Below are 50,577 nucleotides of genomic sequence, written 5' to 3' on the forward strand. Positions count from 1 at the left end.
TGGTACACCACAGAAATTCTTCCTTCAAATTCACAAATGTTCTGGATCAGCCATGCACAGCCATCACATCCAGCTTGAGAGCAGAGGGAAGACATGGTCACCTGATAAAACTACTGCAAAAATGTATCTGTCTTTGTACAACATACCATTGCATACATTAGCATACATACTTGTACACGCAGTGTAAATTTGATAGATTTTGTTTATATTCATAGTAGGGCCCCAGTCAGTCAGGAAATCTAAGGCTAAGTGATGAGCGCCAACATGGGGTCCTAACATGGGCCATGCACAAAGACCAGTTTAGAGAACCATTTCAACCAGGGAAAGCCAATGTGCCACAGCTTTCAGTGAACGTCAACATCCCAGTGAAACTGTACATCCTACTACACTTTATTAAGTGCCTGGCTCACTTAGACTTCAGGCCACTCAGACTGTCATTTTCATCTATACCCCAGTCAGCACTGATTAACACTCAGACAGCTAAATGCTACATGATGAAGGATAATCTGCAGTCAAGTGAAATCAGCGATCGTGAGTTCCTGAATGTACCTGCTTAGCAAACATCCACACAGGATCTTAACACACACAACACTCACACTACAGAACCTCACACAGGGAATTCCAAGTCCTCCAGCCCTATCCAGTCTCTACTCCCAGACATCCCTCATCTGGTTCGTGAACCACATCAGACCTAGCCAAGTACTTAATGTGCCACACCTCAAAGCTTGTGAGGAGCTCAGTCTGCTCTGCAAATGACTGGAGCCATCATCATCAGAGCAAGTGTAACCCAGGTTTCAAATGGCCAGAAATTAAATCCAGACACACAGTGGAATAATAAAAAAAATAAATAAAGAAATAATATAACATACAGAAACACAGAAATAACAGTTTAGAAAAGTCAAAATAGATGAGTAAAGAAAATAAACTGAGCATTAATCAACAGCCAATAGTTATTTGACAACTCTTGATCTGAGTGAGAGATAGCCAATCAGCGCTAAGTGGGTGTTACATCCGTCTATCCCCAAGAGACATCTTGAAAAAAATGCAGGGTTACAAGAATAGAGAACACTGAAAAGTTTGGAAGGGATACTAATCAAATAAGTATTCAAAAGAATTTTTGATACCTAGAGCCATTGGACATTTGAGACTGGAAGCTACTAGAAAGTTAATTGAACAGAACTATTGGTGTGCATTTACTACCTCTGAGCTGTTGACTGGAATACTCATCATTAAAATGTCTGCCAAGGGAGCACTTTGAGCTGAAATACGTCGGAAATGACGATTTTGATTTATGCTGGATGGTATTTGGTGAGTGTGATGTGTATTTTTTTTTTACGTAAATAGTTGTATTTGTAGAAAAAAGTAACGGCTAACTAGCTTAGCTGCTGTTACAGCCTATGCTAGAAGTTGCCATTGGTGAAGGGTAATGCTAACCGCCATTTTGTACTACTAAACAGTAATCCAGCTATGTGGTGTTACGAGGGTACAGAAGTGTGTATATATTGGAAAGAAAAAGTGCAATGTGCTTTGCAAACTGGTTTTGCATTATGTGTAGGTGTATTAAGATGTTATTTTTGTGAACAGGTCAATTTTTTGTTGGTTTGTTTCAACTCTCCCCTGCATTCGGCTGCACGTGGCACTCTTTGGACACGATGGCGAGCCAAGCCCACATCTAGAGGACAACGCACCAGACTTCAAGCACTATAGATGGACTTTTCTCTTGGCGCCTACACTCAACAGTGTGGTCGGACTGAAAATAGCAATTTCCCCACTGAACTTGAAAAATAAAACAACAAAAGGAAGACACACATTTTATTTCATTTTTTTAAACCACGGGTAGTTCTAACATTTCTATGGACAGTTGAAATAGTTCAAAGATACAAAGATAATTTGTATCTTGGTTATTGTCTGGTTGAATATTTGTTTTTGTTGTTTAATTTATGTCAAAAGTTTTGTTTTACAAGAACAAATGTTCATTATTTAAGGGTTGAGCATTAAGGGAACCAAAATAGGTGGAACTAAAACCATAAAGCAGCACTTTATAAACTAGAATTTAAAGATAAACTAACACCTTAACCATAAACAGAGGTTAATACTTACATTAGCTGACTTAAATCATGAACCCTAACTAAAAGTACAGCTATAAAAAGCTATTTAATTACCGAAACCTTTATAAAGTGCACCAATTAGACTGACGGACTTAAAAAAAATAGGTAAACTACTGATTGTCCAAGGACTGTGTCATTAAAATTAATTGATTTAACACAAGGTAAATATCTTGATTTATCTTTGTTGATTCTTTGAATTAGAGGGTAATTGAAGTCTTTGTGAATACTTGAAACTTCCTCACTATTGTTTTTCATTTTACTATTTGTTTTCATTGCTGTACATGAAATGTATTAATTCTGTCAAAGCTAAGAAATCACATTAATTCCTTAATACAAACTCGCATGATTTTATGTGCACTTGTCTCGTCCCTTTTTTAAAAAAAATACTATATGTAAAGTGCCGCTGCATGATATGAACCTACACTGGTCTATTCGGAACCCCTAACACCTAGTTTAGTACTAGAGCTGACGCATGGGTTACACAAGGTAAGTGAATAAGGGCAGCATATGTTCACAATGCCAGTTCTGGTCTCAGCATGGTATGGCAGAGGTTGTAGGACTGCAATGGCTTGCCTGAAATGATTGAGGATGCCCTCCTCAGGAAAGCTGAAGAGTTTCCAAGAATCACAAAGATATTCATAAGCTTCAGTGGCAGTTGTAGTGGGGACACTTGTTTTTTGCTCTGTAGTTATTTATAAAATGAAGAGGGAAAAATATTTTGCACTTCTTCCAAAAAACGAAAGAAACTCATGCAGAAAGTCAGACAGAGCCAGAGGATTCAGGTGAGGGAACCATTGAGACTGCACATAATGAGCAGGAAGAATGGTCAGCTGGAGAAACTGGCTCAGAGGGTGAAGACACACTAGAGCAGGGAGAGACAGATGTACATGACGAGTGTGAGGCCCAGAGAAAAGAGCCATTTATGTCCACAAGCACAGCACCATCAGGGTTGTGATGTCAGAAAGCTCTGTGTGAGACAGTGTATCTGTTGGGCAGCTGTAAATGTTTGCAGGTTTGTGGTTGAAGTTATTACAGCGTTACATTAAATCTCTGTGGTGTTACTCAGATTTTTCTAAATATTGGTTTGTTTTTGCTTTGATTTTATCTTTTACTCCAGATATCAGCAAATGTAGAGATGCTACACCAGTGCAGCCAATGTTGAGAATATATCCAAGGACTCTGATGAGAGACAGGAGGAGGAGTTTCAAGGCAGCCATTTGAATATGAAACAGAAAAAGAGTGAATAACATTGTAAAGCATTGCAAAAGCTTTGAAGGGTGATTGTTGTTAATCTGTTAGTTTAAGACGTGAGAAAATAACCTGTAAGAATACTGTTGGCAAGAAAACATACAAACCATAGAAGACAGCTGATGTAAAAGAAACAAAATGAAATATATATATATATATATATATATATATGAAACAAAAAAAATTTAATAGCATTTTAAATCATAGAAAAGACATTGAATTTGTTAATGTTTGTATGAAACATAAATACAGAAATCAGATTATACAAAATTGTAAATTGTGAAATTGCAACAAGCTGTATAAATAAAGTGTTGAATGATATTGAATGCATACATTTGTTTCTTAATGCCTGTAAAGAACCATAACCTAGAAAGAAATCGGCCCCTCTAACATAACCACTGGCCCTAGACTACCCCACTCTTGCTGTCTTCAAACGCAGACTGAAGACACATCTCTTTACACAGCACTTAAATGAGCATTGAATTAAGTATTGTTTGCAATATATTGTGCTGCACTTATGTTTTATTGTATTGCACAGTGTATTGTAGTATTGTATTGCATTGTACGGCACAGGGTTCTGTGTTCAACTCTGTTTCTTTTTTCTGGGTATCTATAGTGACTTTTGTTTCTAGCAGTACATGAGCTCAGGACTGCCTTTTCCTCTAACCTATTGGTGACTAGCAAAGTTACTTTCTCTAAATAGACAAAGCACTTCTTGTAAGTCGCTCTGGATAAGAACGTTTGCTAAATGCTGTAAATGTAAATGTAAACTTTGGCATCAGAGTGGCCAGAGCTCAATCCACCCTGACAACATGCTCTGAAGTAATCGAGAGAGCTGGATGACGAACAAACAACTTTGTTGTAGAGTCATTGGTTGGAAGGACACAGATCTTTCCCCTGACACAGATACAGTATATGTTACCAGACGACAGATCCGAGATCCCAACACCATCCCAGCTCAGTGGTGCAGAAGATTTTACCTTCACACTCTCACAGGCTGTGACATTTTGCAAGTTCACAAAGTTCAAGAGCAGTGCAACGGACCTCACAATGCACGATTCGCCCAAGCCATCCAGCATCAATGCATTCAGATCCAGCATTCTGAGTAACATACACTTTTATTTAGAGCGACTCGCAATGGACCTCACAATGCACCATTTGCCCAGCGTCTCGACCTTGGGTGAGTGATTTTCAGAGAAATGTGCATTGGAGGAGTACACAAGCCAACCAGCATCAAAACATTCAGAACTAGCATTCTGAGTAACAGATACACCTCTTTTCTTACACCTTGTACCAACAAAGTCCACATTTAAGAGACCACAGACACCATTACTTTCAGTGATGAAACAAGACTTTGGCAGTGAGGTGTTTCGAAGAACACTGCACATCGAAAAATTTGAGATTTGAGATGCCAAAATGTTTGGGTGGCACCGCTATCCTTCAGATCTCCCAGGCGCTGCCTCCTCAAGAACAGAGACCAAGCTTTAAAGAGTCTCTCATCTCTCTGCCACACTCTCAAGAGGAAACTAATCATGAAAGCACATTTTTTCAAACTTATGTTCAAATTGATCATCATTTACATTTACAGCATTTAGCAGTCGCTCTTATCCAGAGCGACTTACAAGAAGTGCTTTGTCTATCTAGAGAAAGTATCTTTGCTAGTTAATAATAGGTTAGAGAAAAAGATGCTAGAAACAAAAAGTCACTGTTGATCCCCAGAGAAAAGAAGCAGAGTCGAACACAGAACTCTGTGCAAGACAATATAATACACTATAATACAATAAATTACAACACACAGTGCAATACAATCAAATACAATGTATAAGTGCAGCACGATGTATTGCAATCAATGCTTAATTCAGTGCTCATTTAAGTGCTGTCTAAAGAGATGTGTCTTCAGTCTGCGTTTGAAGACGAGATTCTGCTGTACGGACAGCCAGTGGGAGTTCATTCCACTACTTGGGCGCCAGTACGGAGAACATTCTTGACGCTGGTCTTCCATGCGCTTTGAAGGATGGCGGGTCAAGTCGAGTTGTACTCCAAGCTCGAAGGGTTCATGGTACAGTTTGAGATTTCACCATTGCCATCAAGTAGGTAGGGGCTGGTCTATTTTTTGGCTTTGTAGGCAAGCATCAGGGTTTTAAATCTGATACGTGCAGCTACAGGAAGCCAGTGAAGGGAGCGCAGCAGTGGGGTGAGTTGCAGAGGCTTGATGGCCTGCATGGGAAGACCAACCAAGAGTGAGTTGCAGTAGTCAAGCGTTGAGATGACAAGAGACTGCACTAGCACCTGGGTAGCCTCTCGGGTGAGGAAGGGTCCTACGGATGTTGTACAGGAGATATCTGCATGAACGATAACTGGCCATCCAGAATCACACCAAGACTTCTTGCCTCTACAGACAGAGTCCTCAAATGAGATGGCAAGGTCATGATGAGGACCTGTAGTTGCAGGGATGAATATCAGCTCAGTCTTGCTAGGATTGAGCTTCAGATGGTGAAGAGATGTCAGACAGACATGCCGCGATGCAACTGGAAACCTGTGTTTCAGAGAGTGACAAAGAAAGCATTAGTTGAGGGTCATTCAGCAAAACAGTGATAAGAGAGGCCATGAGAAGATATTACATAACCAAGAGAGCTAGTGTAAAGAGTAGAGAAGCAGGGTATCCAAGAGAATTGCAGAGTTAGGATGAAAAATGATATGCGGGAAGTAACGGGAGGGGTGGTAATTTCATCACCCCAAGAGGGCTATAAAAAAAGGATGTCTTGTGATAATTTGCATTTGGTTGTCCAGAAACCATCTTGCAACCTGAAGCCAATAAATGAAGATGGGACCTTTTCCTCCCTTCCAAAAGAACTCATCGACTGAAGTTTGTTTTTCTTTTCTTTTACTGTTTGCAGACTATGTCTAATTTTATTACCCTTATTGCATAAGAGAGCAGAATAAATTTAGAGCTAAAACTTAACTTAGAATTAATTAGTTGTAACATAACACATGTCCGGACTTATGGTGGAGGCTGGATCGCTCTAAGTCCTGACAATTTCTTCAGGATGGGAAGTACTCTTGCAGTCTTGAAATTTGATGGAACTTCGCCTGATCTGGTTGAGGGTGAGGTCAAAGGATGATAGCAGTGGTAACAGGCAGGATGACTGCATCTTGTCCGATGGCAGGTTGAAGTCAACCAAGAGTATGAGCAGGGTTTCATCGATAGGGAAGAGACTCAGTGAGTGTGTCTAACTCATCAATGAAGTAGCCTAGAGGAGAGGGAGGATGATAAAGAACAATGATGAGTTTAGTGGGGAAAGATATAGTGATGGCATGGTACTCAAAGGAGGAAATTGAAAGATGAGAAAAGGCAAGTGGAGTGAAATGCCACTTTCTGGAGAAGAGCAAACCTGTGCCACCACCCCTGTCAGACTGTCTTGGAGAATGGGAGAAGTGAAAGGCAGAAGACAGGGCTGTTGGAGTGGTCGAGTTCATGGGGGTGATCCAGGCCTCCATCAACACCAGAAAGTGCAGTTAATGGAAAGATGCAAGGGCTGAAATTAAGTCTGTCTTCTTCACAGCAGATTGGCAATTCCAAAGCCCACATGCAAACCTGGTCTGAGATTCTAACAACCGTGGGGGATAGGTGAGGTTACAGGAATTACGGGTCCTGCGACGATGAGTGGTTCTATGTGATCTGTGGGAGGAGTTAACAGGTATTGTAAAGCACATGATCTTCTTCTTTCGGGTACTCCCTTTAGGGGTCGCCACAGCGGATCATCTGCCTCCATCTTGCCCTATCCATTGCCTCCTCTACTTTCACACCACCCATCTCCATGTCCACCTTCACTACATCCATAAACCTTCTCTGAGGTCTACCTCTTCTCCTTCTACCCGGCAGCTCCATCTCCAACATTCTTTGCCCAATATATCCACTATTCCTCCTCAACACATGTCCAAAGCACATCTCAACCTGGCCTCTCTGGCTTTATTTCCAAACTGCTCCACCTTCACTGTCCCTCTGATTTGCTCATTTCTAATCTTGTCCATCCTTGTCACTCCCAACGAAAATCTCAGCATCTTCATCTCCGCCACCTCCAGGTCAGCCTCCTGTCTTTTAGACAGAGCTACAGTCATATGCTGTATTGATTTATTTATTTATTTTTACAGTTTTATTCAGATTCAGATTCCTTTATTGATCCCAGGGGGAAATTGCAGTTGTTACAGTTGCAGCCATTTATGTAAAAATAAACACTTTACTAATAATTTAAGACAATATAGAGCATTTACAGTATGTACAACAGATTTAAGTACTTAAGAATATAGTAAGGTGGCTGTGATTGTGATAGTAATAGGAAACATTAGGTATAAAGCAGTTACAATTATTTAAATTATTTAAATTAAGTTAGTGTCCCTCTGAGTTATTGCACACAATTGTTATTATTGCACATATGAACAGTTTCGTATTGAGTTTGTGAATCACACACTGAGGGAGGAGTTATAGAGTTTGATGGCAACAGGTAAGAATGACCTCCTGTGGCGCTCTGTGGTGCATTTTGGTAGAGTGAGTCTTGAGCTGAATGAGCTCTTGTGTCTCATCACTGTGTCGTAGAGTGGGTGGGTGCCATTGTTCATAATGGCCCGCAGTTTAGACAGCGTCCTCCTCTCCGACACTGTCCAGCTCCACACCCACAACATTTCCGGCCTTGCGGATCAATTTGTTGTGTCTGTTTGCATCTGCCACCCTCAGCCTGCTTCCCCAGCATGCAACAGCATAGAGGATAGCACTCGCCACCACAGACTCATAGAAGATCCTGAGCATAGTCCGGCAGATGTTGAAGGACCTCAGGCACCTCAGAAAATAGAGACGACTTTGGCCCTTCCTGTAGAGGGCGTCAGTGTTCTTAGCCCAGTCCAGTTTATTGTCAATATACACACCCAGATATTTGTAATCATCCACAGTGTCCACACTGACCCCGCTGATGGACACAGGGGTCACCGATGCCTTGTCCCTCCTCAGGTCCACCACCAGTTCCTTTGTCTTTGTCACATTGAGCCGCAGGTGGTTCCGCTCGCACCATGCGACAAAGTCCTTCACCATCGCCCTGTACTCATCCTCTTCACCCTTGCTGATACGTCCAACTATTGCAGAATCATCAGAAAACTTCTGAAGATGGCAAGTCTCTGTGCAGTAGCTGAAGTCCATGGTGTAGAGGGTGAAGAGGAAGGGAGAGAGGACAGTACCTTGTGGGACTCCAGTGTTGCTGACCACTCTGTCCGACACACAGTGCTGCAAGCGTACGTACTGTGGTCTGCCAGTCAGGTAGTCAACAATCCAGGCCACAAGGGGGGCATCTACCTGCATCACTGTGAGCTTATCACCCAGAAGAGCGGGCCAGACGGTGTTAAATGCACTGGAGAAGTCAAAAAACATGACCCTCACAGAGCTGGCTGGCTTATCCAGGTGAGCATAAACTCGGTTGAGCAGGTAGATGATGGTGTCTTCAACTCCCAGGCGGGGCTGATAGGCAAACTGGAGGGGATCTAGAAAAGGCTGGACTATGGGTCGGAGCTGATCCAAGACGAGCCTTTCCATGGTCTTCATGACATGAGACGTCAGTGCCACTGGCCTGTAGTCCTTGGCGTCACTGGGTCGTGGCGTCTTTGGGACAGGAAAATGCAGGATGTCTTCCACATCATGGGGACCCTCTGGAGACTCAGGCTCAAGTTGAAGACATGTTGAAGTACTCCACAAAGTTGGGTGGCACAGGCTTTAAGCACCCTGGGTGGAACCCCATCAGGGCCTGCAGCCTTGTTTGTGCGGAGTCTCTTCAGTTGTCTTCTCACCTGGTCAGCAGTGAGACACACTGTAGAGGTGGTGGGTGGGGGAGGGATGGAGGTGTGAGATGGGCTGTCACAAGAGTGGGGCAGGCTATCAGAGGAGTCAGGCTGGGGGGGGGGTGCGGGTTAAAGAACAGATTTTGCTTGTTGGCCCCGTCCACACTGACGTCTGCTCCTCTGTTGTTACTGGACTTGAAGCTGGTGATGGTCCTCATTCCATTCAAGACGTCCCTCATGTTGTTCTGCTGGAGTTTCCACTCCAGCTTCCTCCTATATTTGTCCTTCGCCTCCTTGATAGCTGTCCTCAGTTCCCTCTGGATCGTTCAATTATGTGTTCCGTCATTTTTACTGTAAAATAACAACAATGGCGTGTGATAATGAAGAATAAGGATTATTTTCATTTCAGGCTCCCAGCCATCCTTGCTGATAAAATGACGTTGTCATTGGGTGCTTGATGGTGTACCTCGGGGAATCGACAGATCAGCTCTTAAAAGAGTATGAGGTAAGGTGTACATGTGAAAAGAGAAAATAGTCATGTCTCTGTTTCTTTTCTTAGCTCACCTTGGGAAGGTCAACACCGATTAGCCACAACATAAAATCCTTAATTCTACATTCATTGTGCGTAGTTCTACACTTACAGACTGCAGTACTTCTGTTTCTCTGTGTACTTTATTACCCTGTTCTTCAGTGGTCAAGACCCCCACAGGACCACCACAGAGCAGGTGTTATGTGGGGGGTGGATCACTGCAGTCATGCTGACAAGGTGGATATGTGTAGTGCATGTTGTGCTGGTACGTGTGGATCAGACAGCCATACTGCTGGAGTTGTTAAAGACTGTCCACTCAGTTAGACACTCCTGCTGGAGTTGCTGCCCCACCTTGTAGATGTAACATCAGAGACGATAGCTCATCTGCTGCAACACAGTTTGTGTTCCTCGTCCTTCATCAGTGCCCACAGGACGCAGTGCTGAGAATGATCAACCACCCACATAATGCCTGCTCTGTGGTGGTCCTGTGGCGGTCCTGACTATTGAAGAACAGAGGAATAAAGTACACAGAGAAACAGATGGACTACAGTCTGTAAGTGTAGAACTACAGAGTGCTTCTATATGGTCATGATAAAATGGACAAAAGGTTAAATACAAGGAGGGGGCTTTAATGAACTGGCTGTTATTTCAAGTCATTTTTCCAAGCTACTGGATTGGGCCTTTTTTAACATTCCAAGTGAACCTTTATCAACATGAAGTTCAGACAGATTTCCAGTCTGTGTTATATTTCTGTTATATACCTACCGTTTTTATGCATGGTAATTGGTTTATATAATTAAAATAAGCCATGGCACCAACAAGACATGATATTTGGTAGATTAAAAATATGAATAGAGCTGAAGTTCTAAAACTTTAGAAGTTGTACACATGAATAGGATTTGCAGTGTATGTGTGTCTAAATGCAGAACAATGTGTTAAAATGAGTTTATCCCTTTTATTTAGTATATCCAAATCATTTTTACCCAGTAAGCTTATATCAATTTCACACAGATCATTAGTAAATGGAAATGAATTCTCTCCAGATATTGAGTAAATGTAAATTCATTTTGTTCAAATACTTATTAAATTTGAATTTATTTTCCTTAATTAATTACTTTGTGTTTAATAAATATTTGAGTTATATTGACTCATAAATTGGCATGCTCTTACTAAATCCAACAAATTTTAAACTGTTGCTTTTATTAGCATGTACTTATTTTTTTGCTTAAATTTAGTTCACTTATCCAATATATTTGAATCAAAGTTTAAGTAATTAAAATCTACTCAATTATATTAGTGTCACTTTGTTGCTGTAATTTTTCAAGTAAGCACTGTTCACATTTTTACAGTGTACAGTCCACAGCTGACATGATTAAGAACACAACACTTAAAACATATCAAACTTTAACATGAATTACGCTCACCTGTTTAAAAACTCCCAATCCTACTCAGCAAGATCAGCTGCCAAACTTTTCCTTTGCCTCAGAGAAGACCAAACCGAAAGCATCTCACCTGGACAGGTAGAGGAACAGCAGCAGGTCGGCGTCTGAGCCCGAGAGAGGATTTCACACATCAGCGCTGTGGATTCAACACGGTGAGATTATTAATCCGAGAAATGAGGAAGATCGGCTGGAGATCAAAGCAGGACCGGCTGCTTGTGTTTCCTCGCGGTTTAAACCCGTTTTAATCCGAACTCAGAACCGGACTAAACTCCTCGGTTCTTCCCGAGATGAAAGGCCTGAAAGGTTTGAGTTAAACAGGTTTAACTGTAGAGAAACGCTGTAAAACTGGATTTACTGAAGGAGCAGCGACCAGCGCTGCTTTACCTTCAGCTCCACTCGCGCTTTCACTCACACAAACTCCAGGTCCATCAATATATTTCACATGTTTATGTTCCTGAACTCGCAGATTGTCTGAATGTAGAGCGCGTTGTTTAATCCGGGTTTCTTAAACGGGATTATTTAAGGGGAGCGTCGATTAAAAACACAGGCTGTAAAGGCGCGTTCATGTGCAGTAGCGCTGTTTCACCAGAAGAGGGAGCATAAAGACCGCAGATCTACCTGCTGTCACCAATCCTCCTCCTGGAGATTTACTGTCCTGCAGAGTCCAGTTCAACCTGCATCTGACACGCTGCCCAGCTCTGACCTCACACTGACTCCTCTGATCCAGCCAATCAGGGGCTTCTGGAGGTCATTAGCTGGAGCAGGTGTGGCGGGTTGAGGTGAGAATGAGGCTCTACAGGAAGAGAGACTCTCTGCACTCTTATACAAGCTGGTTCTTCCACTGGGACAAGCTTGACATCATAACTACAGAAGAATCCTTTGGGTGTTATCTAGAATCCTTTTCAATAAAGTTTTATGTAGAACCATCGACCATGCAGAGAACCCTTTAATCATACAAAGGGCTGTTTGATTGTTGTTGGTTCTATATAAAACTATTTCTTTAGAACCCTTGAAGAACCCTCTTTTTCTGGAGTGTAGGACCAGGTTTGGTGAACGCTGCTTTCGAGGAAAAGAATCTTTTGAAGAAAATAGCTGGTCATGATTTGAACATTAAGGAAAAGCAGAACCTAATATTGTAATTCTTTCCCAGTGACCCCAAAAAGTTCACCCTTAACTTGGTCAAAGATGTAACAATAATGATTTGCCCAGCAATGTAACACAAAGTCTTGGTAACACAGTATAAAAACTTTGATTAGAACATCATTAAGTAACCATTATTCATTATGAGCAAATCATCTGTACATCAGAATTGTAACATCTACAAATGTTTATACGTAATAGTTCATGTAAATCATTTTTGTGTATTCATAATACCTGTACCAAAGAATAAGCATATGCTGGTGTGACCACCTGAGACAGTTAGTAGCACCAGTGTGACCACCTGAGACAGTTAGTAGCACCAGTGAGACCAACTGAGAGTTAGTAGCAGCAGTGTGGCCACTGGAGAAGTTGGTCTGGAGCCCTGCCCAGTTTACTGGCAGCTCATATAAATCATTAATCAGTGAGAAACTCAGTAAGTCATACATATTTGACTGGAACACAACCAGAGGGCTCACAGTGCATCTTCTGAAGGTGCAGGGAAAAACTCAAAGGGCTGACTTGGCGACTTCAGGAAGTCGGTCACTTGAGTTTATAAGGTCAGACTGAAGGCCTGTCTCTAATATTCAGATCATGCCACTGAGAAATGATCACGGTTAAATTTTCAGACAGAGGTAAAATATTATCTATTTGACAAAATGATCAGCTTAAAGTCCTAAAATAAATAATTTCTCAAACTATAATGATTCATTAACTGTGGTCAACTCTGAATAACATTACTGGTCATTTACTACATTTTCAGTTTTACATCATCAGAAAAACTCTCACATTAAGCCCTCAAATAGCTCTTATTACTCGTAGACATTCTGATGTTTTATTATATAATTTATTGAATTCATTCCTGGTTTTTATTGCTAAATCATTTCATTATTAGGTTGTGCAAGGAGAAGCAATATTTTTTCTTTTCTTTTATGAATGAGATTTAAGGTGTTTGTTCCCTTAGTAATAACCTTTAATAAATAATACATTTTCCAACAATGCAACAAATCGTAACAAACCTCTTTGAAAAAGGGTCTGTTTACTTTATCTGAAGGGGACTCTTATTCTAGCAACTTGTAACTTTGCACAGAATGGAATCACAGCCTTAAACTGTGAGCACAAAGTTCATATTTGCACCTGTAATATATAAAAAACACACAAATGGGGATCATCCAGTGTTATGGTCATGAAGTCTTTTGAGAAAGAACTGTCCGTTGAGAACTGACCAGTGTCTTTGAGTCCAAATCAGGGTTTAAGTCTCTGCTTGAAAGGAAACAAAGGACTGATCTCACCTAGTGAGCAGCTTGAGCACAAAAGGTGTTGCTACAGCTTCAGATGATCAATTGAAATTGCAAAGTGGTGAGATGACCCTAATCCTTAAGGCCCATGTAAAAGTCCAACATCAAAGGAGATCAGGCGTTTGGTCAGCGACCCTCCGTTCCATCATCCGTAATCCGTCCCATAACAGTTCAAAAATGGATTAAAACAAAGTCCTTCTACAAAACAACAAAACATCATCAATTTCCTCATCAAGATGTCACACTTTTCAATAACCACACTTTCATTTGTATAAATGTCCTTTTGTAGTTAAATTGAGCATAAAATCTTTGATTTCCCAATATAAGAACTACACATGAAACAAACAAGCAGCAGCAGCAGCAGCAATGACCCACTTCTTCATTGCACTACAAATCTTTTGAATTACATTAATCTTGTTCTTGTGGGTCCACACCACACATCTACAAAGTTTGCCATGTGAATAACTTTCCAGTGACCAATAGACAACCCACATATGTCTAATTCCCTCCCATTTAGTGTGGAAGCTGGTGTAAAATTTACCTTCATAAGGCTGATGTGGCTATAACTAATCTCTACGCTCCCCATGTCCCACGTCTCTTTCTTCCAGTCTGAGAAACTTACCAGGCAACAGTCAACTTGTTAGCAAGGGCTAACCCAACCAGCAGCACTAAAAGGTAGCAAGTTCATCTGTGTCCATCTTTCTGTGTGTCTGTTGTTCTTTCAGTTGGTTCGTCTAGCTGTCTTTGTCAGCGTGTCATGAAAACAACCTGCATATGTAGAGTAGAGCTGTGAGTTCTGATCATTCTGATATTCAGGGATCAATAACAGTAAAACTAAATACAGTCAATAAAAGCTGCACTGAAATGTTGAAAGTTTAATATAATGAGTTCTATATTGATGTGCTCTGAAAGCCTCGAGTGAGGCTCCTTCCTCCTTTTCTACTCAGACAACTGCAGTTTGTCATGTTCAGATGTTTCAGATATTATTAATAAACTGAGTGTCTTTAGGTGCATCGTTTTCTGAAGATTTGCATGTGTGATGAAACATGTTTGAGAACATTGCAGTAAAGTTCATTCCCATCAGCTTCTTACCTGGAAATGTCCTGCCTGACTAGTTCAGGTGGTGTTTTTTATGGGCCGATATTCTGAAATATTCTGCTATCGGCACGTTGTTGAAGGATAACAGCTGTAGTGCTACGGATTATGCAGATTATAAACAGGCTGGTAATCCTCATTCATGAATGAGAGAAGCTATTGAGGTGTTAATTACTCTTAGTGTAATGTTAAGTCTGGGTCATAGGGTCATAATGCAAGACAGGCAAACATACAGAAAGAGCTCCTCCACTAAGTACATGAAAATAAAGACGTGTGATGATCAGTTTAATCAGCATTTCTAATGGATTAGTCTGATTATTAATGATGTTTGTGTTTCTGTGTTTGATCCTCTTAGGCTGAACTCAACAGAAACAGCACTGCAGATAAACTCTCTGGTGGAGAAAACTGAAGACCTTCATCTGGATTCTTATCAACCAGTGAACGATGTCCTGACCAGAATCTTAGAGACACACAAAACGAGCATGAAGAACAAGTATGAGAGCTTATTTGAGGGAATCAGAACAGAAGAGAATAAAACCCTCCTGAACAGGATTTACACACAGCTCTACATCATAGAGGGAGAGAGAGAAGGAGTGAATGAGGAACATGAGGTTCTACAGATGGACAAAACATCCAGGAGATGCTTACAAGACATTCCAATCAAATGCTTTAAATCTTTAAAGAAGAAACAGAAAAGGGGAATTTTAGAGCTGAGACAGCTAAACGTATCAGGCAAAATAGAACAAAAGAGGATGAAGAACCAAAACAGCGAAAGATCAAAGCAGTTCTGACTAAAGGAATCGCTGGAATTGGGAAAAACTGTCTCAGTGCAGAAGTTCATTCTGGACTGGGCTGAAGGAAAAGCCAATCAGGATGTAGATGTCATGTTTGTGCTTCCGTTCCGGGAGCTGAACCTGATTAAAGATGATTAATACAGTCTTCATGGACTTCTGTGTGGTTTCCATCCTGAGCTCAAAGATCTGGACCCAAAGGTTTATGATCAGATCAAAGCTGTGATTATATTTGATGGTCTGGATGAAAGTAGAATTCCACTGGACTTTGAACAGTGTGAGGAAGTATCTGACATCACCATGACATCATCAGTGGGTGTGTTGATGACAAACCTCATCAAAGGAGAGCTGTTTCCCTCTGCTCTGATCTGGATCACCTCCAGACCAGCAGCAGCCAATCAGATCCCTCCTAAATACGTCAACCGTGTGACAGAGATTCAGGGATTCAGTAACCAACAGAAGGAGGAGTACTTCAGGAAGAGGATCAGTGATGAAGACCAAGCCAAGAGTATCATTTCCCACATTAAGACAGTGAGGAGCCTCCACATCATGTGCCACATTCCAGTCTTCTGCTGGATCTCGGCCACTGTTCTACAGAGAATCATGAAGCAGCATCATACAGAAATCCCTAAAACTCTGACTGAAATGTACTCACACTTCCTGCTCACTCAGACCAGCATGAAGAATGAGAAGTATGAGGAGACCCAAAGAACCTGCTGGAGTCCAACAGAACCATGATTCTTAAACTGGCTGAACTGGCTTTCAAACAGCTGATGAAGGGCATTGTGATGTTCTATGAAGAGGATCTGAGAGAGTGTGGCATTGATGTCACTGACGCCTCAGTGTATTCTGGGATTTTCACTGAGATCTTTAGGGAGGAATGTGTGCTTTTCCAGAGGAAGGTCTACAGCTTTGTTCATCTGAGCTTTCAGGAGTTCCTGGCTGCTGTCTTTGTGTTTCACTGCTATGAGAGCAAAATCATGGAGCCACTGCAGTGTTTAAAACCAAGTAATAAAGTGTGGGCTAAGATTTTTCCATTGGATGAGTTGCTGGAAGGATCAGTGCATAAAACCTTAGAGAGTCAGAGCAGACACCTGGACCTTTTCCTACATTTCCTGCTGGGAATTTCACTTGAGTCCAATCAGGAATTTCTACAGGGTCTACTGACACACATACAGAGACCACCAGAGAGAATTAAAGAGTGCATCAAAGAAGTAATAAAAAAAAAAAACACAGATGAACGAGATCACATCTCAACTGAGAGATCCATTAATCTGTTCTTCTGTCTGTCTGAAATGAATGACCAGACTCTCTTCAGACAGATTGAGGAGTATCTAAGATCAGAGAAACACTGAGAAGATCTTTCTCCTGCACAGTGTTCAGCACTAGCCTACATGATTCTGAACTCTGAGGAGGTTCTGGATGAGCTGGACCTGAAGAAATGCATGACATCAGAGGAGGGTTATAGGAGACTGATCCCAGCTGTGACTCTCTGCAGAAAAGCTCTGTAAGTCTATTATCTTCAGACTAATATAACTATTAATATTATTAAAATATTGATGATTTAATATGACAACAAATTGGGTAAAGGGTTAAAATATTTTTGGTTATATAGTGTTTAGGTTTTGGAGTCTTTCAGCAGGTACATTAATTTTCCACTTTAGCAGAAACCTCCTTTGTAGCTTAACCTTGTTGGAGTCACTTGCAGACTGTAGCCCAGGGGTGCACAAGTGACAGTCCTGGAAGGTCAGCATCCAGCAGAGTTTGGTGATTTACCTGCTCAAACACACCTGATTCCACTTCTCTTTTAAATGCCAGGTTTATTAGGGATGGTTGAGTAACCTCTTAGTCTCTTAACTGTTTCTTACCAGGTAATGTGATATTTGTTTTAAAAAATACAGGTTTTTTATTTAAACATTTATCATATATATTTTTCATAAAATCAGCAAATGATCTTACATAGTCCAGCATGAGTGGAGACATGCACATCGAGTACAGAAAATGTCTCTAACTGATAGCAATGCTTAGCCAAGCAGATTGTAAAGTAAACATATTTTGTTCTGAATGCCTGAGATTGCAGAGCTATCAGATATTGGAGATCACATAAAGACAGAAGCATTATAACAGTACTTTTCATTGCTGACTGGTTAGCTGCAGGCATCACTCTCAATCCTCATTGAATCCCACATGTGCTAGAGAAACCAAATGATCATAACAATATTGTTGTACAAAAAAATACTTTTCATATTAAATCAGAATGTATTTTAGAATTTAGAACCGATTTGTCAACTGTGTTTGCACACTAGTGAACACACATACTAGGGGGCAGTGAGCACACTTGCCCAGAGCAGTTGTCAGCCCTATCCACAGTGCCTGGGGAGCAGGTTGGGGGTTAGGTGCTCAAGGGCATTTCAGTCATGGACTGTCAGGCAAGGGGATTGAATCGGCAACCTTCCAGTCACAGGGCTGGTTCCCTAACCTCCATCCCACGACTGCCCCAATTGCATATATATGCATCTCAATAAACAAAACAGAAAAACGAAATACTAAAAGCTTTTAAACCCAGTGTGGGAAGTTGGAGAATAAATAGCTCTGTTAACTTAGTCATCTAACTTACTAACATAACCCTGCAAATAACATTAATATGTGATCAGAAATCAACACTATTGTAGTTGAGGATAAACAATGTCTTCTTCAGAAATATGAGACCATATTAAATAGTACTAATTGTAATTTAACCTATCTTACTCCTATAGCAAAAACACAACTTGTTCATATCTAAGAAAGGGAGGAGGGTTACCCTTGGTCAGAGTTCGTTCATCCAGACAGATCACAACATACTGTTCACAAATAACTAGCTTATTTATTAATAAGGCTAGCAGAGGCAGCCTGGGAATCCGACCTGAGCATATGAGTGAGTTTCAGGACTTACTGTGCCTGTGGGGAATCTGTTGTTCTACTTATGTGGGTTGTGGGTCTGGTTGCTTGGGTTCAGCAGGCAGCTTCTTATTGAGCTAAAACAAGCAAATTTGGGCAAACTCAGTATTGAACTTTTCACTGTGGCAAGACACGTTTCCTTGGCTGGAGACAGTAGAATGGTTGGCTGGTGCAGAAGGAATGCCAGTGTCACTCACTCCACACCAGTGTACAAATTGCCCCAAGTCTCTGGCTGGGCTTTGGGATCAACCTTGCTACACTATATACACAATATAATAAAGTAGATGAGTATTATAAATGGGGAAATGTTATAAATTAACCTGGAGGGCATATTATAAGAGAGAGTTAATTGTGCTAGTGCTAATAATTCTTTTATATGTAATTCTAATGTTAATATTTAATTGCAGTCTGTACCCTGTTTTGTTCGGGTTCCCTGTGAAGGTCATTGAGCTTGGTAGGGGGCAGTAATGCATGGAAAGTTGTAGTGTGAAGTGTAATGAGTGTTTTATGTGTGTGGAATTATTTGTTTTGTTGTGTTAAATTGTGTGTTGTGTAGGTTTTTCAGAGGTGCAAGTTATTACTGCTTTTGTGTTTCTTTTAATTCTATATTTTGGGTACAGTCTTTATGCCCATCTAGCCATACTAAACATATGAACTAAAGCTATTTATGTTTAATAAAATCAATAGCACTTTCCTTATGCTTTTATTTACGAAAGTATTATTTTAAACTCAAAACTCATAGAACTCACTTCAATTTGGCACCCCTTGTTTTAATTGTTCTATATTCTGTTTTCTTTTACAGACTTGCTGGCTGTAATCTCACCAGTGACTCATTTGAAACCATCTGTCCTGCTCTACAGTCAGCAAACTGTCCTCTCAAAGATCTGAACCTCAGTAGCAATGACCTGCAGGATTCAGGAGTGGAGCTGCTCTCTGCTGGACTGAAGAGTTCACACTGCAAACTGGAGACACTCAGGTGAACTTTCTGTGAATTTATTCTTATTGTACTTGTACAACCACCAACACAGTAATGTTAAAACTACTTTAAAATGGTATATTTTACTTTCAAACTTGCAGTAATCTACAGAAATATGTCAAAAATGTCAATAACATGAACCTTACCAGTTACCCTTTAGTTACCTTTACATATTTAAGTTGTTATAATATGATAGTTAATACTCACTAATATGGTCTAAAAAAAATTTTTTTTTCTGTCTATTTATTGATTTATTTCTGAAATGACTTGTTTATTTCAGTGTGTCTTTCATCATGCTAGAAATATATAAAATTGCCCAAAAGGACATGTTTGCATAATCCTTGTATGTGGAACATACTAGGCAAAGCAAAGTGATTCTAGAAGTATAAAACAAGGTGCAAATTAATCGGATTAATAGATTGATCAGACCAGAAAATGGGTGACTTTTAATTCTTGGACATTTGGATTCACATTCCTGTTTAAGTTATACTATCTTCGTAATTCCTCTGCAGACTGGCTTCCTGTAATCTTAATGGCAAAGCTTGTGAAATTCTCAGCTGTATTCTGCAGTCAGCAAACTTCTCTCTGAAAGAGCTGGACCTCAGTAACAATGACCTCTAGGATTCAGGAATGGGAGTGCTCTCAGCAGGACTGAAGATTTCACACTGTATGCTGGAAATACTCAGGTAATTAATCACCTTTGTCTAATTGATCACATTTGACAAAATTGAAAGTAAAGATTTTTCCATATAAAAAGCAGTGCAATATGCTCCTGGTAGCATCTCCCAAGGTGAACAGGTCTGGAATGAAGACCCAGATTAACTTGATCCAAAAAACTCTCCATGACAAAGGGTCGCCATTAACCCACGAACCCCCTGGTGGACACAGGTGGTAAGGGAGGCCATCAAGCTGAAGAAAGATGCCTTTAGCGACTGGATGACTACCAGGGTATCACACTGCTCAGATTTCCTGGGAAAGTTGAACCTCAGACTGAGGAGGAACAATGTGGATTCTGTCCTGGCTGTGGAACAATGGACCAGCTTTTCACCCTCTCACCGATTTCTTGACAGGGCACGGGAATTTATCACCCAGTCTACATGTGTTTTGTGGACTTGGAGAAGGCTTCCGATCGTGTTCCCCAGGATATGTTGTGGGAGGTCCTCCGGACCTCCAGGGCTACTACTCTGGGACATTTAATCTCTGTGCTCCTGGAGTGAGAGCTGTATTTGTATACTCAGCATTAAGTCAGACTCTTTCAGTGTTAGCGTTGGACAGGGTTTGTGCCTTGTCTCCGCTCCTGTTTGTTAAATTCATGGACAGGGTGTCAAGGCATAGTCAAGGTCAGGAGGGCATTATGTGTCCTATGTGGTCCTAGCCCTGAAGGAGTATAAGTATCTCAGAGTCTTGTTCACAAGTGATGGGAAGAGGGATCATGAGATCTGCCGCAGGCTGGGACAGGTGGTAGTAGTAGTGGTCACTGTATCTGACTGTAGTGGTGAAGAGGGAACTGAGCCTTAAAGCTCTCTGTTTACAGGCCGGTCCACATCCTAACCTGACATCCTGACTGAAAGAATGAGACCATGAATAAAAGCGGCGGAAATAAGCTTTCTTTGCAGGGTGGTGGGCTACACTTTACTTGATAGGGTGAGGACCTCGCAGTATAGCTACTATTCCTCCAGATTGAGGGGAGCCAGTTGAGGTGGTTCAGGCATCTGGTCCGGATGCCCACTGGACACCTCCCAGTGGGGGTGTATCAGGCATGACCTACTGGGATGAGACACCAGGGTAATCCTAGGACCTGCTGGAGAGATTATATCTCCAAGTTGGCCTGGGAGCGGCTTGGGGTCCCCTGGAATTAATTTTTGTTTAATGGCGCCTGCTGACTCTGGCCCTTCTATGCTTGTGCATGACTCCAGATCTTCTTCTCCTCTATAAACTCCTGCAGAATTCCTTATGTAGTAACTATAATTTTAATCATAATTTATTTATCACATAAATTCTTTAGTAACATTATTTTCCTATGTCAACACCGGAGTCACAAGAACCCGAACATGAATTTGATTAAATTTTCATCATCATCATCATCATCCAATGAGAGCAAAAGTGGCTCCATATTCCTATTCATCTATGTCTGTAGGCATCTCACTTTTGTTCTCATTCATACAGCTTGTGGAGGCTCTCAAACTTAACTGTAGTTTTCCACTTTGTTGTTGCTTTTTGCGGCTTGTTGGTTTATCCATAGTTCTCCTTTGAACACTGTCCAGTGTAGTTTGTTGAATTAGTTATATTGCTACATCAGTGTATATATGTTGAGTTAGTATATGTTGAAATTGCATTTGATGAAAAATGGTGTAAATGATGCTTCAGACTTATATCAGTAGCTGGCAATAACTTCCAGAGATTCATCAATGGAATTTGTCAACTCACCACTTGGAACTTGCTGATATGTATTTGAGCAAGAGGGATACAGTCATAGAGCAACGGGGCTTTAGTCCATAAGGATGGTCCAAAAGGTCAAACTAGGGAAATGTGTTGGCCGCATTACATTTTTGGCATTAATAAACCATTAATCAATCATTTCTTCTACTTAATTCCTTTCAAATATTATAGGATGTAAAGAAAATCTGAGAGATTTGATGAAGGCTTGTGAGAACATAAAAATGTAATCTTTGTAAATCTGGCTTGATCCACTTTAATATTCAGTCCTTGATAATCACACATGAAGTACTAGGCCATTTGGAAAATGTATGCATGCGTGTCCTTTCAGGTTAGAGGTATGTTCACAACAGTGGCAGGTATCTGTCACTTTCAAACATGAATGTAAACCTTCAAGGCAGAAAGACTAAGAAAAAAATCTGAATGGAGCAATTAAACTTACTAATGAAGAACATATCTACATTAGCTGTGATACCCACCTAGAATTGAGAACTGTATTTGAAACATTGGCTAGCTAGCTAATTACATCTGCAAATTGAACAAATACAGCAGATACAGTTAGCTAACATAGTGACTGTTGGCCACCTGAAAAGGAAAAAGTAGTAAGTCAAGGAAACTGCAAAGAAATGAAAGGTCTTTACTCAGCCAAATGAATGTTTGTTCAAGAGAGAGATATGTATGGATTAATATCCAAGACTCATTTGATATAAGGAAAAAAAATTATTTCAATATTTTTGTTTATTTACACATACACCTGCGTGTCCCCCAGTATTGGCCACCATTGGTCGTTTTGGATTCTTTCTAACTCGTCTGTTTGCTCAATTCTCATAGAACCATATTTTATTAACAGTAGAACATAAACCACATATCATTGTGTTGAAAATGTTGAAATTGAGACATTTTACTATTTAATGAAAACTATTAACTTATTTAGAACTTGATGGCAGCAATGCATCTCAAAAAAGTGGAGATGGGGTAAATGTATGGAACAAGGATGATGGTGAATGTTGGATGGTCATGTTCTTCAGGTGGCAGTGCAGAAGTAAAATAGAAGAATGTTCTGTGGTCAGATGAATCAAAATTTGAAATTCTTTTTGGAAAACATGGATGCCGTGTCCTGCAGACTCAAGAGGAGAGGGATCACTCAGCTTATTATCAGCGCACAGTTCAAAAGCCTGCATCTCTGATGGTGTGGGTTGCATTAGTGCCTATGGCGTGGGTAGCTTATACATCTGGAAAGGCACCATCAATGCTGAACAGTATATAGAGGTTTTAGAACAACATATGCTCCTGTCCAGACAATGTCTCTTTCAGGGAAGGCTTTGTATATTTCAGCAAGACAATGCTAAAGCACATACTGCATCCATCACAACAGCATGGCTTTGAAGAAGAAGAGCTCAGGTGCTGAACCGACCTGCTTGCAATCCAGACCTTTGACAATTAGAAAGCATTTGGTGCATCATGAAATGAAAAATCTGGCGAAGAAGACCCAGGCCTGTTATCAACTAAAAGCCAACCAGACAAAAGTGGGAGTATATTCCTCTCCCCAAACTCTAGCAGCTGGTCTCCTCACTTCCCAGATGTTTACAGCCTGTTGTTAAAAGAAGAGGGGATGCTACACAATGGTAGACATGGCCTTGTCCCAGTTTTACATTTGTTTACATTTTACACAACAACCCAACTTTTTTTGTAATTGGGGTTGTAGTTACTATAGCGACAAAATTTTCACCTTAGGTCAAAGAGTGCTTTCCTGTAAAAATTTGAGATAAATGTTCATTGTAAAATGGAAATATTGTTGTGTGTTCCTGCAGTTTTACAACCAAAGAATTACAACATTATCAGCAATACTTAAATATTGCTTTTAGAATTTTTGCTCTTAGAAAATGTTACCAGAAATAAAAGTACAAATAGGATATTTTCACAGTCTAAATGACCTTATCAGTGGGGAAATAGCAATATTATGCTGTGTCAGTAGAAATGTCTTAAGGTAAGGCTGAATTCACCTTAAAAACAAATAAAACACATACAATAAGGAACAATAACTTATTATTTTATACTAAAGATATGCTAATGCATGGAGGATCCACTCAATGGATAGTACAAGTTGTTAGAACACCTGTCATGCTTCCAAATTAATTTATTAAAAAAAAAAATTTGTTTCATCAGAGGTGTTGATTTGTGCCAAATAAAAAGTTATCTTTGTGTCCTGAATGTGTTATCACATACAAAGACATCTGCATACACATTGTAGGAACATACAAAACACTAAAATCATGTAATTATTGACATTACATGAGACTTGCAAATGTTCTGGCATTACCTGCATTCTTTGACTAGCTAAAGCATAAGAGATCTAGACATGCATCGATAGAATTTATAAGCCAGTCATCAGTCAGGGATGACATGAAAATGGTCAAAGACAAAACTACAGAATTCATCCCTCACTGGGGATCATGTGACTGATTTTCTGGAATGGCAACTCAAGGTCAAAGCTCTTGCATGCCTTCCCTCTTTCCGCCCATTTATTTGGCCTTAATATGGTAACTGTTGTCATGAAACATTAGTTGCGATTTTGAGTGCAAATGGGAGAGCAATTTCTTTGCTGGTATGCTCCCCAATTTAGAAAATATTGAAGCAGTTTGACTCGCACAAGGTTGTTAAAATTGTGGATCTGCTGGCTTACTCCATGGACAAGATTTCTCCATTTGCAGCTTGAGGCAATGTGTGCTGATTTAAAAGCTCATCTGCAGTCATAGATGAGCTTTCAACAGAGACAAAATCAGTCTTCATGATAACTACTTTCACAGTAGACAAAGTAGTTGACAAACAATACAAGCAGATAAAGATTGTAAACTGTCACACAACATAGCTGGAGACAATAGAAAAGAACAATATAATATAAGAACTAGAACTAAGCTAGTTGAACTCAAGGATCATTCCTGCTGGAGCAAAGCTCAGCTTGTAGGATCAGGGCTCAGAAGGAGACAAGCCCATTGACTACATTCAAAATGTGATCAGAGTGCGGTACCCCTTTGCTGGAATATAAAGAGATGGATGGTGAAAATACAACATGTGTGTTCATCTTTCCATTTTTGCAGTATCAGGACAGGCAGTGATCGCTGAAGGTGTGTAGGGAGAATTGTCTGTTCAGGCTCCAAGCTTCATTCTGATGTTGATAACACAGCCACTAGCAAAAAGACAGCTTTTTTCCAATCCAGAGATCTTTAAAAGTAGCTGGTATAGAGGACTTTCTCCTATATCCAGCTTTACTAAAATCTTCATGACAGATACTGTGCACCATTTCACTTCATTGATGACCATCTGAGTGAAACTCCAGCTCATAATCAAGACAGTGGAGAGGATTACTGGATGCAGTATGACAATGCTTCAGGGCATCTACAACAGTGTGGTGATGAAGCACGCCGACAAGATTACCGCTGACCTTTCTCAATCCTGTACATCACCTTTTCCAGCCCCTCTCCTCTGGTAGATAATTCCGGGCAATCAAAGCATATATGGTTAGGCATACTAAAAGCTTTTTCCCTAGAGCTGTGGCACTCATTAACTGTAATGTATACCTTGCACTTAAAACTTAAATTGACCCTAACAATCATTACTGCCTGTATTTTAGTAACTCCTTGTACCATGATGTTTATTTGTACAACATCTGATCTGTTATATTTTTTTTACTTGCCATACATACAAGTGGAACATACTTGGCAAAACAAAGTGATTCTGGATTTGAATGTGAATGAATGTGTTTCTGTCAGAGCTAAGGTGCTTTAACAAGTTTCTGAATTCTTTCAGACATAACGATTATTTTGTATTTAGTTTGGGGTTGCTTGTTCTGAATAATGTAAGATGTCATATGTCTGGACCTCAGTAGCAGATCAGTTATTGGAAAGTGTGAAAGGACTTTATAATGAATAATCAATCAACAGAACATATACACAGGACATATACCACAAACGCTGCATGGGCAGGGCAAGAAACATCATCAAAGATGTTACCCACCCAAATCATAGACTTTTCAGCCTCTTACCATCTGGCAGGCGTTACAGGAGCCTCCGCTCCCGCACCAGCAGGCTTAGGAAAAGCTTTTTTCCTGAGGCAGTTATCCTGACGGACGCTACACAGTCACTTTAAAAAACTGCACTTCCAACACCTTCTGCACTGATGATATACTTCATTCATACAACTTTCATTTGTATTGCTGCTCCCTGATCTGTACAGTATCTATTACATCTACATGTCTATATTTGTATACGCATGTGTATATAATAACCTACATTCATATTACTGCATATCTCACTTTATGTATGTGTTATGTATATATGTATATTATATACTATATATTCAATATGTACATTCCTGTATATAAACATAATACACAGATAGATAGATACATATAACACTGCATATATAACACTGTATATTTTATATTGTATGTCTCATATTTTATATTACATATTTCACATTTCACTTATACACACATGTATATAACAGTTATATTTATGCACTGGTCACTGTTACCACCGCACTTTATGTAAATAATGTTATATATTGCACTTCTGGTTAGATGCTAACTACATTTCATTGGCCCTGTACTTGTACTCTGCACAATGACAATAAAGTTGAATCTAATCTAATCTAATCTAATCTAATCTAATCTAATCTAATCTAATCTAATCTCCGTTTTAATTGTACTTTCTTTATTATTCCTTTGCAGACTGGCATCCTGTAATCTTAATGGCAAAGCTTGTGAAATGCTTTGCTCTGTTCTGCAATCAGTAAACTCTGTGAAAGAGCTGGACCTCAGTAGCAATGACCTCAAGGATTCAGGAGTGGAGCTGCTCTCAGCAGGACTGAAAACTTCAACAGTGTACACTGGAAATACTCAGGTGACAATAAATTAATCAAAACATAAAGCAATAGATTACAATTTATTGAATTATTGTGTAGTTAATCAACAGTAATGACATTTGCCAAATTTTCTCCTAAGGAAATTTACATTTAAAATGAGTGTATTTTTAAATCCTCTCCATGGATCACCACCTTATCGTGGTGGAGGGGTTTGCATGCTTGAATGATCCTAGGAGCTATGTTGTCTGGAGCAACAGCTCCTGGTAGGGTCTCCCAGGGCAAACTGATCCTAGGTGACAGGTCAGACAAAGTGTGATCCATAATTACCCTTACGAAAATAAAAATAAAACAGGACTTGTGTACCCTGCCCAGGATCAGGATTACCGGGGCCCCACCCTGGAGCCAGGCCTGGGGGAGGGGCTCGCCAGCGACCTTCATGGTGCCCAGCCAGGCCCAGCCCGAAGGAGCTACATGAGTCCCCCCTGCCATCGAACCACCACCGATGGGAGGGGCATTAGTAGGGGTTTGGTGCTTTGTGGATCGGGCAGTGTCCGAAGGCGTCGGTCTTGGCGTTCTGATCCTCGGTTGCTGAAACTGGCTTTTGGAACTTGGAATGTTACCTCACTGGTGGGGAAGGAGCCTGAGTTGGTGCGTGAGGTTGAGAGATACCGGCTAGATATAGTTGGGCTCACCTCAACACACAGCTTGGTCTCTGGGTCCAATCTCCTTGAGAGGGACTGGACTTTATTCTTTTCTGGAGTTTTCTGCTCCTCCATTGTTGAAATGACTTACTGTAGCTGTGGCTGCAAGGTAGTTGGTGCTTGTCGGGGTGGTAATCCTGAAACCCAGTGGTGGACACCCTAGGTGCGAGATGCCATCAAGCTGAAGAAGGAGTACTACCGGGCATGGTTGGCCTGTGGGACACCAGAGGCAGCTGGCAGATATCAACAGGCCAAGCGATCTGCGGCTTCAGTCGTCGACTTTAAGTGACTTTAAGTCGGCTCCGAAAAGATTCTGGCAAACTGTCAGGCGACTCAGAAGGGGAAAGCAGTGTACCACTAGCACTGTATATAGTGGAGATGGTGTGCTGTTGACCTCAACTGAAGACATCATTGGGTGGTGGAAGGAATACTTTAAGGACCTTCTCAATCCCACCGACACGTTCTCCAGTGAGGAGGCAGAGTCTGGGGACATGGGAATAGGCTTGTCCATTACTGAGGCCGAAGTCACTAAGGTAGTTAAAAAGCTCCTTGGTGGCAAGGCTCCTGGGGGGAATGAGATCCATCCGGAGTCCCTCAAAGCTCTGGATGTTGTGGGGCTGTCTTGGCTGACACGCCTTTTCAACATTGCGTGGACATCAGGGGCAGTGCCACTGGATTGGCAGACTGGGGTGGTGGTGCCTCTTTTTAAAAAGGGGGACCAGAGGGTGTGTTCCAACTACAGGGGAATCACACTCCTCAACCTCCCTGGTAAGGTCTATGCAGTGGTACTGGAGAAGAGAGTCTAGCTTATAATCGAACCTCAGATTCAGGAGGAGCAGTGTGGGTTCCGCCCTGGTCATGGAACACTGGACCAATTCTTCACCCTCTCCAGGATTCTGGTGGGTTCATGGGAGTTTGCCCAACCAGTCCACATGTGCTTTGTGGATTTGGAGAAGGCATTTGAATGTGTTCCCCAGAGTATTCTGTGGGAGGTGCTTCGGGAGTGCAGGGTACATGGCTCTTTGCTACGAGCCATTCAGGCCCTGTACAAACAAAGCAGGAGTGTGGTTTGCATGGCCGGCAGTGAGTCACACTCGTTCCCAGTGAGAGTTGGACTTCGTCAGGGCTGCCATTTGTCACCGATTCTATTCATAATTTTTATGGATAGAATTTCTAGGCGCAGTCAGGGGATGGAGGGTGTCTGGTTTGGTGACCTCAAGGTCACATCACTGCTGTTTGCAGATGATGTGGTCCTATTGGGGACATCAGACTATGAACTTCAGCTTTTGCAGGATCAGTTTGCAGCTGAGTGTGAAGCAGCCGGGATGAGAATCAGTACCTCCAAATCTGAGACCATGGTTCTCAGGAGTTTAAGCATCTTGGGGTCTTGTTCACGAGTGATGGTTAAAGGCGAGTGGGCGAATTGATGCTGGGTCAGCAGTGATGTGGGCTCTCTACCGTTCTGTTGTGGTAAAGAAAGAGCTGAGCCATAAGCCAAGGCTCTTGATTTACCGGTCAATCTATGTTCCTACCCTCACCTATGGTCATGAGCTTTGGGTAATGACCGAAAGAATGAGATCGCAAATACAAGTGGCTGAAATGAGCTAGTGAAAGTGGCTGGGGAAAGGGAGGTCTCGGCCTCATTGCTTAGGATGCTGCCCCCGTGACCCGAACCCTGGATATATGGATGGATGGATGGATGGATAGATATAGGGGGATGTAGAGTGAAATGCTGCTCCAGTTGCAGCCAATTAGGGAGACCCTGAAAATCTGTATTGGATCAAATCCAAACTCTCATAGACTGAACAGTTCAGTAATACAGCAGAAATTTGGTTTAACTGATTAAACTTACATTTAAAGTGTGTGTGTGTGTGTGTGTGTGTATATATATATATATATATATATATATATATATATATATATATATAAAACTTCCTAATTCGTAGCCCCCTTGTAACCTTCGGGACACGAATGCCTTGTAACCCCCTGGATGCAGGTCCTTCAGTAAATCACACTTCACGACAAGTTGGTTCTGAGCTTTTACTGGAGTTCATCTGCTGGAGCCTGTTTGAGTATAGTCAGAGGGAATTCAGCAGCTAGTGAGTATCGTACTTCTCCAATCTTACAGCACATCCCTTCAGTGGGAGAACCGAACAGAACTTACAGCAATTACAATATACATCTTTACAACATTGACTCAGCTTTTCAGTATCAAACAGCTCAGCTCATTTGATTGTACAACAAAAACAGTAAAAACAAAAGAACACAATACAATTTAAAATATTACATGAAACTAAAGAAAATACAATGTGCATACCTGTTTGAGTATAGTCAGAGGGAATTCAGCAGCTAGTCAGTATCGTACTTATCAATCTTACAACTATAAGGCACCAAAGAAATCGTATCAGTTCGCTATAGCATTCAGACCACATGGTGTACAGAGCTAGCATAACTCGCTGTGACTGAAAACCGGTTACAACTCGTGCTTAGCGACTTTCTCCTACGATGCAACAAAGCAACACTGACAGAAACTAAAATGTACATACTGCATTACTTCAACGCACCAATTCATTTCCTGAAAGTACAACAGTAAAACTCATAGTACTTAAACAGAGAGGAGAAGACGTCTGAACCTACCACATCCCTTCAGTGGCAGAACCGAACTGAACCAGATACGGTAGGGGGCTGCTTTATAAGATACGCAGTACTCCCTCCAACCAGCGAGTGTCGATGTTTACTTATAGAACCCTATATTCTGTTGTATTTCCTTTTTAAAACAAATTTTGGCGAATTCTACTAAAATAAGTCTACTTAAAATAAAGTTATTTATTATTCTGCTACATATACACACATACACACACACATTTCACAATTCAAAATTTCACACTGATTAGAAATATTATTCTCATACAATGTATTTTTTAAGTTTACCTCAGATAAGATTCAGCTCAAAATTTTATATTGTTTTGAATTTGCATTGTGAACAGCAAACCAATTAGTAGATCATCTTCATAATTCTTTTTCTCTTGACCAGTGCAACACTGCTGTTCTTCTTTTAAACTTTAGATTTACATTTCTAACTCTGTTGAGAATCACATAGTAAAGTTATAAATCTCACTTCTCTCAGCATATGCGTCCACCTCATCCTCACTCCCCCACAATGAATTTGGTGCCAGCTGTGTTAGTTTTGTAATGCAGCTAGTTTTTGCTGTATGTAACTTTTTCCTTTCTTTCCGCAGATTGTCTGGTTGTATGGTCACAGATGAAGGCTGTTCTTCCCTGGCATCGGCTCTGAAATCAAACCCCTCCCATCTGAGAGAACTGAATCTGAGCTATAATCACCCAGGAGAGTCTGGAGTGAAGCTGCTCTCTGATCTACTGGAGGATCCACACTGTGCACTGGAGAAACTTCAGTGAGTTGCTATTTTACTGACCTACCATCTCTATGGAAAGACTAACTGTAATTATACACATTATAAACATTACTGACCAATGTTTGATCAATGATTGTAAAAGACTATGACTTTAGTAATAATAATAATAATAATAATAGTTAAAATACTTTGTAATGCACTTATTATTATTATTATTATTCTTATTATATCAGCTTGATTAGTTATTGCAATTTCATCTTGACTAGTTACTGCTGCTTCAACTTGATTAATAACTGCTACTTCGACTTGATTATTTACCACTAATTCAGCTTGAATAGTTATCACTTCTTCAGCTTTATTAATTAGTATTACAAATATTACCTAAGTAAGTACAAGTATTACCTAATATTACACCAAGAGCCAGTTGGCTCCTCAGAGGCTAAGAATAATTAGTCTACATTAGGACATTTTTGACATAGGAGCACAGTTTGTCTGAATAACACTGGTGTCAACTTTTCTGATTGAGAAACAAACTAGAGTGTGTGTGTATGTGTGTATGTTTGTGTGTGTGTGTGTGTATGTATTTGTGTATATGTTTATGTGTGTTTTTGTTTGTGTGTGTTTGAGTGTGTATGTGTGTATGTTTTTGTGTGTGAGTGTGTGTGTGTTTGTGTGTGTGTGTATGTGTGTGTGTGTATGAGCATGCAGCAAATGCTTTGCTGAAGCAAGGAGACAAAACACAACGTTGTTTGTTATTCAAGATTCAAGAGTTTTATTGTAATATGTGCTGCAAAACAGTGTTTTGCGCTGTACAATGAAATTCTTACCTGCCTCATGATTCTAATGATATTATGGGAAGAGTAAAGATATTTTCACTTCATTTTGAAACTGGTGAGACGGATTATACTATAGTGGGCTGCTACAGGTGACTCTAGGTAATTAATGGGGACATTATTATTATTATTATTATTATTATTATTATAAAATTTATAGTAGGAGTACAGCCTGTGTATGATAACTGGTCTGTGTGTAATTAAGACTTAATGTGTATTTTCTTATATTTTTGTTTTAAAAGTATATGCTTAGTTGCTGTAATTTTTTTTTCTTTATTAGATACACAGAGTTTATTACTATTTTAATCATGAACAAAATTCTTATACAGTAAAGACTCATTTAGGCTGTTTACTGGTGTTCAGTGTTTCTAACCTGGTTATATTTACATATAGAGCAGAATACAATCAAGCAGTATGTATGATTCATAATATACCCTTATATTTATTATTCATGACATCTGATGAGCTGAAAAAAAGCCAGAATGCTGCGTCGGCCTCTTGGGCATAGTTTCAGAACTATTTAAATCATATTTATGTAATATGCAGTTCATGGTTTCACTTGGAAATCATTCATCAAAACGATTTGCCGTTTCTTGTGGAGTCCCTCAAGGTTTAGTCTTAGGGCCTTTGCTTTTCTCTTTGTACATGCCACCTCTAGGTGATGTCATTAGGAAGCATAGTATAAATTTTCATAGCTATGCTGACGATACCCAGCTATAGATTTCTATTCCTTCTGAAGATCAAGACTCTGTAGACAGAATAACCAGCTGTGTGTCAGATATTTCTCAGTGGATGTCGCAAAACTTTCTACAATTAAATCATGAAAAAACTGAAATACTGATTGTTGGTACAGAAACTCAGAGAAAATATTTATGCAAAACTTGGTTCTTTATCTTCATATAACAAAGCTGAAGTACGGAACCTGTGTATGATTTTAGACTCTGAGCTCTGTACTCACAGTAGCTTTCATCTATCATTTGAGAAATATCGCTTGGCTTTTTCTCTCTCAGAGCAATGCAGAGAAACTTCTTGCATTTGTTACAAGCAGACTTGACCACTGTAATGCTCTTCTTACTGGACTTCCTAAGAAAATTATACATCCCTTACAACTTGTACAAAATGCAGCAGCATCCTAACAAAAATAAACATAGATCAGATCAGTCCTGTTTTAAAAGAACTGCACTGGCTGCCTGTATCACTCAGGATAGATTCTAAAGTTCAGGTACTGGTTTTTAAAGCTCAAAACAACCCTAAAGCACCTGCTTACATCACAGAGTGTCTGTCTGTTTATGTTCCAGCATGTAATCTAAGATCTGCAGACAGTGGCCTTCTACAGATACTCTCTGTAAAACACAGAAAACATGGAGAGACTTGTTCAGTTATTCTGCTTCTAAGCTGTGAAGCTCAATTTCTCCTTTTATTAGACAGTCAAGCTCAGTGCTCACTTTTAAGAAGCACCTAAAAATGTCTCTCTTTAACTCAGCATTTAATTAAAACTGAAAGTCTCGTGATGTTTATCTTTATCTTATTTATCTTTTTCATTTTCTTCTGATTCTAATTAAATACTAATGATCTCTTCTATAAATGTTTTATCACCTGTTTGTAAAACACTTTGAGCTGCCACCAGCTTGAAAAGTGCTGTATAAATAAAATGATGATGATGATTATTATTATTATTATGAATTGTGCATATTTAATATATAATGATTGAATTCGACATTTCACTCACTAAGCTGCATTAATCTAATTAAACAGCACTAATTCTGCTCTTTATAATCAGTCATGCAGTTTGGATGTTTCTTCAGTACAGATTATTTATACCACACTCTCAGAAATTACTGAGACATAATTTATTATGTTAATGAAAAATATCTTATTGCCCAGCCCTGTTTATACAGAGAGAGAGAAAGATGTGGTGAAAGCAGAAAAAGAGGAGAAATATGTACTGAGTGATTTAATTTCTGAATGTAATGTGTAAGAAACTGTTATAAATATATAAGCGTGTGTGTGTGTGTGTGTGTGTGTGTGTGTGTGTTTGTATTTGTCTGTTTGTACTGCAGGGTGGATCATGGAGGGAAGATCAGGATGAAGCCAGGAATGAAGAAATGTAAGACATACACACACACACACACAGAGAAGATATGTAAACATCTGTGTGTGTGTGTCTGTGTATATATCTGTGTGTGTGTGTGTGTGTGTGTGTGTACAGATGCGGTTGATCTCACTCTGGATCCAAACACAGTGAGCAGTGGTCTCCCTCTGTCTGAGGGGAAGAGAAAGTTGGAGCGTTTGGGAGGAGATCAGTCATATCTATATCCCTGGGACAGTTTTGATGAGTATGATGAGGTTCTGAGTGTGGAGCGTCTGACTGGATGCTGTTACTGGGAGTTTCAGTGGAACGGAGAGGCTGAAATATCAATGTCATACAGGGGAATCAGGAGGAAAGAAGGCAGTGATGAATGTGAGTTTAGACACAATAATCAGTCCTGGAGACTGTGGTGTTCTCAAATAGGATACTCTGTCTTGTAATAACATGGTAATTTTCCTAAATGACTGGCCCTCCCCCTCTAATAGAGTGGACGTGTATCTGGACTGGGTGTGTGGCACTCTGTCATTCTACACCATCTCGCCTGACACACACACACTGACCCACCTACACACACTCACCACCACATTCACTGAGCCGCTCTATGCTGGATTCCGTATTGATTTTAATTATATTCATGACTCCTCAGTGCATCTATGTGAGGTAGAATAACCTCTATACAGTGTGTGTACTGGGAATTAAGGTAGGATTACACTGCATCATTTCTGTCCCGATAATGACATTGCAGAAAAGAAAGAGAGACAGCCAGACAGAGACAGATGCAGGGCCTGTCTCTGCGTGTCTCCTCTTCCCACTGCTCTGTTAAGCCCTCCTCCCAGTGTGTACTAACTGCACTCTACTCCTCGTCCAGCGCAGGAACTGCAGTCCTTAACCTTTCTTAACACGCTCTGAAAAATCGCTTCAAAGCCCATTTTTTGTAGATGTCTGTTACAGAAGAAATGACCCTGTTTCCCTAAAGATACTTTGGAGAACAGACATTCCATGGTGTCCTTTAAATCAGCCACGAACAGCTCCAAACTCTCCCTCTGCACTGTGTAATGCAACTCACGTTTTGAAGGATGATCCTCCGCTGCGCTGACCAAGATAGTCTAAAATTTAGCCTCTCTAAAAAATGAAGCTTGCAAACATTTTGTGCCATGTCTGAGTGCAAAGTTTATGGTAAAGCACAAGTGAGGAGTGTCAGCTCCCATCATTTACCAAGAGGCGTCAAACTTTACAGGATTTATAGGCCATTCAAAACCCAAACATTCAAACAAGTCAAAGCACAGAATCAAATGTTGACACTTATTTAGAACCTGCTTCATTTGTGTCATTGTTAAAGTCTAAATGTCATCTTTCTCTGCCGAGCTGATCAGCTGCCCATCCTGTGCGCCTGATGCTGTTGCCTCTACTGCCTTGATTGGTGCCGCTGCTCACCAGCCTTCTGGACCGGTTTGACCACCACTGAGCTTCTTGCTGTATAGCGCTGTGCAGTCCTCACCCTCAGATCTTTCTTTTCCCACTTTACTATAATACTTCATACTAATAATGTTTGCTATCCGGTGTCGACCATAGGAGGATGGGTTCCCCTTCTGAGTCTTGGTTCCTTCAAGGTTTCTTCCTCTTTTAGGGAGTTTTTCCTTGCCACCGTCGCCGCTGGCTTGCTCATGGGGCCTCGGACCCGGATTTTCTTTCTTCTTTTCTCTTCTCTCTGTAATACTGATTGTTCTGTAAAGCTGCTTTGTGACAACACCTGTTGTAAAAAGCGCTATATAAATACATTTTGCTTGCTTGCTTGCTTGCTTATGTATGTGTGTATTAGAGCAGTGGACAGCAGTAATGAATGGAGTTGTATAACATTTTCTACAGCACTTTGATCAACATGTTTAAATGTGCTTAATAGTTAAAAATTTACTTAAACACAATTTGTGTCTTTTTTACTACTACTACTACTACTACTACTACTACTAATACTACTACTAATAATAATAATAATAAAAGTTACTTTTATATAGCATCTTTTACAAACTGAAGGATGCTTTACAAACCAAAGGGAGAGGGGAAAAAAATAACTGACACTTTGTAGAAGAAGAGTAGTGAGCAGTGAAGAGGAAGGTTTTAAGGTGAACTTTGGATGATTTGAGGGTAGCGCAGTCACGATGAGATTGAAGTTCCAGTGCCAGAAGTTCTGAGGGAGCGACAGGGACAGTGCGAATGAAGGAGTTCACTGAGATAAATAGGGGCGAGACCATGAAGAGCTTTGAAGGTTAGAAAGAGAAGTTTATTCTCGATACCGGAGGATATTGTTAACCAGTGATGCTGATAGAGGATGGGAGTGATGTGTCCAGTGCACTTGGTAGAAGTGAGGACTCTGGCTGCTGAATTCTGAATGAACGGAACCTAGTTAAACAAATTATTCGGGAGACCATTGAAGCTAGAGTTGCAATAATCAATGCAAGAGAAAATGAAGGCGTTGACCAGCATTTTGGTGTCAACATTGTTGAGCAGAGGGTGGAGATGTGCAATGTTACACAAGTGGTAGAATGCAGTCTCAGTGCCTTGATATGGGGCTCAAATGAAAGTTAAGAGTTAAAAATGAATTTGATTTGACAGGGATACCCATTACATTTACAGTGAAATCAGAGAAATTGGAAGCCAGTATTTTAGGGCCCACTAACAAGGCTTCAGTTTTGTCTGCATTTAGTTTTAATAAATTACTAGCCAGCCAGTGTTTTAAATCTGGAATGCATGTGCTTAGTGACTGAGCTGAGACTGTGGGGATGCAGTGGATATGTAGATCTGGATATCATCAACATAACAGTGGAATTTAAACCCATGATTACGAATGATCTGACCTAGTGGTGAGATGTATAATATGAAAAGCAAGTGTCCAAGGACAGAGCCTTGAGGCACTACCTGAGCACATGGAACAGTGGGTGACTTTTTTGAACCAATAGAGATAAACTGTGGCCTGTTAGTAAGATAGGATTGGAACCAAGCAAGAGCTAAGCCTGAAATGCCTGATGAAAGTCTGGAAATAAGTATATCATGATTCATAGTGTCAAAGGCTGCAGTGAGGTCAAGAAGGATGAGGATATTAAGAAAACCAGTATCAGCAGACATTAAAAGATCATCAACCACTCTTGATAGGACTGTCTCAGTCCTGTGCTCGTCTAGATTATTTCTGCAGAGAAAATAATCACTCTCTATGGAATTTGCAATCAGGGCTGAATTTAGTGATTCTGGGACAAAAGGCTAATAGGTATTAGAGGAATTTTGGTGTTTATCATTTCTGACGTTAGTGCATGAGAAAGAGTTGTGAATTGGAGAAAAGTACAAATGTTCTATTTTGAGTGGCTTTTTATAACGGCCAGTTGTCATTGAGGCCAAAGTCATTCATATACTGTTGGAATATTTCTGTTAATTACCAAATTCTTGCATTGCCAGAGATCTTTGATCTTTCTCGTGTTGGTTGGATTACTGTATTACAATCACCTCAAATTATGATTTTTGAATTCTCACAGTCAATCAGATGACTGAAAAATGTATGAAAAAAGGGGCTGATCTTCAGTATTGGGGTCCTAGATGCTTGCAGTAGTCATGTCCAGATTATTGATGCTAACATTAATAACAATCACAGTATAATAATAATAACAATAAGAAATATAATTTTAGTCTGCAGATATGGTAATAAAATATATTATTTTATGAATTGATATAGAGGCACCTCTTTGTCTGGAGTTTTATGTGGATGAAAACATTTGGTTAACCCCTTAAAATCTCAGGCTTATAACCAAACCAAACTGCATAAATAGTAGTTTTTTACTTCGTTAAGTGCAGCTGTTTGTTGCAGGTGTTCTTTGTGCTTCCTGTTTTGTGAAATTAACTATATTATGGATTTATACTTAATTTTATTCAAAACTACCAATCCGATTGCCTCTAAAAATACATAGCACAAGTCACAGCGCGGAGACCTTCGAAACGCAGTTTGAACGGAGTCTGTACGTTAAGCGGTTTTGGCTGTATTAATCACAGAAAAGTGTGGAAGAAGAAGAAGTATGAGAGATAACAGTGCTTTTCAAGCACTCTAATTACAGTTAAGCACTAGGTTCTACAAGACAGCCTTGTAACTAACAGAGTCTAAGCTAGAGAGTCTCAACTCAGAGCCTTCCTTTACCAGCAGAAAGACAGTATTCAGTTAGAAGACAAGCACACTTATTCAGCTGCATAAGATCCAACAGTCATGTTGTTATGGAAGCATTTCCCCCTTAATCTAAATTATTAAAAAACTTTCATTTACTTTTACATTTACAGCATTTAGCAGACACTCTTATTTAGTGCAACTCGCAATGGACCTTGGATGGGTGATTTGCAGAGAAGTGTACAGAAGCTATCCAGTATTCAGAACCAGTGTTCTGAGTAACAGATATACCTCTTTTCTTACACTTACACCAACAGTGTCCACGTTTAAGATGAAACAGTGATGAAACAGAAACAAATACGTGTTGTATTTCATTCTAGCGTGAAGCATGATGATATCTCCCTTAGTAACATCTTTCTCAGCCGACCAGATATGAACAATAAACCACCCAGACAGCAAGCATGTTCGGGCCGGATTACATTGACTGTCACAAATTCATCCTAGCAGTCGCATCTGCACTGCGGACTTATGCCACATTTGTGGCAAGTAATTATTCACAGCACTAGACAGTCTGCTGGTCATCTTGGATTTTAATGTTTAACTTTTAATGCTATTCAATTTGACAAACAAATAAGCTGAAGTCGCTAGACAGGAGGATCATCAGCCCCCACCAGGGCCAGCCTCCTACACCTTTCCCCATTAGGGCCAGCCTCCTACAACTCTCTGCCAGGGAACTCTGTGCCAGGGCCAGCCTCCTACACCTCACCCCACCAGGGCCATCCTCCTGCACTGCTCCCCACCAGGGCCAGCCTCCTACACCTCTCCCCACCAGGGCCAGCCTCCTACACCTCTCCCCGCCAGGGCCAGCCTCCTACACCTTTCCCCACCAGGGCCATCTTCCTACAACTCTCCGCCTGGGCCAGCCTCCTACACCTCACCCCACCAGGGCCAGCCTCCTACACCTCTCCCCCCAGGGCCATCCTCCTACAACTCTCCGCCAGGGCCATCCTCCTACAACTCTCCGCCAGGGCCAGCGTCCTACACCTCACTCCACCAGGGCCAGCCTCCTACACCTCACCCCACCAGTGCCAGCCTCCTAATAGATAACTAATGATCTTCTTCTTGCCTTTGATCAAGGCTACGTATCCCTGTTAGTGCTACTTGATCTCAGCGCAGATTTTGATACAATAGACCACAATATTCTCCTAGAAAGCTTAGAAAACATGGTTGGAGTCACAGGGACAGCCCTAACATGGTTCCAATCTTACCTATCAGAACGTTATCAGTTCGTTAGTGTAAACAATGTATGTTCCAGTTATTCCAGTTATATACACCTCACCCCGCCAGGGCCAGATTCCTACACCTCACCCCGCCAGGCCATCCTCCTACACCTCTCCCCACCAGGGCCATCCTCCTACACCTCTCCCCATCAGGGCCATCCTCCAACACTTCTCCCCGCCAGGGCCATCCTCCTACACCTCTCCCCGCCAGGGCCATCCTTCTACACCTCTCCCCGCCAGGGCCAACCTCCTACACCTCACCCCACCACCACCATCCTCCTACAACTCTCTGCCAGGGCCATCCTCCTACAACTCTCTGCCAGGGCCAGCATCCTACAACTCTCTGCCAGGGCCATCCTCCTACAACTCTCTGCCAGGGCCATCCTCCTACAACTCTCTGCCAGGGCCAGCCTCCTACAACTCTCTGCCAGGGCCGTCCTCCTACAACTCTCTGCCAGGGCCAGCCTCCTACAACTCTCTGCCAGGGCCAGCCTCCTACAACTCTCTGCCAGGGCCAGCCTCCTACAACTCTCTGCCAGGGCCAGCCTCCTACACCTCTCCCTGCCAGGGCCATCCACCTACACCTCTCCCCGCCAGGGCCATCCTCCTACACCTCTCCCCGCCAGGGCCAGCCTCCTACACCTTTCCCCACCAGGGCCAGCCTCCCACACCTCTCCCCTCCAGGGCCAGCTTCCTACACCTTTCCCCCCCAGGGCCATCTTCCTACAACTCTCTGCCAGGGCCATCCTCCTACACCTCTCAACTCCAGGGCCAGCTTCCTACACCTTTCCCCACCAGGGCCATCTTCCTACAACTCTCCAGCAGGGCCAGCCTCCTACACCTCTCGCCTCCAGGGTCAGCTTCCTACACCTTTCCCCGCCGGGGCCAACCTCCTACAACTCTCTGCCAGGGCCAGCCTCCTACAACTCTCTGCCAGGGCCAGCCTCCTACAACTCTCTGCCATGGCCAGCCTCCTACACCTCTCCCTGCCAGGGCCAGCCTCCTACACCTCTCTTTGCCAGGGCCAGCCTCCTACACCTCTCCCTGCCAGGGCCGTCCTCCTACACCTCTCCCTGCCAGGGCCATCCTCCTACATGTCTCCCCGCCAGGGCCAGCCTCCTACACCTCTCCCTGCCAGGGCCAGCCTCCTACACCTCTCTTTGCCAGGGCCAGCCTCCTACACCTCTCGCCTCCAGGGTCAGCTTCCTACACCTTTCCCCGCCGGGGCCAGCCTCCTACAACTCTCTGCCAGGGCCAGCCTCCTACAACTCTCTGCCAGGGCCAGCCTCCTACAACTCTCTGCCATGGCCAGCCTCCTACACCTCTCCCTGCCAGGGCCAGCCTCCTACACCTCTCTTTGCCAGGGCCAGCCTCCTACACCTCTCCCTGCCAGGGCCGTCCTCCTACACCTCTCCCTGCCAGGGCCATCCTCCTACATGTCTCCCCGCCAGGGCCAGCCTCCTACACCTCTCCCTGCCAGGGCCAGCCTCCTACACCTCTCTTTGCCAGGGCCAGCCTCCTACACCTCTCCCCTCCAGGGCCATCCTCCTACACGTCTCCCTGCCAGGGACATCCTCCTACACGTCTCCCCGCCAGGGCCATCCTCCTACACCTCTCCCTGCCAGGGCCAGCCTCCTACACCTTTCCCCGCCAGGGCCAGCCTCCTACACCTCTCCCCGCCAGGGCCAGCCTCCTACACCTCTCCCCTCCAGGGCCAGCTTCCTACACCTTTCCCCGCCAGGGCCATCTTCCTACAACTCTCCGCCAGGGCCATCCTCCTACACCTCTCCCCTCCAGGGCCAGCTTCCTACACCTTTCCCCGCCAGGGCCATCTTCCTACAACTCTCCACCAGGGCCAGCCTCCTACACCTCTCCCCTCCAGGGCCAGCTTCCTACACCTTTCCCTGCCAGGGCCATCTTCCTACAACTCTCTGCCAGGGCCATCCTCCTACACCTCTCCCCGCCAGGGCCATCCTCCTACACGTCTCCCCGCCAGGGCCATCCTCCTACACCTCTCCCCACCAGGGCCAGCCTCCTACACCTTTCCCTGCCAGGGCCAGCCTCCTACACCTCTCCCCACCAGGGCCAGCCTCCTACACCTCTCCCCTCCAGGGCCAGCTTCCTACACCTTTCCCCACCAGGGCCATCTTCCTACAACTCTCCGCCAGGGCCATCTTCCTACAACTCTCCGCCAGGGCCATCCTCCTACACCTCTCCCCTCCAGGGCCATCCTCCTACACGTCTCCCTGCCAGGGACATCCTCCTACACGTCTCCCCGCCAGGGCCATCCTCCTACACCTCTCCCTGCCAGGGCCAGCCTCCTACACCTTTCCCCGCCAGGGCCAGCCTCCTACACCTCTCCCCGCCAGGGCCAGCCTCCTACACCTTTCCCCACCAGGGCCATCTTCCTACAACTCTCCGCCTGGGCCAGCCTCCTACACCTCACCCCACCAGGGCCAGCCTCCTACACCTCTCCCCCCAGGGCCATCCTCCTACAACTCTCCGCCAGGGCCATCCTCCTACAACTCTCCGCCAGGGCCAGCATCCTACACCTCACTCCACCAGGGCCAGCCTCCTACACCTCACCCCACCAGTGCCAGCCTCCTAATAGATAACTAATGATCTTCTTCTTGCCTTTGATCAAGGCTACGTATCCCTGTTAGTGCTACTTGATCTCAGCGCAGATTTTGATACAATAGACCACAATATTCTCCTAGAAAGGTTAGAAAACATGGTTGGAGTCACAGGGACAGCCCTAACATGGTTCCAATCTTACCTATCAGAACGTTATCAGTTCGTTAGTGTAAACAATGTATGTTCCAGTTATTCCAGTTATATACACCTCACCCCGCCAGGGCCAGATTCCTACACCTCACCCCGCCAGGCCATCCTCCTACACCTCTCCCCACCAGGGCCATCCTCCTACACCTCTCCCCATCAGGGCCATCCTCCAACACTTCTCCCCGCCAGGGCCATCCTCCTACACCTCTCCCCGCCAGGGCCATCCTTCTACACCTCTCCCCGCCAGGGCCAACCTCCTACACCTCACCCCACCACCACCATCCTCCTACAACTCTCTGCCAGGGCCATCCTCCTACAACTCTCTGCCAGGGCCAGCATCCTACAACTCTCTGCCAGGGCCATCCTCCTACAACTCTCTGCCAGGGCCATCCTCCTACAACTCTCTGCCAGGGCCAGCCTCCTACAACTCTCTGCCAGGGCCGTCCTCCTACAACTCTCTGCCAGGGCCAGCCTCCTACAACTCTCTGCCAGGGCCAGCCTCCTACAACTCTCTGCCAGGGCCAGCCTCCTACACCTCTCCCTGCCAGGGCCATCCACCTACACCTCTCCCCGCCAGGGCCATCCTCCTACACCTCTCCCCGCCAGGGCCAGCCTCCTACACCTCTCAACTCCAGGGCCAGCTTCCTACACCTTTCCCCACCAGGGCCATCTTCCTACAACTCTCCAGCAGGGCCAGCCTCCTACACCTCTCGCCTCCAGGGTCAGCTTCCTACACCTTTCCCCGCCGGGGCCAGCCTCCTACAACTCTCTGCCAGGGCCAGCCTCCTACAACTCTCTGCCAGGGCCAGCCTCCTACAACTCTCTGCCATGGCCAGCCTCCTACACCTCTCCCTGCCAGGGCCAGCCTCCTACACCTCTCTTTGCCAGGGCCAGCCTCCTACACCTCTCCCTGCCAGGGCCGTCCTCCTACACCTCTCCCTGCCAGGGCCATCCTCCTACATGTCTCCCCACCAGGGCCAGCCTCCTACACCTCTCCCTGCCAGGGCCAGCCTCCTACACCTCTCTTTGCCAGGGCCAGCCTCCTACACCTCTCCCCTCCAGGGCCATCTTCCTACACGTCTCCCTGCCAGGGACATCCTCCTACACGTCTCCCCGCCAGGGCCATCCTCCTACACCTCTCCCTGCCAGGGCCAGCCTCCTACACCTCTCCCCGCCAGGGCCAGCCTCCTACACCTCTCCCCGCCAGGGCCAGCCTCCTACACCTCTCCCCTCCAGGGCCAGCTTCCTACACCTTTCCCCGCCAGGGCCATTTTCCTACACCTCTCCCCTCCAGGGCCAGCTTCCTACACCTTTCCCCGCCAGGGCCATCTTCCTACAACTCTCCACCAGGGCCAGCCTCCTACACCTCTCCCCTCCAGGGCCAGCTTCCTACACCTTTCCCTGCCAGGGCCATCTTCCTACAACTCTCCGCCAGGGCCATCTTCCTACAACTCTCCGCCAGGGCCATCCTCCTACACCTCTCCCCTCCAGGGCCATCCTCCTACACGTCTCCCTGCCAGGGACATCCTCCTACACGTCTCCCCGCCAGGGCCATCCTCCTACACCTCTCCCTGCCAGGGCCAGCCTCCTACACCTTTCCCCGCCAGGGCCAGCCTCCTACACCTCTACCCGCCAGGGCCAGCCTCCTACACCTCTCCCCTCCAGGGCCAGCTTCCTACACCTTTCCCCGCCAGGGCCATCTTCCTACAACTCTCCGCCAGGGCCATCCTCCTACACCTCTCCCCTCCAGGGCCAGCTTCCTACACCTTTCCCCGCCAGGGCCATCTTCCTACAACTCTCCACCAGGGCCAGCCTCCTACACCTCTCCCCTCCAGGGCCAGCTTCCTACACCTTTCCCTGCCAGGGCCATCTTCCTACAACTCTCTGCCAGGGCCATCCTCCTACACCTCTCCCCGCCAGGGCCATCCTCCTACACGTCTCCCCACCAGGGCCATCCTCCTACACCTCTCCCCACCAGGGCCAGCCTCCTACACCTTTCCCCGCCAGGGCCAGCCTCCTACACCTCTCCCCACCAGGGCCAGCCTCCTACACCTCTCCCCTCCAGGGCCAGCTTCCTACACCTTTCCCCACCAGGGCCATCTTCCTACAACTCTCCGCCAGGGCCATCTTCCTACAACTCTCCGCCAGGGCCATCCTCCTACACCTCTCCCCTCCAGGGCCATCCTCCTACACGTCTCCCTGCCAGGGCCATCCTCCTACACGTCTCCCCGCCAGGGCCATCCTCCTACACCTCTCCCTGCCAGGGCCAGCCTCCTACACCTTTCCCCGCCAGGGCCAGCCTCCTACACCTCTCCCCGCCAGGGCCAGCCTCCTACACCTCTCCCCTCCAGGGCCAGCTTCCTACACCTTTCCCCGCCAGGGCCATCTTCCTACAACTCTCCGCCAGGGCCATCCTCCTACACCTCTCCCCTCCAGGGCCAGCTTCCTACACCTTTCCCCGCCAGGGCCATCTTCCTACAACTCTCCACCAGGGCCAGCCTCCTACACCTCTCCCCTCCAGGGCCAGCTTCCTACACCTTTCCCTGCCAGGGCCATCTTCCTACAACTCTCTGCCAGGGCCATCCTCCTACACCTCTCCCCGCCAGGGCCATCCTCCTACACGTCTCCCCGCCAGGGCCATCCTCCTACACCTCTCCCCACCAGGGCCATCCTCCTACAACTCTCTGCCAGGGCCAGCATCCTACAACTCTCTGCCAGGGCCAGCATCCTACAACTCTCTGCCAGGGCCATCCTCCTACAACTCTCTGCCAGGGCCATCCTCCTACAACTCTCTGCCAGGGCCAGCCTCCTACAACTCTCTGCCAGGGCCGTCCTCCTACAACTCTCTGCCAGGGCCAGCCTCCTACAACTCTCTGCCAGGGCCAGCCTCCTACAACTCTCTGCCAGGGCCAGCCTCCTACACCTCTCCCTGCCAGGGCCATCCACCTACACCTCTCCCCGCCAGGGCCATCCTCCTACACCTCTCCCCGCCAGGGCCAGCCTCCTACACCTTTCCCCACCAGGGCCAGCCTCCTACACCTCTCCCCTCCAGGGCCAGCTTCCTACACCTTTCCCCCCCAGGGCCATCTTCCTACAACTCTCTGCCAGGGCCATCCTCCTACACCTCTCAACTCCAGGGCCAGCTTCCTACACCTTTCCCCACCAGGGCCATCTTCCTACAACTCTCCAGCAGGGCCAGCCTCCTACACCTCTCGCCTCCAGGGTCAGCTTCCTACACCTTTCCCCGCCGGGGCCAGCCTCCTACAACTCTCTGCCAGGGCCAGCCTCCTACAACTCTCTGCCAGGGCCAGCCTCCTACAACTCTCTGCCATGGCCAGCCTCCTACACCTCTCCCTGCCAGGGCCAGCCTCCTACACCTCTCTTTGCCAGGGCCAGCCTCCTACACCTCTCCCTGCCAGGGCCGTCCTCCTACACCTCTCCCTGCCAGGGCCATCCTCCTACATGTCTCCCCACCAGGGCCAGCCTCCTACACCTCTCCCTGCCAGGGCCAGCCTCCTACACCTCTCTTTGCCAGGGCCAGCCTCCTACACCTCTCCCCTCCAGGGCCATCTTCCTACACGTCTCCCTGCCAGGGACATCCTCCTACACGTCTCCCCGCCAGGGCCATCCTCCTACACCTCTCCCTGCCAGGGCCAGCCTCCTACACCTTTCCCCGCCAGGGCCAGCCTCCTACACCTCTCCCCGCCAGGGCCAGCCTCCTACACCTCTCCCCTCCAGGGCCAGCTTCCTACACCTTTCCCCGCCAGGGCCATCTTCCTACACCTCTCCCCTCCAGGGCCAGCTTCCTACACCTTTCCCCGCCAGGGCCATCTTCCTACAACTCTCCACCAGGGCCAGCCTCCTACACCTCTCCCCTCCAGGGCCAGCTTCCTACACCTTTCCCTGCCAGGGCCATCTTCCTACAACTCTCCGCCAGGGCCATCTTCCTACAACTCTCCGCCAGGGCCATCCTCCTACACCTCTCCCCTCCAGGGCCATCCTCCTACACGTCTCCCTGCCAGGGCCATCCTCCTACACGTCTCCCCGCCAGGGCCATCCTCCTACACCTCTCCCTGCCAGGGCCAGCCTCCTACACCTTTCCCCGCCAGGGCCAGCCTCCTACACCTCTACCCGCCAGGGCCAGCCTCCTACACCTCTCCCCTCCAGGGCCAGCTTCCTACACCTTTCCCCGCCAGGGCCATCTTCCTACAACTCTCCGCCAGGGCCATCCTCCTACACCTCTCCCCTCCAGGGCCAGCTTCCTACACCTTTCCCCGCCAGGGCCATCTTCCTACAACTCTCCACCAGGGCCAGCCTCCTACACCTCTCCCCTCCAGGGCCAGCTTCCTACACCTTTCCCTGCCAGGGCCATCTTCCTACAACTCTCTGCCAGGGCCATCCTCCTACACCTCTCCCCGCCAGGGCCATCCTCCTACACGTCTCCCCACCAGGGCCATCCTCCTACACCTCTCCCCACCAGGGCCAGCCTCCTACACCTTTCCCCGCCAGGGCCAGCCTCCTACACCTCTCCCCACCAGGGCCAGCCTCCTACACCTCTCCCCTCCAGGGCCAGCTTCCTACACCTTTCCCCACCAGGGCCATCTTCCTACAACTCTCCGCCAGGGCCATCTTCCTACAACTCTCCGCCAGGGCCATCCTCCTACACCTCTCCCCTCCAGGGCCATCCTCCTACACCTCTCCCTGCCAGGGCCATCCTCCTACACGTCTCCCCGCCAGGGCCATCCTCCTACACCTCTCCCTGCCAGGGCCAGCCTCCTACACCTCTCCCCGCCAGGGCCAGCCTCCTACACCTCTCCCCGCCAGGGCCAGCCTCCTACACCTCTCCCCTCCAGGGCCAGCTTCCTACACCTTTCCCCGCCAGGGCCATCTTCCTACAACTCTCCGCCAGGGCCATCCTCCTACACCTCTCCCCTCCAGGGCCAGCTTCCTACACCTTTCCCCGCCAGGGCCATCTTCCTACAACTCTCCACCAGGGCCAGCCTCCTACACCTCTCCCCTCCAGGGCCAGCTTCCTACACCTTTCCCTGCCAGGGCCATCTTCCTACAACTCTCTGCCAGGGCCATCCTCCTACACCTCTCCCCGCCAGGGCCATCCTCCTACACGTCTCCCCGCCAGGGCCATCCTCCTACACCTCTCCCCACCAGGGCCAGCCTCCTACACCTTTCCCCGCCAGGGCCAGCCTCCTACACCTCTCCCCACCAGGGCCAGCCTCCTACACCTCTCCCCTCCAGGGCCAGCTTCCTACACCTTTCCCCACCAGGGCCATCTTCCTACAACTCTCCGCCAGGGCCATCTTCCTACAACTCTCCGCCAGGGCCATCCTCCTACACCTCTCCCCTCCAGGGCCAGCTTCCTACACCTTTCCCCGCCAGGGCCATCTTCTTACAACTCTCCACCAGGGCCAGCCTCCTACACCTCTCCCCTCCAGGGCCAGCTTCCTACACCTTTCCCCGCCAGCGCCATCTTCCTACAACTCTCTGCCAGGGCCATCCTCCTACACCTCTCCCTTCCAGGGCCAGCTTCCTACACCTTTCCTCACCAGGGCCATCTTCCTACAACTCTCCACCAGGGCCAGCCTCCTACACCTCTCCCCTCCAGGGCCAGCTTCCTACACCTTTCCCCGCCAGGGCCATCTTCCTACAACTCTCCGCCAGGGCCATCCTCCTACACCTCTCCCCGCCAGGGCCAGCCTCCTACACCTCTCCCCTCTAAGGCCAGCTTCCTACACCTCACCCCAGCAGGGCCATCCTCCTACACCTCTCCCCGCCAGGGCCAGCCTCCTACACCTCTCCACGCCAGGGCCAGTCTCCTACACCTCACCCCACTAGGCCATCCTCCTACAACTCTCTGCCAGGGCCATCCTCCTACACCTCTCTTTGCCAGGGACAGCCTCCTACACCTCTCTTTGCCAGGGACAGCCTCCTACACCTCTCTTTGCCAGGGCCAGCCTCCTGCACTGCTCTCCAACTAGACCAGCCTCCTGCACCACTCTCTGCCTGGACCAGCCTCTTACACCTCTTTCCCAGGGCCAGCCTCCTACACCTCTCTGCAAGGGCCACCCTCCTACATTCTCTGCCAGGGAAAGCCTCTTTCTCCTGTCTGTCAGGACCTTATGGTGAGCCAGCCTCCCACACGCCATTTTTTTAGCCACTTTATCTAGACTGGCATCTGTTGTTATTCTCTGGAACCAACCTCTTTCACCACTTCTTTAGATCCAACTTCCTCTATGTCTGTGTGAGGGTGAAAATTCCTTCTTTTATGGTTTCACCCATCCTTTGAGAAGTCATGATCCCCCTAAAACTGTGGGCTGCAAATATTGGCTGATTTGGGCCAATCAATGAATTGGTCTGACTCTTAATTGGACAGTAGTGCCAGTACTCCTCTGGTATATATCATGTATTTTCAGTGTTAAATGGCTATTACCGCCTTCTACCGCCCTACAATTTATAGAAAATCTGCCAGAGCTATCAACGTCAGTTTTCACCCCATCAGACCCAATGGAGCTAGATTTACTAACCGATTATTTAAAAAAATACCTTCCGATCCACTTTAGAACATGTGGCGAACTTAAAATAAAAAGAATGAGGCAGAAAAAGCTCGCCCCATGGTACAAGAAAACTCATGCCTTAAAACAAACAAAGCTCGGAAACTAGAGCGGAAATGGCGACAAACCAAGTGCTGGAAGTGTTCCACTCTGCCTGGAAGGACAGCCTTATAGAGTATAGAAATGCTCTCACAAAAGTTCGCTCAGCATAACTGTCCTCGCTGATTGAGAATAATAAATATAATCCTAGAGTACTGTTTAGTGTGATTTCCCAAATCACAAAAAATCAGGCAGGTACTGAACCAGAAATCCCAGCAACTCTCACCAGTAAAGTTTTTATGGACTTCTTTAATAATAAAATTGAAAATATTAGACAACAAATTCAACCCACAGTGTTAAACCCAACTTGGATGTCATCTGACTTGGCTGATATAAAAAAAACCCGGTTGTAGAAAAGAGCCTGGATACTTTTTACCCACTCTCACAGCTAGAACTAGAGAAGATTATCTCTTCTGCAAATAGCACCACCTGCATACTCAATGCAATTCCCTCAAAATTACTCAAAGAAGTACTGCCAGTTATTATAAACCCTATTTTAACTATAGTAAACACGTCCCTTAGTCTGGGCCATGTACCCAAAGCTTTTAAACTAGCAGTTATCAAACCTCTGATCAAGAAACCAAATCTTGATGTTAGCGTGTAATTACAGGCCTATTTCTAATTTACCATTTATATCAAAGATCTTAGAAAAAGCTGTGGCCCAACAACTTAGTTCATATCTACATAAGAACCATATATATGAAACATTTCAATCTGGATTCAGGCCACATCACAGCACTAAGATGGCTCTAGTTAAGATAACTAATGATTTTCTTCTTGCCTCTGATCAAGGCTACGTATCCCTGTTAGTGCTACTTGATCTCAGCGCAGCTTTTGATGCAATAGACCACAATATTCTCCTAGAAAGGTTAGAAAACATGGTTGGAGTCACAGGGACAGCCCTATCATGGTTCCAATCTTACCTATCAGAACGTTATCAGTTCGTTAGTGTAAACAATTTATCTTCCAGTTATTCAAAAATAAGATTTGGAGTTCCGCAGAGCTCTATTTTAGGACCTTTATTATTTACTCTATACAGGTTACCGTTAGGCACAGTTATAAGTAACCATGGTATTAACTTTCATTGTTATGCAGACAATATGCAACTGTACATATCAGCCAAGCCTGATGACAAATACAGATTAAAGAAAATGGAGGACTGTGTAAAAGATGTGAAATGCTGGATGTCACGGAACTTCCTCCTACTAAACAGTAACAAAACAGAGGTTCTCCTACTGGGTCCAAAATTAGCAAGAAATAAACTACCAGATATAATTTTAAATCTTGCCGACTTTCCAGTTACACCTGGCTCAGCAGCAAAAAATCTTGGCGTCATAATTGATTCAGATTTATCATTTGATCAACACATAGGCAGCATCACTAGGACAGCTTTTCTGCATCTTCACAACATTGCCAAGATAAGAAATGCCCTATTCCTGCGTGATGCGGAAACACTAGTACATGCCTTTATTACTTCCAGGCTAGACTACTGTAATGCACTACTGTCAGGATGTACAAGCAGGAGTTTAAGCAAACTTCAACTAGTCCAAAACACTGCAGCCAGGGTCCCCACTAAAACTAGAAAATTGAATCATATCAGTCCAGTGCTATCATCACTTCATTGGCTGCCTGTTAAATTCCGTATTGATTATAAAATTCTTTTATTGACATATAAATCCCTACATGGGCTCGCTCCTGAGTACTTATAAGACCTTATTTCCCATTATTATCACGACTACTCAGATCCCAGAGTGCTTGCTTATTAATAGTTCCCAGAATTCATAAGGCTGCAGCTGGGGGAAGAGCTTTTTCTTATAAAGCCCCCAAACTCTGGAATGATCTTCCAGAAAATGTTCGGGACTCAGACACAGTCTCAATCTTTAAAGCTAGGCTGAAAGCTCACTTGTTCATTTTAGATTTTGGTAGGTAATGTTCCCCCTTAGATAAAGGCAGCAGATCCAGGGGTCCATGGACACAGGGAATTATAGTAAACTGAGATGCTGGTGCTGTCGTCCCGCTGCTCGCACGCGGTCACT

General features: G+C 44.5%; 1 pseudogene; it reads left to right on the plus strand.

Annotated features, from left to right (window-relative positions):
- Positions 1–5,370: 5,370 nt before the first annotated feature.
- Positions 5,371–34,346, plus strand: LOC108425481 (annotated as a pseudogene).
- Positions 34,347–50,577: the final 16,231 nt, after the last annotated feature.

Source organism: Pygocentrus nattereri, chromosome 9 (genome assembly GCF_015220715.1).
Source record: "Pygocentrus nattereri isolate fPygNat1 chromosome 9, fPygNat1.pri, whole genome shotgun sequence".
Classification (NCBI taxonomy): Eukaryota; Metazoa; Chordata; class Actinopteri; order Characiformes; family Serrasalmidae; genus Pygocentrus; species Pygocentrus nattereri.